A 72,089-nucleotide genomic window follows, 5' to 3' on the forward strand; every position below is an offset into this window, starting at 1 on the left:
CAACACACACACACACACACAAACACTAGACAAAACCTACCACTTTTTCATGATAAAAATGCCCCCAAAACTAAGAATAGAGTAAAACTTACTAAACCTGATAAGGGCCATATATAAAAAACCCACAACTACCATCATACGTAATTGTTGAAGACTGAATGCTTTCCCTTGAGTATCAATAGCAAAGCAAAGATATTCACTTTAATCATTTCTATTAAACATTTTACAGGTAGTTCTAGCTAGGAGGATCAGGCAAAATGAATAAATAAAAAGGGTCTACGTTGTTAAATAATAAGTACAACTGTATCTATTCATGAATGAAATAATTGTGAATTCATCAAAATCCACAAACTTTATTAGAATTAATAAGTAAATTCCGCAGAGTTGCTGGACACAAAAATATCAATATACAAAAATAAATTTTATTTCCTTATGGTTGCAATGAACAATCCAAAGTGAATTTAAGGATATACAATTCAATCATAATCACATTAAAAAAGAATGAAATACATAGGAATAAATATAAAAAAGAAGTGCAAGATTTATTGACTAAAAATTCCAAAGCATCACTGAAAAAAATTGAAGAAGACCTAAAGGCATAAACAAAGGACCTCTCCTGTTCATGGATCAGAAAATGTAATAATGTTAAGATATACTACTTCCCAAATTAATTTACAGATTCAATGCAATCTCTATCAAAATTCCAACTGCTTGTATTAAAAAAAGAACAGATGATCTTAAAATACATATGGAAGTACAAGGGATGAAGAATAACCAAAACAACCTTGAATAAGAAATATAGAAGACTCAGACTTTCTGGTTACAAAATTCATTAAAAAGCTATAATAACCAAGACAGTGTGGTGCTGCAGAGAGATATTCATTGATCTATCAATGAGATAGAATTGAGTGTCCAGAAAGAAAGCCCTACATTGGTAATCAATTGATATTTAACAAGATAGTATAAAAATTTAATGAGGAAAAAGATATTCTTTCAAACATATTATGCTGACAAAATTCCATATCAACATATAAAAGAAAAATTGGATCCTATGTCACACCATATATAAAAATTAACTGAAAATTCATTTAAAACTTAAATGTAAGAGCTGAAACTATAACAGTCTTAGAAAAAGGCATTGGTATTAACTTTCATGACTATGGTGTAGGCTAGGGTTTCTCTATTTTTTATCTTTTATCTTAACTTTTGTGAGTACACAGTAGGAGTATATATTTATGGGGTACACAAGATGATTTGATACAGGCATGAATGGGTAATAATCACATCATGTAAAATGGATGCATTTATCTAATGCATCAAATGTGCTGAAAATGTAAAAATGTTTTTATTATTTTTTAACCAGCATATACATATTAATACTATCAGAACACCAGAATCCAGGATCAAGTAACACATTTGAGGTTGCCAGCCCTTACCTATCATTACAATGGAGCATGGTCAGCACTCTCATTTAAATCTATGGTTAATAATCAGTATTAAGACAAATGACATCAAGGCCCATCAAAGAAGTTTTAATGTAAGTTCCCACTAAAGCAGAAATGAACAACCTTGGCCTCAAATACAAGGACTGGGAGGTGAGGCATGAAATGAGGATCCATAAGCAATCTGTTGGATGTAGTAAATATTTGGTGATATTATTTCAAGGGACCCTATAATAAAAATACTATTATCCTTAGAGACAATTCAAAATAATATAACTTAAAATAAATGGAAGCCAACAATTTAGAAATGTATGCAAAGAAGACATAGGTTAAAAAAAATAGTTTCTATGTAGTCTAAAGATAATCAAGTAGAACACACAATTGCAAAAAACAAAAACTGACGGACAACAGAAAACTTAAAAGGTAAGTTAGCAATCACTAACATTGTAAAAAATATTTTAGCAAGCATATTAAGTGAATTTAAAACTTTATAGTATAATATAAAATAAAGGATCACTGGACATCTACCCATAATCATGTATTGGAAGATTCAACACTGTAAAAAATGTTCATTTGCCTGAAAATACTTTACAATTTTAGGTCAAGAATACAGGTGGATAAAAAAATTTTAATTTACTACTGGTATTTGGCAAAACGTTATTGCAGGTTAGGAGCAAAGATAAGATAGTAAAATTAATCAAGCTGACCTCAAGACTAAAGTAATATGTAAAAATTCTTATACCATCACTAAGGAATAAAGGGACTTTGTCATAAGAGCAAAAATAATTTTAAAAGATGGGCCAAAGGAGCAAATTTAAAAGAATTTTTTTTTGGTGGGGGTGGATAATTCTGTATTTGAGGGAATAAGAAAGTTAACTATCAGTTTACATGAGACACAAAATTTGAGCTGGAAGGATATACATAAAGTTTTTGAGTAGAAAAGCAATTTACTGAATAATATACATATATGTACATATATACACACACACATATATATACACACACACACACATATATATATACACACTATAACCTTGTTTTCCTAAGGTGAATAAAAGTGAAAACAAATTCCCCATGTGTCTACATAAGACTACAGTACATGAAAATGCATAGTAACAAAAAGTACATGTCTGCTTGAGCAACAGGAGAATGTGGGTACCCATATAACTGGTTGCTCCTAATGCATACCTGGAAGTGTGGCTGGAAGTATACTCAGAAGGGGAATGGTAACACAAAATTATCACTTTCTCTGTATCTATTTTAGCAATAACAATTATCTTTTCTTTTTTCTAACAAAATATTTAAGAGAGAAAATACATTAAAAAATGTGGGCTGGACGCGGCGGCTCACACCTGTAATCCCTGCACTATGGGAGGCCAAAGTGGGCAGATCACCTGAGGTTGAGACCAGCCTGGCCAACATGGAAAAACCCCATCTCTACTAATAATACAAAAAATCTGCTGGGCATGGTGGTGCACGCCTGTAATCCTAGCTACTCGGGAGGCTGAGGCAGGAGAATCGTTTGAACCTGGGTAGGCAGAGGTTGCAGTGAGCCAAGATCCCACCACTGCGCTCCAGCCTGGGTGACAGAGCATGACTCTATCTCACAAAAAAAAAAAAAAAAAAAGAAAGAAAAGAAAAGTGAAAAAAAAAATACTTGGGCAAGGCCTTTTTTTTGTGACATACCAAATGGTATCTAATCACACCAATTTCAAGTTCACCTCTGTGATGGTTAATACTGAGTGTCAACTTGATTAGATTAAAGATACAAAGTATTGATCCCAGGCATATCTGTGAGAGTATTGTCAAAAGAGACTAACATTTGAGTCAGTGGGCTGGGGAAGGCAGATCCACCCTTCATCTGGTGGGCACAATCTAATCAGCTGCCAGCGAATACAAAGCAGGCAGAAAAATGTGAAAATGAGAGACCGGCCTCGAACATCCAACTCTAAGTTCTTCAGTTTTGGGACTCAGACTGGCTCTCCTTGCTCCTCAGCTTACAGACAGCCTATTGTGGGACCTCACTATCATGTTATGTAATACTTAATAAACTCCCCTTTATATTTATATATATCCTTCCTGTTAGTTCTGTCCCTCTAGAGAGCCCTGACTAATATAACCTCATATGTATACATGAATGAATATTAATAAGAACAAAAGCAGCATACATAATTATATATTGCTTATATAAGGTCAGGCGCTTCGTCTATTTACATAAGTTTTCAAATTTTCTATTAACAAAAGTCATGAAATAGTAATATTAAATAGGACTACTTTTACTACATTAACATTTTTGCAGAAATAAGGTGAGGCAGCTGATATCACAAATACAATGAATTATAATAGACAAATTTGATGGAAAACATAGAAAATAGCTTAACATCTAAGAATTCATATTAATAACAAGATTGGCTCTATATTAATCCATTCTCACACTGCTATAAAGAACTACCTGAGACTGTGTAATTTATGAATCGAAGAGTTTTGATTGACTCACAGTTCCCCAGGCTTAACAGGAAGCCTGTCTGGGAGGCTTTAGAAAACTTACAAGCAGGGCAGAAGAAGAACAGGAATCAAGCATTTTTTCACATGGTGGGAGGAAGAGAGAGAGTGAGGGGGGCAAGTGCCACAAACTCTGATACAACCAGATCTCATGAGAACTCACTATTATGAGAACAGCAAGGGGGAAGTCCACACCCATGTTTCAATCACCTCTCACCTGGCCCCTCCCCCAACTCATGGGGATTGTAATTCTAGATGAGATTTGGGTGGGGACAAAGTGGCAAACCATATCAGGCTCCCAACTAGAGCCCAAATACTCAGCAGGAGCTGGATGTTAGAATGCTCTCTGATAATGAGTCATTACCTTTTAATATGGCTAAACATCTTTAATGCAATAAAGTCCCTAAAGAATCTATGCTTGCGATGACTACACGCACAACAGTGAAAGAGCTAGCCTCAAATTGTATACCAACATAATGACCTATGCGTCAGATTTCAGACAGTATTAAACAAGACAGTGCTGTCTGACTTCTGAGACATGGCAAAAAAATTAGCACTCATAACACAATAAATCAACATGACATTCTTTTAATATCACCATGTTCAAACATGTATTTTAATACTCTCTGTAGAAACCTAGAGAATTAGAGAAAGTTAGGTTAATGTTGAACTCCAGAAGTAACAGCTCAGGTAAATAAACAGAATCCCAGATAATCAAAAGTAGTGAGAAATTTTCAATTCTGGGATGGTAACAATAAGCAGCTTTGCAAATTCACTCTCTAGGGCATGGTCAAAAACAAGAGTGGATAGCAGAGCAAGATGGTGAAATAGAAGCTTACACTCTTTGTAACCCTTCAGAAACACCAAGTTTTAACAACTATCTGCACACAAAAAAGGACTGTCATGAGAACCTGAGCAACTATGAGCAATCACAATCACAGTACCTAGTTTTTACTTCATATAATTAAAAAAAGGCATTGAAGAGGGTCAGAGAGACTGTCTTGAATCAATGATGCCCCCCTCCCCGCCCATGCCCTTGGCAGCAGCCCTGCAGTCTGGAGAGTCTGTGCATTTGGAGGAGGGACAGCGTAGTGACTGAGGGGATCTAGCATTGAAACGAGTGCTACCCTATCATAGCAGAGAGCAAAGCCGTGCAGGGCTCAGCCACTGACCACATACAGAAGCAACATTTGGACCAGACCTAGCCAGAGGGGAATTGCCCATCCCATTGGTCCAAACTCGAGTTTCTTGGCAAGCCTTGCTACTGCAGACCAAAGTGCTCCGGGGTCCTATGTACACTTGAAGGGCAGTCTAGGATGCAGGGACTGCAATTCCTGGACAACTCCTAGTGCTGGGATGGACTTAGAGCCAGAGGACTAGGACTGGGGTGGCAAGTAACCGAGGGAGACACTAGCCAGGGCAGCTAAAGCAGTGCTTACACCAATCCTCCCTCAACTCCAGGCAGTGCAACTCACAGCAGTGAAAGTGTCTCCTTCTTTCTGCTTAATGGGAGGAGGGAAAAGGGTAAAGAGAACTATGTCTTGCATCTTGGATACCAGCTCAGGCACAGTAAGATAGGGCACCAGGCAGAGTCATAAGGCCCCCATTTTAGGACCTAGCTCCCAGGTGACATTTCTAAACACATTTTGGGCCAAAAAGGAATGACTCAGTACTGGCAGGATTCATCACCTGCTGACTAAAGAGCCCTTGGGCCCTGCATAAGCAGCAGTGATACCTCGGGAGTATGCCATGGACAATGGGCTCTGAGATGTGCTGACTCTTAGTGTGACTCAGTATATTCCCAGCTATGGTGGCTACAGGGAAAGACTCCTTCTGTTTTAGAAAAGCAGAGGGAAAAGTAAAGGGGACTTTGTCTTTCACCTTAGGTTCCAGCTTGGCTACAGTGGTTTAGAGCAACAAGCAGGCCCTTGGGGTCCCCAGGTTGAGGCCTAAGCTCTTGGACAGCATTCCTGGACGTGCCCTGGGCCAGAAGAGAGCCCACTTCTCTGAAGGGTGAGTCTCAGACCTGGGAGAATTCACACAAACTCACTGACGAGCCCTTAGGTTTTAACTGAACATGAGAGATGGCCCAGCAGAATTCCCCCATGGGCCGGTGGTGGTGGTTCCCACAGGGACAGGTTCCTCTGCTTGTGAAAAGGGGAGAGAAGAGTAGGAAGGACTTTATACTGTGCTTTGCTTGCCAGTGTAGCTGTAGCAGAGTAGAACATTAGGCAAATTTCTAAGTTTTTGACTCTAAACCCTGGTCCCCAGACAGCATCTCTGGACCTGCCCAGGGCCTGGGAGAATTCACTGTCCTAAAGGGAAGGACACCAACATGGCCGGCTTTGCCACCTGCTGATTTGAGAGCCATAGGGCCTTGAGTCAACATAAGTCAATGGACCTTGGGCAAGATCCATTGCTGTGCTGGCTTCAGTTCTAACCCAGTGAAGTCCCAGTAGAGGGAAACACAGGAGTACTTGTGTCACTGCATCCTCAGTTCCAGGTGGCTCAGCAGAGAGAGAGAGAGAGAGAGAGAGAGAGAGAGAGACTGACTCTGTTCGGGAGAAAGAAAGGGATGATAACAAGAGTCTCTGGCTGGTTATCCAAAGAATTATTGCAGATCATATAAAAGGCCACCAAGGCTGTGTCTCTATGAGTCTGCAAAAAATACAGTAATATTGGACTTGGGATCCAATTCTCTTTGAATGTATATTTACCTGGCCCTGGAGCACATAGCTATATAAGCCAAATATTATTAGAGATAAAGAGAGAGATAGACCACAATACAAAAATAGCTGAAGACTTCAAACCAAACTTTCAGAAATGGACAGATCTCCCAAACAGAATCTCAACAAAGAAACATCAGACTTTATCTGCACTATAGAACAAATAGGCCTAGTAGATATTTACAGAACATTTCACCCAATGACTGTAGAATACACATTCACTTCCTCAACACAATGATCATTCTCAAGGACAGATCATATGTTAGGTCATAAAACAAATCTGAAAGCATTCCAGATAATTAAAACAATATCAGTCATCTTCTCTGAACACAATAGAATAAAACTAAAAATGAAAAGAGAAGTTTTTGAAGCTATACAAATACATAGAAATTAAATAATATACACCTGAATGACCAGTGAGTCAATGAAGAGATTAAGAAAAAAAATTGAAAAATGTATATAGAGACACGACATAGCAAATCCTATGGTATTCAATGAAAACAGTAGTAAAAGGGAATTTTATAGATATAAGAGCCTATGTGAAAAAGGAACAAAAACTTTAAAGAAAAAAACTGACAATGCACCTTAAAGAATTAGAAAAGTAAGAACAAACACAACCCAAAATCAGTTAAAAAAAGGAAATAATATCAAAGCATAAATAAATAAAATGGAAATGGAAAAATACAATATGAAAGATAAATGAAAAGTTGGTTTTTTGAAAAGTTAAACAACGTTAACAAACTTTTAGCCAGACTAAGAAAAAAAGAGAGAAGGTCCAAGTAAATACAATCAGACATAAAAAAAGAGCCATTGCAACTGACACTGCAGAAATTCAAAAGATAATTAGTGGTTACCATGAGCAACTATGTGTTAATAAATTGGAAAATCTAGAGGAAATGGATAAATTCCTAGACACATAAAACCTACCAAGACTAAAACAGGAAGAAATCCAAAACCTGAATAGACAAATAGCAAGTAATGAAATTGAAGCCATCATAAAAAGTCTCCCAGTAAATGAAAGCCTGGGACCCAATGGCTTAACTGCTGAATTCTACCAAAGCTTTAAAGAAGAACTGATATCAATCCTACTTAATCTAGTCAAAACGATAGAAGAAAAAATATCTCTGAACTTATTCTATGAAGTCAGAATTATCCTGATAAAAAAGCCAAAGACACATTAAAAAAAAAGAACACTACAGGCCAGTATCTTTAATAAATATTTATGCAAAGATCCTCAACAAAATACTAGCAAACCAAATTAAAAAATACATTACAAAGATCATTCATCACGACCAATTGAGATTTGTCCCAGGGATGTAAGGATGGTTCCAAAGATGCAAATCAATGTCATAGATTATATCAAGAGAATGAAGGACAAAAACCATATGATCATTCCAATTAATGTTGAAAAAGCATTTAATAAAATTCAACATCCCTTCACACACAAAAAAGTGGACATAGAAGGAATATACATCAAAATAATAAAAGCCATATATGACAGGCTCCCTATTAGTAGTACACTGAATGGGAAAATTGAAAGGCTTTCCTCTAAGACCTGGAACATGACAAACATGCCAACTTTCATGACTGTTATTCCACATAGTACTGGAAGTGGTGACTAGAGCAATGAGACAAGAGAAAGATATAATGGGCATTTAAATTGAAAGGGAAGAAGTCAAATTATCCTTGTTAGAAAGTGATATGATTTTGTATTTGGAAAAACCTAAAAACTCTAAAAGAAAAACTACTACAACTGTTAAATAAATTCAGTAAAGTTGCCAGATACAAGATCAACATACAAAAATCAGTAGCATTTCTATATGCCAACAGTGAAGAATCTGAAAAAGAAATAAGAAAGTAATCACGTTTACAATTGCCACATGAAATATGATATGCCTAGGAATTAACCCAAAAAGTGAGAGATCTTCATAATGAAAACTATAAATCACTGATAAAAGAAATTGAAGAAGACATTAAAAAAGACAAATATTCCATGTTCATGGATTAGAATAATTAATAGTGTTAAAATGTTGATACTACTGAAAGCAATCTACAGATTCAATGCAATCTATATCAAAATGCCAGTGAAATTCTGCACAACAATTGAAAAACCAATTCTAAAATTTATATGGAATCACAAAAGCCCCAGAAAGGTCAAAGCTGTCTTAAGCAAAAAGAACAAAACTGGAAAAATCATATTACCCCACTTCAAATTATACTACAGAGCTATGGTAATCAAAACTGCATGGCAGTGGCATAAAAATAGACAAATAGACCAATGGCAAATGAACAACCCAGAAACAAATCCACCCACCCTCAGTGAACTCATTTTTAACAAAGTTGCCAAGAACATACCTTGAAGAAAGAACAGTGTCTTCAATAAATAGTGCTGGGAAAACTGGATCTATATGCAGAAGAATGAGGCTAGAACCAATCTCTTACCATATACAAAAATCAAATCAAAATTTCTTATAGACTTAAATTTAAGATCTCAAACTATGAGTCTACTAGAATAAAACATTGGGGAAACTCTCTAAGACAATGATCTAGGCAAAAATTTCTTAAGTCATAACTCCCAAGCATAGAAAACCAAAGAAAAAACTGGACAAGTGAGATTACATAAAGTTAGAAAGCTTCTGCACAGTGAAGAAAACATTCAACAAAGTGACGATGCAACCCTCTGAATCAGGGAAAATATTTATAAACCACCAATTTGACAAGGGATTAATAACCAGAATATATAAGGAGCTCAAACAATTCTATAGGAAAAGATCTAAATGGACAAAAGATTTAAAATTATCAAAAGTAGACATACAAATGACAAACAGGTATATGAAAAGGCACTCAAAATCACTGATCTTCAGAGAAATGCAAATCTGAGCCATAGTGAGATATCCTCTCACCTCAGTTAAAACGGCTTATATCCAAAAGGCAGTCAATAAAAATGCTGATGAGGATATGAAGAAAATGAACCCTCATATACTGTTGATAAGAATGTAAATTAATACAACCATTATGAAGAACTGTCTGGAGGGTCCTTAAAAAACTAAAAATAGAGCTACCTTATGATCTGTCAATCCTACCCCTGGGTATATGCCCCAAAGAAGGGAATATAATATATCAAAGATCTATCTGAACTCCTATGTTTGTTGTGGCACTGTTCAAAATAGTCAAGATTTGGAAGCAACCTAAATGTCTGATACAGTTTTGCTGTGTCCCCACACAAATTTCATCTTGAATTCCCATGTGTTGTGGGCGGAACCCAGTGGGAGGTAATTGAATCGTGGGGCCAAGTCTTTCCCATGCTCTTCTGATGATAGTGAATAAGTCTCATGAGATCTGATGGCTTTAAAAAAAGGAGTTCCCTACCAAGCTCTCTCTCTTTGCCTGCCGCCATTCATGTAAGATGTGACTTGCTCCTCCATGCCTTCCACCATGACTATGAGGCTTCCCCAGCCACGTGGAACTGTAGGTCAATTAAACCTCTTTCTTCTGTAAACTTTCCAGTCTCAGGTATGTCTTTTTCAGGAGTGTGAAAACAGACTAATACAGTAAATTGGCACCAGTAGAGCAGAGCATTGCTGAAAACATACCCAAAAATGTGGAAGTGACTTTGGAACTGGGTAACAGGGAGAGGTTGGAAAAGTTTGGAGGGCTCAGAAGAAAGGAAAATGTGGGAAAGTTTGGAACTTCCTAGAGACTTGTTGAATGGCTTTGACAAAAATACTGATAGTCCAGGCTGAGGCGGTCTCCAGATGAGGAATTTGTTGAGAACTGGAGCAAAGGTGACTTGTGTTATGTTTTAGCAAAGAGACTGATGGCATTTTGTCCCTGCCCTAGAGATCTGTGGAACTTTAAACTTGAAAAAGATTATTTAGGGTATCTTGCAGAAGACATTTCTAAGCAGCAAAGCATTCATGAGGTGACTTTGGTGCTGCTGGGTGCTGTTACGGGTGCTGTAAAAAGCATTCAGTTTTATAAGGGAAGCAGAGCATAAAAGTACAGAAGATTTGCAGCCTGACAATGTGATAGAAAAGAAAATCCCATTTTTCTGAGGAGAAATTCAAGCCAAGCCGGATGCAGAAATCTGCATAAGTAACAAGGGGCTGAATGTTAATCCCCAAGACAATGGGGAAAATGTCTCTAGGACATTTCAGAGATCTTCAGGGCAGTTCTTTGCCCCCTCCGCCATCACAGGCCTAGAGGTCTAGGAATAAAAAGTGGTTTTTGTGGGCCAGGTCAAGAGTCCCCATGCTATGTGCAGCCTAGGGACTTGGTGCCCTAAGTCTCAGCTGCTCCAACCATGACTAAAAGGGGCCAATATAGAGCTCAGGCTGTGGCTTGAGAGGCTGCAAGCCTCACGTCTTGGCAGCTTTCATGTGGTGTTAAGCCTGCGAGTGCACAAAAGTCAAGAATTGAGGTTTGGGAACCTCTGCCTAGATTTCAGAAGATGTATGGAAATGCCTGAATATCTAGGCAGAAGTTTGCTGAAGGGGCAGGGCTCTCATAGAGGAACTCTGCTGGGCAGTGCAGAAGGGAAATGTGGGGTTGGAGCACCCACACAGAGTCTGGACTGGGGAACTGCCTAACGGAGCTGTGAGAAGAGGGCCACCATATTCCAGGTCCATAATGGTACAGCCACTGACAGCTTGCACTGTGCACCTGGAAAGGCTGCAGACGGTTAATACCAGCCTGTGAAAGCAGCTGGAAAGAAGGCTGTAGCTTGCAAAGCCACAGGAGCAGAGCTGCCCAAGACCATGGGAAAACCTCTTTCATCAGCGTGACCTAGATATTAGACATGGAGTTGAAGGAGATCATTTTGGAGCTTTAAGATTTGACTGGTCCACTGGATTTGAGACTTGCATGGGCCCTGTAACTCCTTTATTTTATTAGATATGAGTTCTAAATTTCTCTTCAAAGAATCAATATGTCAGTATGTTCAATTCTTTGCCTTCTACTTTTAAACTTAACTTCCTCATAAATAAACATTTTTCGATCACCTGCTCCACCCTGACTCCCGCCAAACCACTCACCCTGTCCCTCTCTTTAAATTAGCCAATCAGAATTGGTGTAGCCTGTGTGGTCTAACCCTAGCTAATAGGGGAATGACACAGCAGCAGGGGCCACATGCGTCAGGGATAAGAACTCCTCCCCCTCCTTTGTCCAAGTGTGTGCTCACCATCGCTCCATCTGTAAGGGCGCACGCTTCTATAGAATTACATTGCCTCGCTGAGAATTAAAAAGGAAATTTCATATTGGTGTGCTGTTTCTTTTGTAGCACCGAAACTTTATAACAATTTAGGGGCTCATCCATGATTACATTCCCCTCTGGGGGCGGTCTCTGGTTCTCTCTCGTGAGAAGGCATGCCCCGCCTCCTTATGGCAGCCTCAGGGGTGAGAAATCAGGACTCATCCAGTGCGGGAAATAACCCGAGCTCTCAGCAACATGAAAAGAAACTGGCCAGCGACCTAGGGTAAAGGATCCTCACATACCGCGGCGATGACTGTGCAGAGACCAAGGAAGGAGAAGCCGCTGGAGCCAGTGAAGTAGTTCCTTGGTGGTCAGATTCTGGAGGGCTGAATGTGTGTGTGCGTGAATGATCACAAACAACTCTGCTTGCAGTGTTGTTCGTGTGGATGGTGACAAGTCCTGCTGCTGGATGGAGTGAATGGGTCCTATCTGTGAGTGGGAAGTGTGCAAAGGACCTTCAGAGGGGAAAAGGGGGGAAACAGGTCAAGCTTCCAGGACAGGCAAGGCAAGACACCCCTGGTTTGAGGGGCTGAGCCTTCCAGAGCAGGGAAGGCAAGACACCCCTGGTTTGAGGGGTTGAGACTTCCAGGGCAGACAAGGCAGGACACCCCTGGTTTGAGGGGTTGAGACTTCCGCTAATTTCAAGGGTTGGACCTCACATAAACCCCCACTTTTCTTTCTTCTTGGGGGAAGGAAGAGTAGTTCCACTCCTGCCGGTCCCTCCTCTAGGGAAAGGTGAAGGAGAGGGGAGAACAGCAGCATACGTGGCTGGCAGAGGCAAGGAAAGACCAGTAGAGAGGAGGGAGGGAGAGGGAAAGCACAGAGAAAGAGAGAGAGAGAGAAGGAGTCAGAAAGAGATAGAAAGTCAAAGAGAGAAAGAAAGAGAAGTAATAAAGAGAAAACAGTGTACCCCATTCCTTTAAAAGCCAGGGTAAATTTAAAACCTATAATTGATAATTGAAGGTCTTCTCCGTGACCCTATAACACTCCAATACCACCTTGTTGTCAGCGTAAACAAGGGCATAGCCCAAGAGCACTGAGGCCACTGACAACCTATAGCCTTCCTAATCAAAAATCCTTAACCCAGTAACCTGTGGATGGCCCAAATACATTCAATCTGTAGCGATAACTGCTTTGCCAACAGAAGGAAGTATGAGGAGACTCTGTTAAAAAAAAGATGATGCAACATTAACCACTAAAAATTCCCTTAACCCAGCAGGTTTCCTAACAGGGGATCTAAATCTTAATTAATTACTATAGAAAGGTCCAGACCATACCTAGGAGGAACTCCCTTTAGGACAGGACAATAGATTGTTCCTCCTGGGTGATTGAGGGAAAAAGGCACAATGGGTATTCAGTAATTGATAGGGAAACTCTTGTAGAAGCAGCGTTAGGAAAACTGCCTAATAATTGGTCTGCTCAAACGGGCGAGCTGTTTGCACTCAGCCAAGCTTTAAGTATTTACACAACCAGGAAGGAACCATCTATACCAATTCTAAGTTAATTTGGACTAAACAAGGTCTTATTAATAGCAAAGGATAATTGAAATCCCAAACTTACAAGGTTTTCAACAAAAGTAAAGTTCGCTAAAAGTTAACAGTGTAACACGTATTATCCTAACTTCTAATCTTGCGGCCTTAGGCAGTCTAGCCCAAAGACATGAAGGAAGTTTGATCTGGAGAAGAATAGAAAAAAAAAAAGTGGGGGGAGGGGAAGAATTTATATAGAAAGAATGTTATATGGTAAATTCTTGTCCTAAAATAAATTAACTGGTTGTTTAAAGAAAGGGATGTTTGCAACAAGTCAGAAGGTTGAGGTATGTTGAAGACTGTGAAAGTCGTGGAAAAAAAGTTATAAAAGGGAATTTATGAAAGAAATATTGTACAATTTGAAAGTAATTAGGCCTCCTGAATGTAAAACTATTGAAGAAACAGTTTATGTGCAAGGTGTGCAAGGAAAGTAAAATATACTTTTGGTAAAAGGATTATAAAGCGGCATAAGAATGTGGATTTTTTACCTACATTAAAAGGTTAAAAAATTTGGTTTAAAGGTTTAAGCAAGTTTTAAAATGTTAATTGTAAAAGAAATTCTGTGTGTAAACATATTGTTAAAGGGGTATCATCCAGTGTTTCTGTGAACTGGAAATCAAAATAAAAGCACAACAGGTTTTTCTTAAATCACCATCCTGCTCTTTAACAAAAATTACAAAAGGTTAAAAAATGTCTATAAGGCCAGGCGCGGTGGCTCACGCCTGTAATCCCAGCACTTTAGGAGGCCGAGGCAGGTGGATCATGAGGTCAGGAGATCAAGACCATCCTGGCTAACACGGTGAAGCCCCGTCTCTACTAAAAATACAAAAAATTAGCCGGGCGTGGTGGTGGGCGCCTGTAGTCCCAGCTACTTGCGAGGCTGAGGCAGGAGAATGGCGTGAACCCGGGAGGCAGACCTTGCAGTGAGCTGAGATCGCGCCACTGCACTCCAGCCTGGGCGACAGAGGGAGACTCCGTCTCAAAAAAAAAAAAAAAAGTGTCTATAAAAATCTTATCTTATTGTCACACGTTAAAATTGGATAAATATGTCTACAAGGTTTTATTAAAATTGAGTTTAGCATTAATAACACACTAATATAAAGGTGACATTTAGCTTATCTGGTATAAAAAATCACACAGGAAGCATTGTCAAATATGAAATGGTATTTGGCTTTCTTTGGTCTAAAAACTAATAAAAATAGATGCTAAAGGAAATTTCTCAGTAAGAAGGCACCAAGGACTATAAAGTCGACTGCTGATGTCCCCACATTTAAAAGATTAATTTCTTAGAAATGATATACTTGGTTTATCTTCCACTTTCCTTTCTCGCAAAACTAAACGTCTTTTAGCACAGGTACCACCCCTAGAATTTCCGGTAAACCAGCACCAGCCTGAGGATCACGTGCTCATTGAAGGGTGAAAAGAAGGAAAACTCGAGCAGCCTGGGAAGGACCCTACTTTGTGCTGCTAACCACCAAGACTGCTGTTCATACAGAGGAAAGGGAATGGACTCAACACACCCGAGTCAAGAAAGCGCCAATCCCTCCAGAGTTGAGGGCCATAGTCCCAGGGGAAAACCCTACCAAACCAAAGCTAAGAAAAATTTAACTCTCTTTCATCTATTCTATTACTCTTTCTTCTTTCCTCACTCTATTGCTGACCATCTAGTTATTAACATAACGAAGTCAACTTCATCTCAAACTACGGGATTTGATGCTTGCCTTGTTATTTCCTGTGGGGACTTGCCAAGTCAAACACAGCTCTCTACTTCAGAAAAGTACCTCTGTCCCTCCTGACTCTCCTCAGATTGGGCATTAGTGAATTGGGACCATTTAATCTGGGGAGATTTTCATTAAGACTCCAGGGTCAACCAGGAGTCTTGTCCCTCCGGTGCAGAGCTTTTATGCAATAGTTGGTCCAACATTCTGTGGACCACTAAAGAGCAAGGATGGAATGCCCCAATCGGTTTTTGTAATTTCCTAAAACCATACATTCATTTTACTAGAGGGACAGCACCCCCCCAGCCCCCAAACTGTCAGCTAAACCAGTGCAATCCTATACAGGTTATTATCTCGAATCCTCAAAGTTCTTCTCCTTTTCTTCCCTTCTTTAAGCCGGTTTTATGGTATGGGGGCTGAGGTTTCAGGGACAGACCCTATCAGATTCTTTGAAATGCGTTTCTTTGATCCCCCGCCACCTCCACCTTCCTCTAAGCCTTCTTCCAAAACCTCTCACAACGGGATAATTGCTCCTCCTCCATCTAACCACAAGAACAAGATAGCTATCGTAGAAGTTAAAGACTTAAAACAAACTTTGGCAATTAAGACAGGATACCAAGATGCAAATGCCTGGTTGGAATGGATCAAATATTCCATCCACACGTTAAACAAAAGCAATTGTTATGCTTGTGCACACGGCAGGCCAGACACCCAGATTGTCCCCTTTCCACTAGGGTGGTCTTCCAGTTGACCAGGCATGGGCTGCATAGTAGCTCTTTTCCAGGATTCCACAGCCTGGAGTAACAAGTGGTGCCATGCTCTCGCTCTGCTATATCCCGAAATCTGGCACCCTGTGGGTTAGCCCCAGAGGGCCATCCAGCTTCAGTCTCCCAACATTAAGTTCACTTCAAGTCTCTCATGACAGGGAGGAAGCCTAGTGTTACTTGGAGACCTGAAGGGATGCAGTGAGCTTAAGAATTTTCAAGAGCTTATCAATCAGTCAGCCCTTGTTCATCCCTGAGCGGATGTGTGGTGGTATTGTGGTGGACCTTTACTGGACACTCTGCTTAATAACTGGAGTGGCACTTGTTCTTTAGTCCAATTGGCTATCCCTTTCATCCTGGCATTTCATCAACCAGAGGAAGGAAAAATAAGACATTATAAAGCGAGGGAAGTCCCTTATGGGTCTTTTGACTCTCACCTCTATATAACGCAATTGGAGTCCCAAGGGGAATACCAGATCAACTTAAAGCCCGAAATCAAATAGCTGCAGGATATGAGTCAATATCTTGGTGGGTGACAACTAATAAAAATGTGGATTGGATAAACTACATCTACTACAACCAACAGTGATTTATTAACTACACTAGAGATGCTGTTAAAGGAATAGCTGAGCCATTAGGGGCTACTGGCCAGATGGCTTGGGAAAATAGGATAGCCTTAGACATGATATTAGCAGAAAGAGGAGGAGTTTGCATCATGATTAAAACTCAATGTTGTACCCTCATCCCAAACAACATCACCTCTGATGGAAGTATAACAAAGGCATTGCAAGGTCTGACTGCTCTATCCAAAGAGTTAGCCAGCAAATCAGGGGTAAATGACCCCTTTACAGGATGACTAGAAAAGTGGTTTAGTAAACGGAAAGGAATAACAGCCTCAATTCTTACTTCCCTCGCAGCTGTAATGGGTGTACTTATTCTTGTTGGGTGCTGTGTCATACCATGCATCCGTGGGTTGGTGCAGAGGCTCATAGAAACAGCACTTACTAAAACCTCCCTTAATTATCCTCCACCTTATCCAGAGAAGCTTCTTTTGGAAAATCAAGCAGAACAACTAAGCCAAGACATGTTAAAGAAGTTTGAAGAGAAAGCTGTAAGGAAAATGCAAGAGGAGGGAATTATTAGATATGAATTCTACATTTCTCTTCAAAGCAGCAATATGTCAGAATGTTCAATTCTTTGCCTTCTACTTTTAAACTTATCTTCCTCATAAAGCAACCTTTTTTGATCACCTGCTCCATCCTGACTCACTTCAATTACCTGCTTCACCCTTACCTGCTCCACCCTGACTCCCCAAACCACTCACTCAGTCACTCTCTTTAAATTAGCCAATTGGAATTAATTTAGCCTGTGCTGTCTAACCCAACCCAATAAGGGAACAACAGAGCAGCAGGGGCCACATGCATCAGGGATAAGAACCCCTTCCCCTCCTTTGTCCAAGTGTGTGCTCACCATTGCTCCATCTGTAAGGGTGCACCCTTCTATAGAAGTACATTGCCTTGCTGAGAATTAAAAAGAAAATTTTATATTCATGTGCTATTTCTTTTGTGGCACCGAAACTTTATTTATAAAAGTTTTGACCAATTTCTCCCATTCGGAATGGCATTATTTACCCAATGCCTAAATCCCCACTATATCTAGGAAGTAACTAACCTGCTTTTGATTTTACAGGCTCATAGGTGGAAGGGACTTGCCTTGTCTCAGATAAGACTTTCGACTGTGGACTTTTGAGTTAATGCTGAAATGAGTTAAAACTCTAGGGGACTGTTGGGAAGCCATGATTGGATTTAAGATGCGAGGGCATTAGATATGGGAGGCACCAGGGGCAGAATGGTATGGTTTGGCTGTGTCCGGCTGTGTCCCCACTCCCCACCCAAATCTCATCTTGAATTCCCACATGTTGTGGGAGGGATCTGGTGGGAGATAACTGAAATGAGGGCAAGTCTTTCCCGTGCTATTCTCATGGTAGTGAATAAGTCTCATGAGATCCATGGTTTTAAAAAGAGGAGTTCCCCTGCATAAGCTCTCCCTCTTTGACTGCTGCCATCCATGTAAGACAAGACTTGCTCCTCTTTGCCTTCCACCATGATTGTGAGGCTTTCCCAGCCATGTGGAACTGTAAGTCAGTTAAATCTCTTTCTTTCAGCAGCATGAAAACAGACTAAAACAACATGAAAACCTCTTTCAGCAGCATGAAAACACACTAAAACCATGTCCATCAACAGATGAATGGATAAAGAAAATGTTATACTGATACATAATGAAGTACATAGAAAAGCCATAAAACAATGAGATTCTGTCATTTGCAACAACATGGACAAAACTTGAGGTCATCATGTTAAGTGAAATCAACCAGGCATGGAAAAACAAACATCACATCTTTTCACTTATTGTCCGATGTAAAAACCAAAACAATTGAATGCATGAAGATAGTGAATAGAAGGTTCATTACCAGAGGCTGCTAAGTTTTTTAGGGTTCTTTTAGTTGGTGGGGATGGTTGATGGGTACAAAAATAAGAAGAAGAAATTATACCTAATATTGATAGCACAATATAACTATAGTCAAAATAATTCAATTATACATTTTAATGAACTAAAACAGTATATTAGAATTCGTTGTAATAAAAAGGATAAATGCTTCAGGAGATAGATAACTCATTTTTCATGATGTGATTATTATACATTTCATGCCTGTATCAAAATATCTCATATACTCCATAAATACATACATCTACTACGTACCCATGAAAATTAAAAATGAAAAATTTAGAAAGAAAATACCAAAAACTACAGAACAAACAGCTGGCAATTAATAAAATCTAACAATTTGCTGTGACACCAAATGAGACAGACAGCTTAACTGAGAAATCAGGGAAATTGACAAATACATCTCTGCTAAAGCTACTGTTATCCCATGGTATCTTTGTGTACTCAAAAGTCTGCATCCTCTGAGAAGAAACATCAGAAGAGTCACATTAAGGAAGAAGAATACTTACAATAGTTCAAGCAAGTCACTAAACAATTAAACAAGGACAAAAACAAGATACAGGGAGTAAATTTCCAGAGTTAATGAATCTATTACCTCAATTTTTGAGTTTTCAAGAAAAAAAAATTCATGACATGCAAAGAAACAGAAAGTTTGACATATACACAAGAATAAAATGAGGGAATAGAAACTATGAGAGAGCCCAGATGTCAGATTTAAAGATAATACTTCAAGGCAACCATTACAAATATTTCCAAAGGAAAAACAGAAAACCATAATTAATGATGTAAAGGAAGCTTTCATGGCAATAGAGAATATCAATAATGAAAGAGAAATTATTAAAAAGAGCCAAATAACATTCTGGAATTGAAACTGACAGAGACTGAAATATAAATTTCGCCAGAAAAGGTTAACAGCAGATTTCAACTGGCAGACAAAAAAAATCACAAACTTGAAGAAAGAGAAAGTTTTTTAATAAGAAAAACAAGAAAAAAAAATGAAGAAAATTCAACAGGGCTTCAGACAAGCACAAGACACCATTTACCATACCAACACATGTTTAACAGGAAATCAAGAAGAGGATACAGAGAACAGAACAGAAAAAATTCAAAGAAAATAGTTGAACATTTTCTAAATTTGATTAAAAGCATAATTTTGAACATCTAAAAATTCAACAAACTCTAAGTAATATAAATGCAAAGAGATGCATACCAAGTCATCATAGCAAAAACGCTGAAATACAACAACAAAAAGAAAATCATGAAAACAGCAAGAGAAAAATGACTTGTCATGCATAAAAGAAACTCTAAGAATAAGATCTGACTTCTCATCAGAAGCAAAGGAGGCCAGAAAGAAATAAGATTACCTATTACAGCACTGATAGAAAAAACAACAGCAACAACAAAACTGTTAACCAAGAATCATAAACCCAGGGGTAAAAATGAAGGCAAAATTAAGGCATTTCCAATTAAAACAAACTGAATTTGTTGCTAGTGAACCAAGCTGACAAGATACTTAATAAAGGCAGTTTTTGAAAATGAAAAGAAAGTGATACCATGTGCTAATTCAAATCCACATGAAAAAACAAAGAGCCATGATAAAGGCAATTTTGTAACATTAAAAGACAATATAAATACGTATTTCTTCTCTCCTGAGGACTAAGCTCTGATTTTGTTTCATCTTGCCCAAATTTCTATCTAAGGTGTCTGGGGAGTCATGCTCTGTAAACGATAAATTCTCATCAGATGGATTTCATTTAACCCTATATACTGTGACTTTCTTTCCAATCTGACTCTGGCATAACATTATGTGATTAAGAAAATCAAAAGATTTTACCTCAAAACATTTTTTTTCTCCCCCATATTTTGAAATGGCCCTGCAAAGCTGTCCTAACTTTGTGGGTGAAAATTTCCATCTGTAAAGGATCTCTTAACATAGCTAGATCTTTTTCTTCCTGGCCCTCCCAATCCTGAAGAGATTAACTGAGAGTCTAGCACTTTTTAAAGGTCTGAATAGGATACACTTGTTATCTGTTGTCTCCAAGGGCAGCTACTACGAGACTTCAAAAAACCTTGGTCTCCACAATCTTATCTTAACCTGAACATTTCCTTTCTGTTAATACCGGACCTTTAGACAAACTCAACCAACTGTCAACCAGATAATGTTTAAATTTACCTATAGCCTGGAAGCCTCTCACTTCAAAATGTCTTGCATTTCTGAACCAAACCAATGTATTTATCAAGTGTATTTGATTGATGTCTCTTGCCTCCCTAAAATGTATAAAACCAAGTTGCACACCCACCACCTTGGACACATGTTCTCAGACCTCCTGAAGGCTGTCACAGGCCATGGTCACTCATATTTGGCTCAGAATAAATCTCTTCAAGTATTTTAGAGTTTGACTCTTTGTCAACACTCTCCTACTCTAAACTGACTTAAAAACTATTGTATAGCCGGGCGTGGTGGCTCATGCCTGTATTCCCAGCACTTTGGGAGGCTGAGGCGGGTGGATCATGAGGTCAGGAGTTCAAGACCAGCCTGGCCAAGATAGTGAAATGCCGTCTCTACTAAAAATACATAAATTAGCTGGGCGCAGTGGCAGGCACCTGTAATCCCAGATACTCAGGAGACTGAGGCAGGAGAATTGCTTGAACCTGGGGGGTGCAGGTTGCAGTGAGCCAAGATCATGGCATTGTACTCCGGCCTGGGTGACAGAGCAAGACCCTGTCTCAAAAAAACGAAACAAAACAAAACAAAACTATTGTATACGACCGGGTGTGGTGGCTCATGCCTGTAATCCCAGCACTTTGGGAGGCCGAGGTGGTTGGATCACTTGAGGTTAGGAGTTCAAGACCAGCCTGGCCAACATGGTGAAACCCTGTCCCTACTAAAAGTACAAAAATTAGCCGGGTGTGGTGGTGGACACCTGTAATCCCAGCTACTCAGGAGGCTGAGGCAGGAGAGTTGCTTGAACCCAGGAGGCAGAGGTTGCAGTGAGCCGAGATCATGCCACTATAGTCCAATAGTCCAGCCTGGGTGACAGGGCAAGACTGTCTCAAAACACAAACAAACAAACAAAAAACGATTGTGTAAAGCAATATGTATTGTATTTTGGAGAATATACAGAAAAGAAAGATATTTGAAAATAACAGCAAAAAGTTGAGTGAGGGCAAAGTTCTATTGGAATAAGTCAATGATGCCATATGGTATGGTATGGTAACTCAAATACAAAGGAACAAATAAAGATAACCAGAAATGGTGAGTAAGCAGGTTAATGTAACAAACTTTGTAAGCATAGACTTGCTCTCTTTTCTTTTCTAAGCTTCTTTGACAGACATAAAATTAAACAATCATTATAGCAATGCATTGTTGGGGGTTGAAGTATATATAGATGCATTTTGTATAATTATAATAGCACAAAAAGGAGGAAGAGGAAATAGATATATAGGAGTGATATTTCTGTATTCACAAGATTGGTTTAACATTCTAAAATCAGTCAATGTATTGTACCATATTAAGAGATTAAAGGAAAAAAGAATATGATCATTTCAACAGATGCTGAAAAAGCAGTTGGCAAAGTTGCACATCCTTAAATGGTAAAAATAAACTCTTGGAAAAGAAGGAAACTAACTCAGTCTAATTATGGATATCTATGAAAAACCTACAACCAACAACATATTAAATAGTGAAAGGCTCTTTCTATGTAAGATTGAGAACAAATCTAGAACATTGGCACTTAGGATATTTATTTATCATTGCACCTGGATAAATTTCCTGAGTTGTTAATAAAGGAAGAAGAAAGAATAAAATAATACATGTTTGGAAGAATGGAGTAAAACTATTTATAGATGACACGATCGTGTATTTAGATAACTCTAAGACTACTAGAACTAACAAATGAATATAGCAGAGTTGCAGGATGTAAGTTCACTAAATAAAAATCAATTCCATGTCTATATAACTACAACCAACAATTAAAACATAAAATTAAATATTTCGGCCAGGCGCAGTGGCTCAAGCCTGTAATCCTACCACTTTGGGAGACCAAGGTGGGCAGATCATGAAGTCAGCAGTTCGAGACCCTCCTGGCTAACATGGTGGAACCCTGTCTCTACTAAAAATACAAAGAATTAGCCGGGCTTGGTGGCGGGCGCCTGTAGTCCCAGCTACTCAGGAGGCTGAGGCAGGAGAATGGCATGAACTTGGGAGGCGGAGCTTGCAGTGAGTCGAGATGGAGCCACTGCACTCCAGCCTGGGTGACAGAGTGAGACTCCGTCTCAAAAATAAATAAATAAATAAATAAATAAATAAATAAATGTTTCATTAACAATAGCATAACAAATATTTAGAAATAAATCAAATGAAAATATGGAAAACTTATAAACTAGAAACTGCAAAACATTCCAAGAAAAAAAAGTACTAAATAAATGGAGATACATATCATATTCTTGGATTAGAAGACTCAGTGTAATTAAGAGGTTAACTCACCCACCTCAGTTGATAAAGGGATTCAACGCAACCCCAATCAAAACCCAAAAAAGTTTTTTTAGAATAAATTGGAAGGTTCAATTTAAAAGTTATGTAGATATGACCTGGCAATTCCTTTGCAGAGTATACACTGAAAGACAAATCAGGATTTTGTAGATGTATCTATTTTTTCATGTTCATTTCAGCATTATTCAAAATTGCCAAGATGTAGAAACAAAGCGTATATCTACAGATGAATGAATAAGGAAGTTGTGGTATATAAATATATAATTAAATATTATATGTTTATATATTTAAAAATCCTTCCATTTGCAAAAATATGGATGAACCTGGAGGAAATTATGCTATATGAAACAAGCCACCTACAGAAAAATACTACAAGATGTAATTTATATGTAGAATCTTTAAAAAGTCAAATATATAGACACAGAATAAAATGGTGGTTACCAGAAATGGGGGACAGAAGGAAGAGTCGGGAGATGTAGGTCAAAGGCTGCAAACTTGCACATATGTAGGATGGATAAGTCTTGAGATCTAATATACAAAATAAGTACTATAGTTGTAATATTGTGCTGTATACTGGAAATTTGCTGAGAGTACACTTTTGGTGCTCTTAACACACACATACATAAAAGGTAACTATGCAAGATGACGGGCATGTTAATGTGCTTGACTATAGTAACCATTTCACTACGTATATAAAAACATTATGTTGTATATCTCAACTATACACAATAAATATGAAAAAGAACACAAATAAAAAGTGTTATATAGAAAGTCAAAAGACAGAATATCTAAACAACTTCAAAAAAGAACAAAGTTAAATGATTTATACTACATATTCTAAAAACTATTATAAAGACTTTCTATGAGGCTACAGGATTACAGACAATGTGGGTTTTTTGGGTAAGAACAAACATATTGATCAATGAGATGGAAAAGAGAGGGCCAACATAAACTCAAACCAATTAGATCAATTAATCGTTGATAAAGTTTTCAACAACATTCAATAGAGATAAGACAGACTCTTCAACAAATGGTGTGTTGCAAAAATTAGATATCTGTATGGAAAAAAGAATCTCTTATCTTTAATTCACACCATACATAAAAGCTCAAAATGGATTATAGTGCGAACTGTAAGAAGGAATATTATTAAATTTCTATCAGAAAATGTACAATAAATTATTTGTGATATTAGGTCAAAAATTTTTAATATAATATCAAAAGCAAAAATAATAACAATTTGATTAGATGGACTTTTCCAAGATTACAAAAATGATATTTGAAAGACACTGCTAAGAAAACTAAAACAATATTGAAGATATAGAATACTCTTTCAGCGGAGGGAAATTACTATGACTACCAAAAGTTATAGTAATTACTAAGTGTGATAGTGGCTTAAGAAATCATATGGATAAGTGTTGAATAGAACTGGGAGCCGATGTATTATACTCAATTACTTTTAAAAATATGCATGCTTATTTCATATAACAAAACCACATGTATACTACATGGATTAAAAAGTTGAATTTTGGCCAGGCGCAGTGGCTTACGCCTGCAATCCCAGAACTTTGGGAGGCTGAGGTGGGTGGATCATGATGTCAGGAGATGGAGACCATCCCGGCTAACACAGTGAAACCCCGTCTCTACTAAAAATACAAAAAATTAGCCAGGCATGGTGGTGTGTGCCTGTAGTCCCAGCTACTCGGGAGGCTGAGGCAGGAGAATTGCTTGAACCCGGGAGGTGGAGGTTGCAGTGAGCTGAGATGGTGCCACTGCACTCCAGCCTGGGTGACAGAGTGAGACTATGTCTCAAAAACAAAAAAAAGTTGAATTTCATACATATTATGAAGCCAATATATAGTTTATTCTAGATGAATATCCATGACTTCATATCCATAAATCAAACCAGATTAAAAAATGTGCACAGGATATTTCTAGAGAAATTAAAAACACATGGATACTCAAAACCACATTTTAGCTTCTCACAGGGAAGTACCTTCTTATGCAAACATGCAAAATATTTTAGAATATTAATTTAACAAGAAGTTTACATACGTTGAGGAAGGGATATGAAATGTAGATGGTTTCCCTACAGGTTGTCTAGGTTCAGTAGTTACAGTGAGATAACAGCATACCCATCATTTAAAAAATTAAAACAAAATATCATGCTTTCAAGCTATGAAAACGAATTTACATCATTCATTTCTCTTAAATCATGAACAAGTCACTTAGTTCTACATCCAACAATGGCTCCACACTTTAAAACAATAATTAAAATTTGTTCATGCTAATATAAAGAATAGTAAAAAAAATTAACATCCAATATTAACATCGACTTTATGCTTATTAATCTTTTAGGTAGAGTGCTTAGATAAAATCTGTAGACTAATAAAAAAATGCAGTTCACTCTTGATCAAAGCATGGGTTAGGGGCACTGACTCCTTGTACAGTCAAAAATCTGTGTATAACTGTTGACTCCCTGCAAACTTAACTGCTAATAGCCTACTGTTAACCAGAAGCCTTACTAATAACATAAAAGGTCGATTAACACATATTTTGTATATGTATATACTGCATTCTTACAATAAAGTAAGAAAAGTAAATATATACTATTCATTAAGTGGAAGTGTATCATCATAAAGGTCTTCATCCTCATCACCTTCATGCTGGGTAGGCTGAGGAGGAGGAGGAAGAGAAGGGGTTGGTCTTGGCTGTCTTAAAGATGGCAGGCATGGAAGAAAATTGACGTGTAAGTGGACCCACGCATTTCAAACTCGGGTTCTTCAAGAGTCAACTGTAGAATTATATAAACTTATTTTTTAATTTATATCAGAATGTATTAGGTTTGAAGAAATTTACAAAATAATTTTATAACCTAAAAAGTTATTAAGACACATAATGTCTACATAATCACACAATCCATTTCCACTAAAAGCATACTTTTTCTTTTTTTGAGACGTAGTCTCACTCTGTCACCCAGGCTGGAGTGCAGTGGTGCCATCTCGGCTCACTGCAACCACTGCTTCCTGGGTTCAAACAATTCTCTTGCTTCAGCCTCCCAAGTAGCTGGGATTACAGGCGTATGCCACCACGTCTGGCTAATTTTTGTATTTTTTGTAGAGATGGGGTTTTGCCATGTTGGCCAGGCTGGTCTCGAACTCCTGGCCTCAACTGGTCCTCCCTTTGCCTCAGCCTCCCAAAGTGCTGGGATTACAGGCATGAGCCACCGCACCCAGCCAAGCATACATGTTAATGGCAGTTATTTTCTATTAAGACCATACAAATCCACACAATGGGAGCCTAGGCAAAGTCCTTGTATCTACTGATAGCTAACCCTCACTATTCCATCACTTGCCTTTAATATCTAAGTCCTCAAGCATGCCTGTAGTCTAGGTGGAACATGACAAAACTATCGTTGTTAAATAAAATCTAGATAGTTACAGTGGATAAAAACAGGTATGGAGAATCTTTATAAAAATATTAAATTAATCATTAATGGAGTCCCATTTTATTAAACATGTAAAAAATTGAAAATTTTCATTAAAAATCAAGATAATATGCTTTTATTAAAGGTAAACTTAAGAGTAGAATTTATCTTATCAACAGGCGGCAATTTGTTTATATTATTTTGTGAACATCCAAGCATTTCCTGCCTTTAGGAGGTAAAAATTGAACTTCAACATAGCAATACTTGTAAAGTTAATAATAGTAGCACCCCTTATGGCTGTATTAGTAGAGTAGCTGTAATAGTAACAAGCATCATTTGGTGAATGGTTATATACCTTTTGGGCAAGAACTTGGACATTGTTATGGGTAGACATCAGGAACAACCAAGAACTAAATAAACATTAATAATTCTATAGCCCTGATTTTTTATGAGGAGTAAATGAGGTAACGTAAAAATATATTGGGAGACTGCAAAACAACACAGAAGCAAGAACATTACTATCATCACTAGATTCAATATATATATGTTCCTAAACCCATTTAATTAAGATATGGTAATTTCCTATTTGTTAACTCCTTACTTGACTACCAATAAGAAAGTTCTTTTAGGACATTCTCAGACTAGATAAAAATAATCCAAAAATAGTAATATTTAACCAAAATAATATTTTGGGTTATTTTTATCTAGCCTGAGAAATTCCTTCCACTTTCATTCTACCAAAATGTCTTCAAATGGTAATGACTCAGGAGGACACAGTGCTGACACAGGATGGACAGAAAGCAAAGTCCTCCAAATCTTCAGATTTACCACCCAGTTCTCAGAATAAAAGCGAGCCTACACTGTAACAGAAAACCTGAAAAGGACTTAGGGGAATGTAATTCATTCATGAAATGTTATTAGTAAGAAATTATCAGTGTTTTAATTTTTGGCCAGTGATGCCTACTTTACCATTTATCAAATTAAATAATTTTGAATGTACTTTTTAATAGATAATTTAGGTAAAGCATTCTTCACTAAAAAAGGCAAAACTTTCAAAATAAAAATAAAACAAAGCAAAGGAGAAAAGGTACTCAGGTACTATCCACCTAACGTGCTATTCCATGATAAAGCAGTTCCTAACAGGTCAATGTGTTCAGAAAGTTTATTTAATTCTAATTCATTAAACCGTTGAATGCAATCATCCAACTAAATGAGCTAAAAAATAATGAAAGCTGAGAGGGAAGTGAGTTGGCAAAACTAGGCATGTTACCTGTCTACCTGCAATAATCAGCAAAGATGATGGAGATGTGAATTTAATTAACATAAAAAGAAAAGGAGATGCTAGGAATAAATTTATAACATCTATTCTACATATCTATAAAGAACATAGCACGACTTTCCTGAAGTAAACAAAAACTATGTCATGCTCCCACGTCAAAAGATGACTGAGTTCGATTCTGTAAAGATTTTCAGTGTGCACACGGTTCTTCATTGCAAAAGCAAAGTCAGAAAGACAAATGTTACACTTAGGGAAATCTGACAAAGCAATGATATTTTTAATGCCTAAATGTAAATTAAATAGATTATCAAGGAAAATTCTCAACAAGGAAGAATAAGAAGTATCATTCAAAGTTAGATAATTAACACGTGGAGTGCTATGGTCTGAATTTTATGTTTTACGTACAACTCGTGTGTTGAAACCTAAGAACCAATGTGATGGCATTAAGAGGTGGAGTTATTAGGCAAATTATTAGGTCATAAAGGTGGACCCTGCGTGAATAGGATTAGTGCCCTTATAAAAGAAGCCGCAGAGAACAGCCTTGTCCCTTCTGCCATGTGAAGTTACAGCAAGAAGATGGGCTCTTGACAGACAATGAATCTGCTGTTGTCTTGATCTTGGACTTCCCGGCCTCCAGAACTGTAAGAAATAAATATCTGTTTATAAACTTCCTGGTGTATGGTATTTGTTTATAGTAGCAAGAATGGATTAAGTCATGGCGTTACTTCCCAAAAAAACTCAAAAAGTCTGCTAGGAAATAATTATGTGTTGCCATGATATATGGGAAAACACATAAGTAGTTAAAAATATCTACCCCTAGTTTATATCACTAACCCTAAATTAAACCCCACTAAGTAGTGAAATTTTGAAACTTAAACTAGAAAAAGTATTTCATGAGGAAAGATGTCAATTTTTTCACATTTGTTATATGATATATATGTATACATCTTGAATTCATATTATGCAGAACTCAGTGAATGTCCCCATTTGTTGGACAATGAAGGCATATTACACGTATCAGCTTCTCTAATAGTGACTTAGTGTAGATATTACACTATGGTTTCAGAAAAACAGAACCAATCAGTGGTGCGTGTATGAAGAGAGAAGGCGGAAAGAAAGAGAGGGAAAGAGGCGAGGGAAAGGGGAGGGGAGAGAAAGAGAGAGAGACTCAGAGAGACAAGGGATTTATTCTAAGGAACTGGCTCACAAAGTTGTTGGAGCTAGCAAGTTCAATCTCTACAGAAAAGGTTGGCAGGCTGAAGATCATAGAAGGCTTGATTTGGCAACTCAAGTCCAAAAGGCAGCCTGGTAGTAGAATTCCTTCTTCCTTTGGGGACCTCAGTCTTTTCCTCTTAAGGCCTTCGACTCACTGGATGAGGCCCATCCGTATTATAAATGATAATCTGCTTTATGTGAAGTCTACTTATTTAAATATTAATCTCACCTAAAATTTACCTTCACAACAACATGACTGGTGTTTGATCAAAACTGGGTATCATAGCTTAGCCAAGTTGACACATACAATTAAGCATCACATACATGTTTGTTTAAAATGAGAAACTGGATTTAAATATTAAGGTACCATTGAGTGAATGCTGTTAAAAATATATGTGGAATATAAAAATTTGTCTGTATATATCTCTTGGATTCACCGGTTATTGTGAGGAAAAACTAAATTTATAATTAAAAACTAATTTAAAAAATATCCCAAATTCTTTCTCTGAGGTCACAGTTAAGTCTCTTAACCACACTCTCACCAATGCTTCCCACCTGTATGAAAATTATCAGTTTTAATTGAGTAAAACTGTAATTATTAAGCATTAATAATGACTTAATGTTAACTTATCTACCAGTCTGGGTATTTATATCATATTCAAGGATTAAATTCACCTTCAATATACCAGGTCTTATAAAATTGTTACTATCTATATATGATAGATTTGGTATTAATATAGGCAAAGAGATATATGTTAATTTTTTTTGTAACCTAGATGCTGACAGACACACTAGTGATTATATTCACATACCACTTACATCCATCGCTGTATAGGCAAATTCCTCACAAGCAAATGAAGCCCTGCATTTAAGTGAAAATTAATTTCATTCACGCTAGGGTGTCTGGGAGCTAGGTGATTAGGAGACTCAAACATATCAACTTGAAGCAACCTTGTTCCACATGATGCAAAGAGAATGTTGCTTATTTTACAACTTTGAATTCACAACATCACATGCATTCCCCAACTAGTGAAATTCAACAGAGTGACCTTATAAAAGGAGATAATGAATTTTTGGAATACTAGAAACCAAACCGTACGGTCACCATAAAAAGCAATTATTCAAAGAGTATCATCATGTATGACAAAGAGATTGTGAGTTCAAAGCAACTGAATGAGCTGATGAAACCCTGCAGTATCATTTGAAATTGCAGCTGAACTATTAGAAGCCATTAACCTCTGCATTCCCCAGTGTGTCTTCTTAGAACTTCAAGATTTGAATTGAATGAAAACAAACATGTCTGTCTAAGCAGGGATATACATAAAATGTCATACAGAACGAGCAAATTAAAAAATAAAGATAATACATATTCAATAAGTATATGAAACAAAAATGAATCACCACACCCTGGAAATTACAGTTGAACATGAATCTCTATATATTCTTGCCACATGACAAATAAAGCTGTGTGTTAAACATTAAGCATATGGAATTGGTTAAAAATCTGCTCTAAGGAAGCATGTTTCCTATGGGATATTATAAAATTATGAAAATTATTTCCTCACTTCACTCAATTTGCAGCAGATTTTTAAAATACCCATAAAAATCAATAGAAAAATACATTTACTAGCAAAATTATGTCGTCTGTGGTATTACCAAGTCCTACAGCTGATCCAATTACCAGGAATTCTATCCTATTAAAAGGTGACCATTTAAAGTGCTATTTGTGCAAACAAACATATTGCTAGTAGTATTAATAGTAGTAGTGATAGTAGTAGTAGCTTTAATGGTAGTGTTGGTAGTAGGAGCAACATTAATTATAAGTCACACTTGCTGAATGCACAATTGGGAGCTAATTACTGTGGAATTTCATGTATATTTTCTCATTTGATCATCGCAAAAAACATGTGCAGACCCAAATCTTAATAATTGCATATCCCAAATTTGTTATGACGAAATGAGGTAGCATGTAAAAATAAATTTGGAAACTGAACATTTGCAAAAATGCAAATGCAATCATATTACCACAACATTTCTACCAAATATATTTAAAGATCACAAGATGCATTGCTATTTACAATCTACTTACCTTAGTGCTAAGGTGTAACACTTTCAGAAATTCTTAACATCAGTTAAACTGCCCTTTTCTCATTTCCAAATTTCTCCAGAAATTAGTATCTCAGAAAGCTTACAGCCAACCAGGATGAGGATATGAAGGTTTTTCAAATCATTATGTTAGAGCTCAGTTCTCTGAATAAACTAAAGTCACAGATGCCACTAAACAACTACAATGGTTCTTAGTGTCAAGAAGTGAGGTGAATAGAAAAAAGTAAGCAACAATTAGTACAATTGTTGTCCAAAACAAAAATTGCTCAGAAAGCATGATGATTATAAATTAAAAAACAATTTTCAGTGAAATCCCCAAATATAATAGCTAGGCAAAAACTTACCATATCTTTTCCAGATATCTACAAGGAAAGCTGGAAATTTTTCCTGCAAAACCCCAAACCTGGATTGGTCATCTAATTCTATTATTAGAAGAGGAAGAAGATCATTTAGGGAAATTATTTTCTTTCAGTTGAGATTAACCCCCAGTGCTCCACTGGCTACCCTTAGAGTCTAAAGGTCTTGAGGACACCTTAGGTCCAGATGGCTCTCAGGACTCTGCTGGGTCTAAGAAAGGCAATTCAAGAGTGATTACAGTTCCACTTCCATCACCAGTCTGAAGGCCATCACAAACTTGTACTTACTCTACCCAGAAAGGACCCAGTGACATGTAATCTAAGTGACTGGCACATTTCTGAGTAGGGAACTTCCCACAGCACGTTTAATTGTGGAGATGCTGCCCCATCTTGCATGTTCTCTCCCTGTAGCTTTCATCACTCCTCCGAGCATAGCATGATGCCTGAACCCTGAACTTATTTATTCATTAGTCCTAGAGAATGCCCAAGCCCACTACCCTCCAACTTGCATGTATGCCTCACTGAGGACCCTCTCACTTGCTCTATGTTTATCTGGATGATTTCCAGGACCAGGAGAGAACAAGTTTGTTCCTGATTTCGCTTCTTCTTTTGGGAAATATCTTTATCTTCTGTATCCCATAGGTGTTCACATTGTAGCAAACGACCATGAAACTTATTTTGAGGATGACTGAGGTCTAGCTAACCACCAAGGATCTCCTGAGATCAATGAGGACATCTAAAGGTGCCTGTAACTCTATACCCTCACCAGTCTGAGGGCCACCACAAACTTGTACTTCATGACTTTTATTCCACCCAGAGAAAAAACCAATTACATGTAATCTAAGTTACTGGCACTCTATTAGTCAATTGTCATGCTGCTAATAAAGACATACCAAAGACTGGGTAATTTCTATTAAAAAAAGAGGTTTAATTGACTCACAGTTCAGCATGGCTGGGGAAACCTCAGGAAACTTGCAATTACGGTAGAAGGGGAAGCAAACACGTCCTTCTTTACATGGAGGCAGGAATGAGAAGTGTTGAGCAAAGCGGGTGAAAGCCCCTTATAAAACCATCAGATCTTGTGAGAACTCACTATCATGAGATCAGCAGCATGGGAGTAACCGCCCCCATGATTCAATTACCTCCCACCGGGTCCCTCCCATGACACATGGGGATTATGGGAACTATGATTCAAGATGAGATTTGGGTGGGGACACAGCCAAACCATATCAGACACCTTTCTGGGAATAGCCCTGAACACAGCATGGTCGAAAGGGGAAGTGCTGCCCCATCTTGCATTTTCATACCCTGCAGCTTTCATCACTCCTCTGAGCACAGTATGATGCCTGAATCCTGAATTTATTTATTCATCAGTTCAAAATAATGCCCAGCCCACAAGCCCCCAACTTGCATGTCTCCCTCAGTGCCCTCTCACCTGCTCTATGTTTACCTGGATGATTGCCCAGACCAGGAGAAAACAAGCTTATTCCCGTTTTCTATTCTTCAACTAGGAAGTATCTTCATCTCTTCTATCACTTTCTTCTTTAACATGATGGAGTCTACATCATTAGGAATGCACCAGTAGAATTATCTTGAGGATGCCTGAGGTCCATGTGGCCAAATAGGATCTCCTGGCATCAGGGAGGGCAGCTCAAGGCCCTTGCAACTCCACATCAGGGGTCTACAGGCAACTATATGCTTGTACTTGGTAAGCCTTAGTCCACTCAGAGAGGAACTAGTTACATATAATCTAAGTGACTGGCACCTTTCTGGAACATATTATGGACGAATGGGGAGGTGCTACTCCATCGTGCAATGTGAATCCCCATCCTAGAGAATGTCCAGCCCACTGCCCTCCATCATGTATGTTTCCCTCAGCAAGAGCACTCTCACTTGGCTTCATGTTTACCCAGATGGTTGCCAGGACCACGAGAGAACAAGCTTGTTTTTCTGTTCTTCTATTAGGAAGTATCTTCACGTCTTCTATCCTTCTCTTCTCTATCATATAGGTATTCTCATTATTAGGAATGAACCACTGAAATCATCTAGAGGATGTTTGAGGTTCAGGTGGCCAGCTAGGATCTCCTGGCATCATTGAAGACAACTTAGGGCTCCAGCAACTCCAACTCATCGCCTGTCTGAAGACCACCACACACTTGTACTTGGTAAGCCTTACTCCACTCAGAAAGGAAACAGTGACATGTAATCTAAGTGACTGGCACCTTTCTGAATAGGGCACTGCCCACAGCACGACTGATAGTGGAGGTGCTGCCCCATCACCCACCATCACGCACTGCAGCTTTCATCACTCCCCTCAACACAGCAGGCTGCCTGAGCCCTGAACACATTTATTAAGTCCTAGAGAAGTTCCAGCCCACTGCCCTCCAACTTGGCATGCCTGCCTCAATGAAGACCTTCTCACTTGATTTATGTTGACCTGGATGATGGCCAAGACGAGAAGAAAAAAAATCTTGTTCCCGTTTTCTCTTCTTTTAGGAAGTATCTTTATCTCTTCTATTATTATCTTATCTAACCTGTAGGTGCTCACATTGTTAGAAATGGATCATTAAAATCATCTTGAGGATCCCTGAGTTCCAGGTGGCTTCCAAATCTCTCCTGGGATCAATGAAGGCAGTTGAAGGTGCTTGCAGGTCTGTCTCCTCACCAATCTGAACGCCATCATAAAATTGTACCTGGAGAATCTTGCTCTACCCAGAAAGGAGCTGGAAACATCTAATCTAAGTGACTGACCCCTTTTGGAGTAGGGCACTGCCCACAACATGGCTAATTGTGGGGGTGCTGTCCCATCTTGCATGTTCTCCCCCTGTAGCTTCCATCACTCCTGAGCACAGCATGATGCCTGAACCCTGAATTTATTTATTCAACAGTCCTGGATCATGTCTAGCCCACTGCCCTCCAATGTACATGCCTCCCTAAATGAGGAACCCCTCACCTGCTCTATGTTTACCTGGGTGATCGCCAAGACCAGGAGAAAGCAAGATTGTTCTCATTCTATTTTTCTAGTAGGAATTATCTTCATCTTGTCTTTCTCATCTATAACCTGCATGTGTTCATGTTGTTAGGGACAGACGATTTAGAATATCTCGAGGATGCCTGAGGTCCACATGGCCAACTAAGGTCTCCTGGTATCAGGAAAGGTACCTCAAGGCTCTTGAAACTCCACCCTATCATGGGTCCAAAGGCCACTACAAACTTATACTTGTTGAGCCTTACACTATCAAGGAAGAAACCAGTGATGTATAATCTAGGAAACTGGCACATTTCTAAGTAGGACACTGCACACAGCATGTCTGATAGCGGAGGTGCTGGCCCATCTTGCAAGGTCAACCCCCGTCCAGGAGAATGTCCAGTCTGCTGCCCTCCATGACGCATGTCTCACTCAATGAGACATGCTCACTGCTCCATATTTGCCCAGATGGTTGCCAGGACCATGAGAGAACAAGCTTGTTTTCTGTTCTTCTATTAGGAAGTATCTTCATTTCTTCTTTCTATTCTCTGAAAAATAGGTATTTCCATTGTTAGAAATGCATCATTGAAATCATCTTGAGAACACCTAAGGTTCAGGTGGCCAGCTAGGATCTCCCGGCATTACTGAAGCCGGGAGCAACTCCCGGCTCACAACAACTAAAGCCTCCAGCAACTCCACTGCATCACCTGTCCGAAGGTCACCATGAACTTGTACTTGGTAAGACTTACTCTACTCAGAAAGGGAATAGTTACATGTAATCTAAGCAACTGATGCCTTTCCAAGTAGGGCACTTCCCACAGCATGACTGATTGTAGAGGCACTGCCCCATCATCCACCATCGTGCACTGCAGCTTTCATCACTCCACTCAACACAGCAGGATGCCTGAACCCTGAACTTATTCTTAATTTCTAGAGAATTTCCAGCCCACTGCCCTCCAACTTGGCATGCCTGCCTCAGTGACGACCTTCTTATCTGATTTATGTTCACCTGGATGATGGCCAAGACAAGAAAAAGATTGTTCCTGTTTTCTCCTTTTAGGAAGTAACTATCTTTTCTGTCATTGCCTTCTCTAACTTGTAGGTGCTCACATTGTTAGAAATGATCATCTTGACGATGCCTGAATTCCAGGTGGTTTCCAAGGTTCTCCTGGGATCAATGAAGGCAGCTCAAGATGCTTGCAGGTCTACCCCCTCACCAGTCTGAGGACCACCACAAAAGTGTACTTGGTGAGCCTTCCTTCACCCAAAGAGGTGTCAGTCACATGTAATCTAAGTGACTGACAGCTTTTTGAGTAGAGCACTGCCCACAACATGGCTAATTGTGGAGGTGCTGTCGCATCTTGCGTGTTCTCCACCTGTAGCTTCCATCACTCCTCTGAGCACAGCATGATGTCTGAACCCTGAACTTATTTATTCATCAGTCCTGGATCATGTCTAGCCCACTGCCCTCCAAGGTATATGCCTCCCTAAGTGAGGAATCTCTCACCTACTCTATGTTTATCTGGATGATTGCCAGGACCAGAAGAGAGCAAGATTGTTCCCATTTTCTATTTTTCTAGTAGGAATTATCTTCATCTTGCCTTTCTGATCTATAACCTGTAGGTGCTCATGTTGTTAGGGACAAGCCACTTAACTTATCTTGAGGATGCCTGAGGTCCACATGGCCAACTAAGATCTGCTGGTCTCAGGGAAGGTACCTGAAGGCTCTTGCAACTCTACCCTATCATGGGTCCAAAGGCCACTACAAACTTATACTTGGTGTGCCTTACTCTACCTGGAAAGGAACTAGTGACATATAATCTGGGCGACTGGCACATTTCTGGGCAGGGCACTGCACACAGCATGGCTGATTGTGGCGGTACTGCCCTATCTTGCACAGTTATACCCTACAGCTTTCACCACTCCCCTCAACACAGCATGGTGCCTGAACCCCGAACTTAACTTATTCATAAGTCCCAAAGAATACCCAGCTCATTGCCCTTCAACTTGCATGCTTCCTTCAGTGAGTACCCTCTCATCTGCTTTGTTTACCCAGATAATTACCAAGACCAGTAGTGAACATACATTTTCCAGATTTCTCCTCTTCTACAAAACATATATTCATCTTTTACCTTTTGCTTCCTTAACACATAAGTGTTCATATTGTTTGGTGTGCACCATCGAAATCATCTTGAGGATGCCTGAGGTCCACATGACCAACTAGGATCTTCTGGCATTCGAGAAGGCAGTTGAAAGGCCCCTGACACTCCACTGCATCAGGAGTCCAAAGGCCAGCCAAAAGTTGTGTTTGGTGATATTACTTCACCCAGAAAGGAACCAGTTACATATAATCCAAGTGACTGGAACTGTTCTAGAAAAGGCACTGCATACATTATGGCTGAATACGGAGGTGCTGCCCAGTCTCACATGGTCGCTCCCAGCAGCTTTCATCACTCTCCTAAATGCAACAGAATGCCTGAACCCTGATCTCATTTATTCATCACTCCTAGAGAATTTCCAGCTCACTGCCCTCCAATCTGCATATCTCACTCAGTAAAAGTACTCTCACCTGCTCGGTGTTTGCCCAGATCACACCCAGGAGCAGGAGAGAACAAACTTGTTCCATTTTCTGTTCTTCTATTAGAAAGTAACTTCACGTCTTCTATCTCTCTCTTCTCTACAGGTGTTCACGTCTTAAGGATGCCTGAGGTTCAGGTGGCCAGCTAGGATCTCCTGGCATTATTAAAGACAACTCCTGCAGCTCCATCCTATTACCTGTCCGAAGGCCACCACAAACTTGTACTTAGTGAGCCTTACTCTACGCAGAAAGGACACAGTGACATGTAGTGTAAGTTACTGGCACCTTTCTGAGTAAGGCACTGCCCACAGCATGGCTGATTGTGAAGGTGCCGCCCCATCCCCCACCATTGTCCCCTGCATCTTTTATCACTCCCTTCAACACAGCAGGATGCCTGAATCTGGAACTTACTTATTATTAAGTCCTAGAGAATGTCCAGCCCACTGCCCACCAACTGTCATGCCTGCCTCAGTGAGAACCCTCTCACTTGCTCTATGTTTACCCAGTGATTGCCAGGACCAGGTGAGAACAAGCTTGTTACCGTTTTCTATTACTCTATTAGGAACGATCTTCATCTCATCTTTCTCTTCTTTAACCTGTAGGTGTTCACATTGGTAGGAATGCACCACTGAAATCATCTTGAGGATGCCTGAGGTCCACATGGCCAGCTAGGTTCTCCTGTTATCAGGGAAGGCAGCTTGAGGCTTTTGCAGCTCTACTCCAACACGGGTACAAAGGCCACCACAAATATATACACGGTGAGCCTTACTCTACCCAGAAAGGAGCCAGTGACATAAAATCTACATAAATGGCACCTTTCTGAGTAGGGCACTGCACACAGCATGGCTGATTGTGGAAGCGCTGCCCTGTGCCCCACCATTGTCCCCTGCAGGTTTTATCATTCCCCTCAATAGAACATGATGCCTGAACAATTTGATTCATAAGTCCTAGAGAATGCTCATCCCACTGCTCTCCAAAGTGCATCCCTCCTTAAGTGGAGACCCACTAATCTTCTCCATGTTTACCTAGATGATTGACAGGAGCAGGAGAGAATAAGCTTGGACATGTTTCCTTTTCTTAAGAAGTATCTTTATCTTCTCTAACTTCTAAAAATGGAAGTTTTTTTATATATATAGCATTTCACGTGGTTTGATCTCCCTAAAGTTTACACAAAAAACCCTCCAATACACCCACCACATCCTTCTTTTCTCCATATATTCCTTCATTCCAAATACATAGAATAAAAATGACAAGAATTGCAAAAATTCCTAAGTGAAGCTAAAGTACATTAGAGATGTGAAAGACAGAAACTTATTTTCTTCATCCATCCTTTGAGAGGAAACTACACTTTTAACTCATAACTTTTGAATTTTCCTACAGGCCTTTTGTGCTCTGATTTTCCCTGAAATAATCTGAATCAGAGGGAGGTGGTAAGACAGTATGTGGGGAGATACCTGACCCCAATCCAGTTCTCCTGGCCATGATTGGAACCTTGCACTCACTCCCAACCATGAAATTACCAAAACCTACGTGATCATTCATCTATTATTCTGCTACAAAGCGTGACACAAAGGTAGCAAAGTTTCATATCCTTTATTCACCAACACAAACGTAATTGTTGATATGGAGCAGCAGAGAAGAAATATGCCCAATATCTGGGACCCTTAGTGGTCTAGAAAAGCTGTGAGAGCAAACTTCTGAAAAATGATGCCTATTTTGACCCAGTTGTGCCAGTATTTATTTCTTGCATTGGCCTTAGGATGTTTAACTCACACAGATGATGATAAGCTGTTTACCATGCAAGAACAAGCACTGAATACACCAGTTGGCATGGAGTCAGAGACTACTATATATCTCCTTATATTTCATTGCCTTATTTCATAAGTTATGTGAAAAAATAAAGGTAAATACAAATAAAAGGACAAGAGCAACAACAATAATTTATATTTCTGAAATGCTCACTTACACCACATCAATGTACTTGGGAATTTTATGTGAATCTTCTCATATATCCTCACAATCTTTTACATACTGACACGGATTTGTCATGAAGATTAATGAAAAAACATGTGAAGATACGCTTGGATCCTCAAATATAACACAGGAGATATTATGCTTATGGCAACATAAAAGGCACATCTAGAGAAGAAAAATTACCTATGAAATTTCCTATTTACAACCTACTTAACCATCTATAAGTATGTGGGTAGTTCTATTACGTATAATTCACCAGTGCTATTAACTGTCTTTCTTTACACCAAATGGTCCCGAGATCTTGATAATTCTGATGCATGAGAGAGCAATACAGGAACAGCTGGCAGCAGGTACTTTCAGATTTATGATGGGAAGGCAGAGTTCTCCTAAGTGCCTCGCTTGGGACATACTGACTGTGATGATGTGGAATGAGAATTTCTTTAATACAGCAATGCATTAAAAATGGAGATATCACTGTCTATCTAGATTGATTAAAATATTAAAACCACTAGATTTGGCCGGGCGCGGTGGCTCACGCCTGTAATCCCAGCACTTTGGGAGGCTGAGGTGGGCAGATCACAAGGTCAGGAGATCGAGACCATCCTGGCTAACATGGTGAAACCCCGTCTCTACTAAAAAAAATACAAAAAATTAGCCCGGCATGGTGGTGGGCGCCTGTAGTCCCAGCTACACAGGAGGCTGTGGTGGGAGAATGGTGTGAACCCATGAGGCGGAGCTTGCAGTGAGCAGAGATGGGCTACTGCACTCCAGCCTGGGTGATAGAGCAAGACTCCATCTCAAAAAAAAAAAAAAAAAAACACTAGATTAGTAAGGTTGTGAGAAAACAAAGAGATACTACACTAAATACCTCCACAAACTGTCAGCATTAACCATCAATCAATATTAGAAAAATAAGAATTTTATCAAAAAAGAAAGATGGATTTGTAGAAGTGCCCAACCGCATACTCAGTTCTTGGAAAATACAAACCCTTCCAAGAGGAGACTTCAGGATCGCTAAGGACTTAAACCCCTTACCAGATGAATTAGGTGGAGCAATGCTTTACTGAAAACTATTTAAAAATCCTAGTCTTGTAATCATACAACTGGAATGGTCTCAAAAATAATGAGCCATATCAGAGGTAAGGTGGTAAGGAATAGATAATATGTAAAAATTATGAGCTTCTTGTACATAAGCCTCTACATGTCTAGGGATTTCCAGGCTCCTACCATTTGGTAAGTGGAGGCTACAGTTTCCAGATCAGATGGAGGAACAGTGACCAAATTTATCTGGTGTCTAAAACAACATAAAACCCAGATATATACAGAAAAGCTTGTCTTTCAGACACTGTAGAGTGATCTGTGAGAGAGGGGACACATTAGAACAGTCCATCCATTCTCCTGCCAACTTCTCAGAGAGAGAATATCGACTCCAGTGCAGAGAATGGGAACCCAGGCAAAGCCTGGCAATTTTCAACATTAACAGATTAAAATGGAAAAAAGAGATCATCTCACTAGATGCAGGGAGATATGTGACTAAATCTAACATCCATATCTGAAACATAATAACAGCAAATCAGGCATAGCACAGAGTATATCCTCAATTGCTTGAATGGCATCTATGAAAAACCACAGCTAAATTAAGACTTAATTGTTAACGTTCTTATGCTTGACGCCTGAGATCAGGAACCAGATGAGAATGTCCCATTCACCATTTCTGTGCAAGAATTATACCAAATTAAAGTGAGGAAATCAGGTAAGGACATAATATTTTATAATTTGCAATCATGAATGAGTAAAATCAGGAGTCTGTCATCTTCAACCATTGACTTCCCCTTACCTGTGTTTGCAGTGGCTTCGATGCTTGCACTGCAAGTAAATTATCTCTGCAGGCATAGATATCCACAGAGTATTCTAGAAAAATATGTAAAATGAATAATAAAGCAGAACAAAGCAGAACACATTACAATATGTATATGAAAAACCACCAATGAAATCCTTTGAGTGATAACTGATGATATGCTTCTTAGTACTAACATAATAGCAGTGTTACTAAGACTGATACCATTAGTTATAGTACTAGTACTGCTTGCAGTAGTACTAACAGGAAAATTTGCTGAATGATTACATGTCTGGCAGATATGTAGTTCAGATTTTCATATGGATTTCCACATTTCATACACACGACAAATCAGTACCAAAGAGATAGTATCCTAATGTTTTGATTTGTCATGGTGATTGAGGACATGTGTAGAACATACATTTGGAAATGGAAAAAAACCAGAAATATACAGATAAGCATAGTAATCACAGATAATCATGTGATCATAGAACAACATTAAGACTGCTATGGAGTGTTAACCTCACAGAAACCATCCACATTAACCTCAGAAAAACAGAAAATAAGAAGAAATTCATCTTGCTGCTATATGTCCTCCAATCTGACCTAATAAAAGGTGTTTATTGAACATGCTCTTATTTTTACCAAAGTACTAGTAATATAGTCTCTACTAGTACGACTACTCTACTACCAGTATCACTACAAGGAGGTGAAGGAAAAGCAGCAGTAGCTACATAACTGATGACTTACATGGTTTGTAATGTCCATGAGGCCTGTAGAGATTATCTCTTTTGACCCTCACAACAAACATGTGCCATTGAATGTTTTACTGAATCAATGACTCAGGTAAGTTGCAAGGATTAAGGAGACAACATTTGTAGACTCTTTTGGGACCTACAAAGAAACAAAGAAGCTACGTAATTATAGTATGACTATGAAACATTTAATACCTAAAATAAATGACATACTAATTTACTATTCACGACCTGTGTAGCTATCAGCATGTATATTTTCTTTCTCATTTCTATTAGTAATAATTTACCGGTGCTGCAGTTGGAGGATGAAAATCTTGAAAGGGCTGGCAGTAAAGCTCTACCAATTCATTATAATTGTGACGTCTCCAAATTTGCAAATCACAGATTATGATACAGAATGAGGCTGTCTGTACTGAGCTCAATCTAAATATATAGACACTGATTCCCCACCCACAAATATGTAAAATGCGACAACTAACAGATAGTTTAAAGTGGGAAGAAAAAAGGACAGGTTAAAAAGAATGACAACCTTCCTCAAACCACCAGCAATAATTGTGTGAAGACTTGTTCGAAAGTTAAAATTCCCTAAAAATATACACATGTATATACATATATTCACAGATCTCCATGCAGAAATAAGATAATGTCCCCCAAAGCACATATACACGAAATTGAAGGGATTATGTAACTCAGACTTTATCCACATTAATAATGAGTAAGTCCTGTATTGTTCATTTCTAATTCATTGCCTGTCCATAACTAACACTCTTTATATTATCTTAAAAGAACTATGATAAAATTCTTTAAATGCTTATTTTCTAATGCAGATCAAAGATATTAATAAAAAGTCATACAAAGAAAAAAATGTGGAGAATCTACCACAGGAGTTCCTAAATGGTATTCTTAACAGTTACATAATAATAATCAACACAAGGTAATCACGGCTTACAAATACAGTTTCCAAAAATAACTGGTGGCTGATATGACATGTTAAATGAAGCAAATGGCTGGAAAACCCATATTGAGCTGACAGTTCATAAAACTCATGATGTGATAGGCGAGTTCTACAATTAGAAGTAACTCTTGGTGACTTAACAACTCTGATTATGCAGGCTATTTATTAAATACTGCAATTCATTATACAGAGGGAGGTTGTTATCTTTATGGAATTATCTGAAAAATGAAGAGAACTGGTTGACAGCTAAGGAAATGAGGCAAGAATAAAAGACAAAAAATGACAAAGTTATTTTGCCTGTTTTCCAGCCACAATCATACAGCAAAAATAAGATTGTATTCAAAACAGAAATCAATCAAAAATTGGTAGGATAAATAAAGTTTTCACACATATAGACACAAAACTATTTGGTTTCCTTTATTAGACATAACATAGGTTTGCTTCGATAAGTATTTTTCTTAATTTTAAACGACTAAGGGCCAGGCGTGGTGGCTCACACCTATAATCCCAGCATTTTGGGTGGCCGAGGTGGGTGGACCACCTGAGGGCAGAAGTTTGAGAGTGGCCAATATGGTGAAACCCCGTGTCTACTAAAAAAACAAACATTAGCTGAGTATGGTTGCGGGTGCCTGTAATCCCAGCTACTGGGGAGGTTGAGGCAGGAGAATCCCTAGAACCTGGAGCTAGAGGTTGCAGTGAGCCGAGATCGCACCATTGCACTCCAGCCTGGGTGACATGAGTGAAACTCCGTCTCAAAAAAAAAAAAAGACTAGGAAGCTAACATTTAAGAAAGATGAATGAAATAAATTAATACATTTGAATATTGAATATATTTTCCTAGGTTCCCCAATTATGGTTAGACAGCAAAACATTTATTATGAAAAATTAAGACAAATTCATTTCATAGAAAGAGAACAGTTCCATTAATTTTCTGTGGTGACTTGCAAAACGTTTCTACACTCAGCAATGAATTCCTTCTGTAAATTATATTTGCTTAATTTAATTAATAAATACAGTAGCAATAAAGATAATTATTAACATTTACTCAATGTTGATTTAATTAGATTATATAATATATATTTGGAGATTTTTTCATTTGATCCAGAAAACACCTATATTATATAAAAATCATTATTAATTTGATAGCACAGATTGGCTGTGAAGTTTGAGTGGAGCAACATGTATAAACTACTTGAGTTATGTAAAATGTCATAAGCACATCACTGAGTAGTGTATCACAGCGTTCATCACTGTGGCTGTCAAGGCTAATTCTTAATGCCACAGCAATTTCCAATTTAGACACTACTTAAAACATAGAAGTCCTGGAATTTCTGAGGTTAATCCTGTACTCCTTGCTATTATTAGTGAATATTAAACCCCACTATTCCATTGGTCCTCTTCAGGTTCTAGATTCTTCTCAATTTTCTGGGGTTTAAGTGGATTCCAAATCCCAATGATCTTACCAGGGAGTAATGTTGGTCCTGTTACAACAAACCATTTATTTTTTTTAATATGCATGATATTGAATCCAGTTTCAAATACAGGCCTAAAATAGTACCTAGGATAAACTCAAAAGAGGTAATTCATAACAAACACTTATGAACACTCCACAAGCGTCTTACAGAGCAGCCAATACCTTCGTTCTAGCTTTTGACAAAAGAGACTGTTTGCGAGTCGACTGGCAAGGAGACAAGAGGAAAGCCTCAAATCTTTCTCCTTGACGGGGGTTGGGTTGGATTTTATAAGCAGAGGGTAATGAGGAGTGATCTGACTGGCTCTTGCAATGAGGTGATGCTAGGAGGCAGGATCTGACGGGATCCTGCCATGGGGTGACACAAGGGCTCAACCTGGTGGTATCCTGGGTCCTGCCATGCAGTGTCCACTTCCTAATTCAGTCCCCACTTCTTGGTCTGAGCACTTAGGTCCCTCCCATGGCTGCACGCTTAGTTCATCTGATCATGTTCAAGTTATGTGACCTTCAACGTGGGGGTCCATAGCAACTGTAAAAGAACTCACAACTTTGTTACAGAAAAGTTGTTACAAACCCTCCCTTTTTTATGTCCATTCCTCAATCTTGAGAGAAAAGGGGTAAGGACCATTCTAGATACTCCCTGCTGATTAGGATCACAGACCTTGTTTAAAGAACTGAAGTTGTTTTTATCATCATATCTGCCATGCTGATCTGTGATCAGTGATCGTGGATGTTACTATTGTAATTGTTTTGGGGGTGCCACAAACCCCATCCATATAAGACAGCAAACAATTGTTAAATGTTATGTGTGTCCTGACTGTCCCCCCAATCATCTATTTCCCTTCTTTTTCCCTCTCCTTAGGATTCCTTATTCCCTGAGACCAAAAAAAAAAAAAAAAAAAAAAAGCTATGGAAATTAGGCCAATTAAAAACCCTACAATGACTTCTAAGCGTTCAAGTGAATGGAAGAGTCACACATCCCTAACTATAAATTAAAAACTGATTAAGATTAGTGAGGAAAATATGTCAAAACCCAAGATAGGCCAAAAGCTAGGCCTTTTGCACCAGACAGTGAGCCAAGTTGTGGATGCAAGGAAAAGTTTTCGAAGGAAATTAAAAATTCTACTCCAGTGAACATGCAAAGGAGAAGGAAATAAATCAGTCTTATAGCTGATATGGAGAGTTTGAGTGCTCTGGACAGATAAAATCAGACACAACAGTCTCTTAGGCCAGAAACTAATCCAAAGCAAGACTCTCCTCAATTCTATCAAGGCTGAGAGAGGTGAGGAAGTTGCAGAAGAAAAGTTTGAAGCTAGCAAAGGTGGGTTCGTCAGGTGTAAGGAAAGAAGCCATTGCCATACAAAAATGTAAGGAGAAGCACTAAGTGTTGATATAGAAGCTATAGCCAAGTTATCCAGATCTAGTTAAGATCATAGATGAAGTTGGCTACATGAAACAAGAGATTTTCAGTCCAGATGACACCACTTTCTAATGGAAGAACAAGCCATCTAGGATTTTTGTAGCTAGAGAGGAAATAACTCTGCGTGGCCTCAAAGCTTTAAAGGACAGGGTGATGACTCTCTTGTTAGGGGCTAATGCAGCTGATGACTATAAGTTGAAGCCAAAGATCACTTATGATACTAAAAATCCTAGGGCCCTTGAGAATTATGCTAAATCTTCTCTGCCTGCACTCTATAAATGGAACAGCAAAGCCTGGATGACAGCACATCTGTTTACAGCATGGTTTACTACTTTAAACCCACTATTGAGATCTACTGCTTAAAAATCAAAAAGATTCCTTTCAAAGTATTTTTGCTCATTGACAATGCACCTAGTCACCAAAGAGCTCTGATGGAGAAATACAAGTAGATAAATGTTTTCCTGTCTGCTAACACAATATCCATTTTGGAGCCCATGAATCAAGTAGTGATTTTAATTTTCAAGGCTTATTATTTAAGAAATACATTTCATAAGGCTATAGCTGTCATAAATAGTAATTGCTATGATGGATCTAGGCAAAGTCAATTAAAAATCTTCTGTAAGGGATTCACCATTCTAGATTCCCTTAAGAATGTACATGATTTATAGGAGGCTGTCAAATATCAAAATTAATAGGTGTTTCGGAGAAGTTGATTCCAACCCTCAGGGATGACTCTGAGGCGTTCAAGACTTCAGTGGAGGAAGTAATTGCAGATTTGGTGGAGATAGCAAGAGAACAAGAAATATTGAAGCCTCAAGGTGTGTCTGAATTGCTACAGTCTCATGATAAAACTTTAACAAGTGAGCAAAGAAAGTGGTTTCTTGAGATGAAATCTACTCCTGGTAAAAATGCCGTGAACAGTGTTGAAATGACAACAAAGAATTGAAAATAGTAAATAAATTTAGTTGTAAATGCAACAGCAGGGTTGGAGAGGATTGACTCCAAATTGGCAAAAAAGTTCAATTGTGGGTAAAATGCTACCCAAGAGCATTGCATGCTACAGTGAAATCTTTTGTAAAGGCAAGATCAATTGATACAGCAAACTTCAACTTCAGAAATTGCCCCAACCACCCCAACCTTCAGTAACTACCAACAACAGCCAATGATATTGAGGCAAGACCCCTACCAGTAAAAAGATGATGACTCACTGAAGGATTAGATGATCTTTAGCATTTTTTTTTACCAATACAGAATTATTAAATTTAGACATGTACTTTTTAGACATAATGCTATTGCATATTTAATAGACTACAGTACAGCGTAAACCTAAGTTTTATATGCACTGGGAAACCAAAGAATTTGTGTGACTTGCTTTATTGTGATATATACTTCATTGTGGTGGTCTGAAACTGAACACACAATATCTCTGAGGTATGCCTATACTTTATGTTGCCTAGGTTCTCTACTTACTATGAAATTATACCATACCTATTATTTTTTAAAAAATTACTAAAGACATTTCCTTTTTTCAAACAATGGAAACTATATCACTAATTATTATCAAGGGCCATGAACAATTCACTACACACTCACCAATATTTCCCATCTTTGAAATGATAATCATTTGTGGTATTAATAAAATAAAAACAACCAATATTAACATCAATTTGATGCTTCTTAACCTTTCAGATAGAGTGTCTGAACTGAATTTGTGAACTCTTTAATCATCAAAAAATTATATAAACTTATTTAATTTATATCATATGATTTTTACTAGTTTTAAGTGGAGAGGTGTAAAATAATTTTGAAACTTAAGAAGTGACAATATAAACATAAATGTTTATGTAATCACAGCATCCATTTTCACTAAAGACACATACATTAGTGACACAGTTATTTCTCATTCAGACCTACCATACAAAACCACAGGATGTGAACCTCAGCAAAGTCCCTCTGAGAACTAACTGTTACCATCTCACTGCTTGCCTCTATTACCTCAAATCCTCACAGCTGCCTGAGGTCTACGTGGCACATGGCAAAGATTGTTTTATGTGAAGATCCAGGTAGTTATAGACAGATTAAAAAAGATACGTGGAATAACATTTATAAAAAGCAATAGTTTTTAAACAAATTGTTCCCATTTTACTAGATATGCCAAGAACTGAAAATTTTCATTAAAATTCATTAGAACAAGACTTTATTAAAAGTTCACTTGGAATGGAATATTAGCAAGTCATTTAGCCTTTAAATGTCCCAAAATTTCCAAAAAGGTGAAAATTAAACTTCACCCTAGAAACTCTTGTAAAATTAATCATCATCGTAGTAGTTATGGTCATAACCATCATTTGATGAATGATTACATATCTAGGAGATATAGTACTTTGCGAACCTAAAAGGCAACATAGAAGTAAAAACAATTTTATTATCACACGATTAGATCACTTACCTGCTAAAACCCATTTTCACTGCATTCTAAATCAGTTAGTAATTGATGCTATAAGGCTTTATTCAACTCTAATTCGTAAAAACCATAAGTGTAATAATCTAACAAGAACAGTCTAAAATATAAGGAGGACTCGTAGAGAACACAGTTGGGTTTCAAAACCTAGTTACACATGCTCGCCTCAGCAGCACATTTAGTAAAAACCTAGTTATATACCTGACTGCCAGTAATACCAAAAATAATGGAGATAAAAACATTATCAACATAAACAAAAAAGGCTAAGAAAGTTCTTATCATATCTTTTCTAGATATTCATGAAGAACATAGCATGGATTTCCTGACAAAAACAAAATGTACCAAAATCAGGAGATGTGAAATGTCTACTTTGTAAGAAGGACTTTGATTTCATTTTGCCCAGATTATCTCATTGCCAATGCACACTGAGAACACAGATGTTACATTCAGGGAAATTTTACAAAGCGATGTTATTTTTAACATCTAAATATCAACAAGTTATATCATTCAAGAAATCCTTAGAGAAAGTAGGAAAAATATTTGCCACACTGCATCCTCAATGGTATTGTCAAAATTTGAACATCCAGGGTTATTGTCCAAGTAATTCACAGAGACTTTGTTAGAAAAGAGTGCAAACTGTTGTGACATATGGGAAAACGTGTATATAGTAGAAAAATATTTACATCCTCAGTTTACATCATTAATCCAAATGTATACCACTTTAATTACAGTGTTGTATTATAAAACACCAAATGCTTTTTGATCTAGACAGGTGAAAATTTTTCACATTCATGAACTGATAATGCATAAAAATCAGAGTCTAATACCGTATTTTACCAAATGACAGGCTCAAGACACACACAGAAATGCACATGTTAGCTTCGATTATGGGGACAGAATACATGTCTGTTTAAACCAAAAAAATAGATTTCAATATTAAGTTACCATGGAATTCATTATGAAAAAGATATGGGAATGCAGAAATCTGTGTTCGTCTGGGGGTAAGTGTATCTTAGATTCACGAATTACTGTAAAATAAAAGTATATGCATCATTAAAAATCCAATATGAAAAAAAGAAAAACAATGGTTACTTTCTCTGGTGTCCTAAACTAGTCACTTTAATCTAATAAAAGTTTTCTTTTTTTCTTTCTTTCTTTTTTTTTTTTTTTTTGAGACGGAATCTCGCTCTGTCGCCCAGACTGGAGTGCAGTGGCTCCATCTCGGCTCACTGCAAGCTCTGCCTGCCAGGTTCATGCCATTCTCCTGTCTCAGCCTCCCAAGTAGCAGGGACTACAGGCGCCCACCACCACGCCCGGCTATTTTTTTGTATTTTTAGTAGAGACAGAGTTTCACCGTGTTAGCCAGGATGGTCTCAATCTCCTAACCTCGTCATCCACCCGCCTGGGCCTCCCAAAGTGCTAGGATTACAGGCGTGAGCCAACGCGCCCGGCCAAAAGTTTTCTATCTGTATAACAATAATTTTTAATGTTAATAAAAATCATAATTAAGCATTAATACTGATCATTAACACTGACTTAATGATCACTTACCTGTCATTATGAGTTCCTTTGATCAAATTCTAGTAGTGTTCAAAATCACTCACAACATTCCTCATTACATGAAATTGTTATTAATTTTCTATCCCAGAACTGTTGTTAGAAATATTTGAAAAATACGTGTTAAAAATTTTTAACAAAAATAGTGACAGGCACATAAGTGAGTACATTATCACAACATGAACTTCCATTATGGTAAGGTGACTGTAACTACAGAGATTTCCCATTCAGAAATTCCTCACATACATACACAAAAGTTCCAGAATGTTAGTGAAGACTAACCATCCTTTCTAACTGCCCATCTTTTGTGGTTAAGTTCCCGTGGTGTCTGGGTCCTAGGAGAGAGATAAGACCTAACTTCATTAACTGGAAGCACACTTGGCCCAGGGTGATGCAAACTGAATGTTGCTTCTTTTGTAACTTCAAACTCACCTCCAAATGTGGGACTAACATAGTGAAACCCAACAAGAGTGATGACAGAATAATACATATTTTGGCAATAGCTGGGATCAACCTTTGCTAACTACATAGAAGTCAATCATTCCAACAGTACATTAATAGAAGAGATACTGTGCTCAAAAAACAGAATGAATTGATTTTTAAAAATATGTAATCTGAATCTTGGATTGAAAAGAATCAAAAGCGGTCAACTGAAGCCACTCACATCCGCTCTCTTCCCAAAGTCTTCTTTTTGTTTTCCAGGCTTCAACTGTATGAAAATGCATTTAGATCTCTTTTGGCATGGATTTGCAAGAAATGATCTAAAGGGTGAACACACTGAATATCAATCAGCAGAATATATTTCAATCTGTACAAAAAACTGGAAAAAACTACAACATCCTGGAAATACAATTGAACACTGGTCTGTCTATATGATGACAAATGGCATATGAAAAATAGAGCTATATTGTAAACACGGGGCATCTAGAACTGGTTTAAAGCGAGATGTGGAGAAGCATGTTTATTGTGAGAGATAATTAAATTTTACATTATAAACACCTACTCGTTGTACTAGATTCACTGAATTTAAAAATATTCATTGAATCATAATAGTTCAATGTATTTTTAAAAATCTTCCTGTGTGATATTATCAGGTTATTTAGTCATTACAATTTCTTTGAATACCATCCTGTTAAAAGTGGTAAGTAAAAGTGTTCTTTGTGTTACTAATAAACATAAGAGTAGCAGTAGTAACAGCAACAGCAAAAAGTAGTATTTCCTGAATAATTACACACTGGACAGGAAATATAATAGATTTTCTAATTTAACAATCATAACAAATATGTATTGACATTTTTAATACTTCTTAATAATAATAACATTTAATGAATATGAAAGGAGACAGTATGTGAAATGACAGTTCCACCCCGTATAAAAATGTTTTGGTCAACGACAGACTGCATATACAATGGTGGTCCCATAAGTTTCAAATGGAGCTGAAAAATTCCCATTGCCTGGTGACATAGTAGCTGTCCTAAAATTCTAGTGCGACACATTACTCACGTGTTTGTGGTGATACTGGTGTAAACAAACCTACAGTGCTACCATTCATATAAAAGTGTAGCACAGGGCTAGGCGTGGTGGCTCATGCCTGTAATCCCAGCATTTTGGGAAGCCGAGACGGGCGGATCACCTGAGGTTGGGAGTTTGAGACCAGCCTGATCAACATGGAGAAACCCCGTCTCTACTAAAAATACAAAATTAGCTGGGCGTGGTAGTGCATGCCTGTAATTCCAGCTACTCGGGAGGTTGAGGCAGGAGAATTGCTTGAACCCAGGAGGCAGAGGTTATGGTGAGCCGAGATTGCGCCATTGAACTCCAGCCTGGGCAACAAGAGCAAAACTCCGCCTCAAAAAAAAAAGTGTAGCACATATAATACATACAGTACATAATATGTGATGACAATAAACAAGTATGTTATGGGATTAAATTTTTCTATACCATACTTTTTATTATTTGAGCAAATACAATGGTGGTTCCATAAGATTATAGTATAGCTGAAAAATTCGTATGATTTCGTGTTGTCATAACATAGCACATAAAATTATGCATAGTATATATTTGATAATGATAATAAATGACTATGTTACTGGAATATGTATTTTCTAGACTATTTATCATTTTAGAAGGTACTCCTTGTACTTCTTAAAACCAAAGTTAACTATAAAACAGCCTCACTTTCTCCAGGAGATATTCCAGAGGAAGGCATGGTTATTATGGGACATGACGACACCATGTGTGTTTACTGCCTCTGAAGAACTAGTGGAGCAAATGTGAAGGTGGAAGACAGTGACATTGATGTTCCCGACCCTACATAGGTCTAGGTTAATGTGTGTGTCTGCGTATCTTACTTTTTTGTTTTTGTTTTTGTTTTGAGATGGAGTCTCGCTCTGTCACCAGGCTGGAGTGCAGTGGGGCAATCTCAGCTCTCTGCAACCTCTGCTTCCTGGGTTCAAGTGAGTCTCCTGCCTCAGCCTCCTGAGTAGCTGGGACTACAGGCGTGCACCACCACACCCAGATAATTTTTTTTTTTGTATTTTTAGTAGAGATGGGGTTTCACCATGTTGGCCAGGATGGTCTCAATCTCTTGACCTTGTGATCCCCCTGCCTCGACCTCCCAAAGTTCTGGGATTACAGGCATAAGCCACCACACCCGGCCTGTATCTTAGTTTTTAACAACAACTTTTAAACGTAAAAAAGAAAAAGAAAACAGCTTATGGAATAAGGAGATAAACAAAGCTTAAAACAACTTTGTGTTTTAAGCTAAGGGTTATTAGAAAAAAGTAAAAAGTTTAAAAAAGTAAGAAGTTAATAGAAATTTACAGTAAGCTAAGGTTAATTTATTACTGAAGAAAGAAGAATATTTTAAAATACATTTAGTGTAGGCTCAGTGTAAAGTATTTATAAAGCCTACAGCAGTATACAGTAATGTCCTAGGTCTTCACGTTCTCTCACCACTCACTTACCGGCTCACCCAGAGCCACCTGCTGTCCTACAACTTCCATTCCTGGTAAGTGCTCTATAGATGTGTACTATTTTTTAACTTCATACTATATTTTACTATACCTTTTCTATGTTGAGATACAAATATACTTACAATTGTGTTATATTTGCCTACAGTATCCAGTACAGTAACACTCTGTACAGGTTTGTAGTCAAGGTGCCATAGGCTATACCATACGGTTTAGGTGTGTGGTAGGCTACACCATCTAGGTTTGTGTAAGTACATTCTATGATGTTCACACAGTGACAAAACTGCCTAAGGACACATTTTTTAGAACATATTCCCTTTGTTAAGTGATACACAAAAGTACATTTGAAATAGAAAGTTAGCAAACTCTAAAGCAATATTAGTACAGCAAAAAGCTATGAAGTATCATTTACATATATGTTAAATTCCCATTTTAAAAATCAGAATCTCCTAATAACATCATTAATCAATAACCAAAGAATATCAAAATAAGAATGCATGCAAAACATTTTAAATGTTTAAAATTTCTAAAAATGAACTTACGTTGTATTTTTCTGTTATAACAAGCAGATATCATAATATCCTGGCAAATGACATATACAAATAAAATGATTATGAAACAGGTAATTTAAATATGACCCGCCAAACAATATTTATATTATAGTATTACTGATTTTTCTTAAATAAATTCATTATCAATCTACAATTAACAGTGAATATTATTTTAAAGGGAATTTGAGAATGTGCTTCTAATGTTTACTTCAATATAAATGGATGGTATCAAGTTTTTACAGAATTAGAAAAAGCTATTCTAAAATTCATATGGACCAAAAAAGATTCCAATTAAACCAAAGCAATCCTAATAAAAAAGAGCAAAGTTGGAGGCATCATACTACCAGACTTCAAACTACACAACAAGGCTACAGTAACCAAAACAGCATGGCACTGGTACAAAAACAGACACACAGACCAATGAAACAGATTAGAGAACCCAGACCTAAAGCCACACACCTACAACCATCTGATGTTTGGCAAAGCCAACAATAATAAGCAATGGAGAAAGGAATCCCTATTCAATAAATAGTGTGAGGATAGCTAGCTAGCCATATGCAGATGAAACTGGACCCCAACCTTTCACCATATACAAAAATTGACTCAAGATGGATTAAAGACTTAAATGTAAGACCTCAAACTGTAAAAATCCTTAAAGAAAACCTAGGAAATATCCTTCTTTATTTCAGACTTGGCAAAGAGTTTATGGTTAATTCCTCAAAAGCGATTGCAACAAAAAAATTGACATGTGGAACCATATTAAACTACAGAGCTTCATCAAGGCAAGAAAAAACTATCAAGGGAATAAGCAGACAACTTATAGAATGGCAGAAAATATTCACCAACTATGCATCTTACAAAGGTCTAATATTCAGAATCTATGAGGAACAAGCCAAAAACAAACCCCATTAAAAAGTGGGCAAAGGACACAAACACTTCTCAAATGAAGACATACAAGCAGCCAACAAATACATGAAAAAATGCTCAACATCACTTAATCATGAGAGGAATGCAAATCAAAACTACAATGACATACCATCTCACATCAGTCAGAATGGCTTTTGTTAAAAAGGCAAAAACAATAACAGATGTTAGTGAGATTGTGAAGAAAAGGGAACACTTAAACACTGTTGTTGGGAATGTAAATTACTTCAGCCACTATGGAGATCAGTTTCGCGATTTCTCAGAGAACTAAAACTTGAACTACCATTTAACTCAGCAATCCCATTATTGGGTAAATACCCAAAGGAAAATAAATCATTCTACCAAAAAGATGCATTCACCCATATGTTCATCGCAGTGCTATTCATAATAGCAAATACATGGAATCAATGCATATCCCCATCAGCAGTGGACTGGATAAAGAAAATGAGGTAGACATACACCACGGAATACTACCCCGTTACAAAGAGAACAAAATCATATTCTTTACGGCAGCATGGATGCCACTGGAAACCATTATCCTAAGCGAAATAATGCAGAAGCAGAAAAACAAGTACCACATATTCTCATTTATAAGTGGGAGCTAAACATTGGATACATATAGAGATAAAGATGTGAACAATACACACTGGGGAATACAAGAGGAGGGAGGGAGGGAAATGGGTAAGCATTGAAAAACTACCTACCAGGTCCTATGCTCACTACGTGAATGACAAGTTTCATTCATATTCCAGACTTCAGCATCACACAATGTACCTTTGTAACAAACCTGCACATGTACCCACTACATTTTACAATCCACTTACAAATTTATCAGATGTACTATTTTCAGTCTTTCTTCTATTAGTTGTAATTCTAAAATAAAAGTTGAAAAATAACTAATTCTAACGTTACTACTAGTTAGGTATTAAACTCTTAAAGCTTTCGTATTTTAAAATGGGAATAAATATCTGGACTGTCTATAAATAAAGAAAAAACACAACAGGAAGAAAAAGTCACATTACTTATTTCTTACTGAACTGTCAATGGACTAGGGGACTTTGGGTGAAATTTCCCATTTACCCTCCTGACAAACCTCTGTAACTGAATCTTTTACTAACTCACTGAAACAGATTTGTCATGGGTATTATGACACATTCATTTCCTATTTACAATCTACTTACTGATCTACCAGATGTACTATTTTCACTCATTCCATCTATTAGTTGTAATTCACCATCACTATTCAATTGTATCTCTTTAAGCCAAACGGTCCCACAATTTTGCTGTTTTAGATGTGACAACCTAAGCCCATTGCCATCAATTACTTCCAAATCCATTATGTGATATATTTTCAGAACAGAAGCATCCCTTTGCTACTTACTAACTAGGATGCCATCCATGTTTGGTGATTAGAGTTCTCCAGTTTTGTACTGTGTGCTGGTGACGGCCCAGGTTCAACTTCATTACTGGAAGCAAAGTAGCCCCACTCTCTAGAAAGTAATGTTTTTCTACATTGCAGCCTTGAGTTATTACGAGCAGTGCTAACCTAGAAAGACCAAACAAATGTATCCTGACACATGATTCCTTAAGAAAACTTGCAGAAAGTACATTGGAAAGTAAAAATCAACAAAAATAATAAAGCAATTATAATATGAAAACTAAACCTTGGTTAAATTTTAAATAACCAGGTATCATTTAAAATTAAAGGGTTGCCGGGTGCGGTGGCTCACGCCTGTAATCCCAGCACTTTGGGAGGCAGAGGCGGGCGGATCATGAGGTCAGGAGATCGAGACCATCCTGGCTAACACAGTGAAACCCCGCCTCTACTAAAAATACAAAAAATTAGCCAGGCGTAGTGGCGGGCACCAGTAGTCCCAGCTACTTGGGAGGCTGAGGCAGGAGAATGGTGTGAACCTGGGAGGCAGAGCTTGCAGTGAGCCGAGATCGCACCACTGCACTCCAGCCTGGGCGACAGAGCAAGACTCCGTCTCAAAAAAAATAAAATAAAATAAAATAAAATAAAATAAAATAAAATAAAATTAAAGGGTCAATTATTATTGTTAACTTTTTTCCCTATCCAAAAAAAAAAAAAAAAAAAAAAAAAAAGCACATGCTGGAGAGACTGTGGAGAAATGGGAATGCTTGTACACTGTTGGTGTGAATGTAAATTAGTTCAGCCACTGTAGAAAGCAGTTTTGAGATTTCACAAAAAAACAGCTACTATTCAACCCAGCAATCCCATTACTGGGTATATACTGAAAGGAAAATGATCATTATGCCAAAAAAAAAAAAAAAAAAACACGTGCACTCACATATTCACCACCATGCTATTAACAATAGCAAAGACAGGGAATCAACCTAGGTGCTCATCAATGATCGAAATGGATAAAGAAAATGTGATGCATATATACAATGGAAAACTATACAGCCATAAAAAAGAATAAAATCAAGTCCTTTACAGCAACATGGATGAAGCTGGAGGCTATGATCCTAAGCAAGCTGATGTAGGAACAGAAAACCTAATACTGCATGTTCTCACTTATAAGTGGAAATTAAACATTGAGGATCCATGGACATAAACATGGGAACAATAGACACTGTGGACTACTAGAGAGGGCAGGAGAAAAGAGTGGTGGGTTTAAAAACTATCTATTGGGTACAGTATCAGTCCATTTTCATGCTGCTGATAAAGACATACCCAAGACTGGGAAGAAAAATAGGTTTAATGGACTCACAGTTCCATGTGGCTGGGAAGGCCTCAAAATCATGGTAGAAGGCAAGGAGGAGTAAGTCACATCTTACATGGATGGCAGCAGGCAAAGAGAGAGAAAGCTTGTGCAGGGAAACTCCTGCTTTTAAAACTGCCAGATCTCATAAGACTTATTCACTATCACTAGAACAGCATGGGAAAGACCCACCCCCATGATTGAATTATCTCCCACTAGGTCCCTCCCCCAACACATGGGAATTATGGGAGCCACAAGATGAGATTTGGGTGGGGACACAGAGCCAAACCATATCAGGTACTATGTTCTCTACCTGCATGCAATATACCCATGTAACAAACCCACACAAGTACTTCCTATATTTAAAATAAAAATTGAAATGAAAAGAAAAGAAGTAAGTTCATTTATAAATTTTTAAAAGAAGCTAAAATTTTGGGGTTTTCCGACCTTGAGTTCTCTAGATGTTAATGCTTCAAGAAGATAATTTGTGAGGCTAGATGAGAAGGAGGCAAAGCCCTTAAGTTATGTTCAGTTCTCCGAACAATATTAATCTACATAGGAGGAGAGCTAAAAATTGCTAATGATTTAAAGCACTTACTTTAAGTAGATTACATGAGTTTCACTTAAAATTATTTCCATAACTCTTCAGGTATAATCAAAAAAAGCTAGAATGATGTAAAAATGAATAGTGTCAAGAAGTAGGTGGTAGGGCAAAAAGGAAATATTCAATAAACAGTACATTTCTTATCCACAAACAATAACCTGCCAGAAAAGAATGAAAGCAAAATATAAATATACAAAGATATACACATATATATTCTACATTTATCTGCTAGGCATAAATGTGATTCTTTCCAGACATCTATGAGGAAAAGAGTAAATCTTTCCAGAACAACTGCAGGGCTGCATCATATAACCTCTCAGGAACCTATAGCAGGAGATAAGCTAGATCTGTTTTGGGAGCCTTCTTTCCTAATTGTTCAGATTAGCTCCCATTGCCCCATTGGTCATCCTTAGGTTTTGAAGATGACTGAGTTTGACAGGCTCGTCATGGTTCTAATGGGAGTAGCATTGTCTAAGTGCTGCAAATGAATTTCTTTCTGATGATATTTAATTAAGCCTCATGTACACCTAATCTTTGTTAGAGTTGACAGAATTCAGAAAAATAGTCTAATAAGCAGGAAGCCATTTATTCTTGCATGTCCCAGGATATCCCAAGATAGTAACACCAAGTGATAATTCACTTGCTCCCACATGTGAAATGAAAAGGAGTCATAAACTTACTCAAAGTGGTAGTAGTAGCACTTATATTAGTCATAATACTAAAGAATGAAAAGAAAAATAATAGTGCAAGATTGAGGAGAAGAAGAGAAATTAGAGAAAATACAGGAGGACGGGTAAGGGGAAGTAAAGAAAGATGAAAAGCAGGAAGAGAAAGAATAAAATGAAAAAAGTAATAGGAAAGAACAGGAAGGAGAAGCTGCATTTCTTTGTTCCTTACTTACATAGTCGGCAATGTACTTGAGGCTTTTATGTATATGTTCTCATCTGGCCCTCATGGCAAACCCCTGCCACTGAACCTTTTGCTAACTTACTGACAGATTTGTTTTGAGGGGAAACACAGGAGATTCTTTCAGAGTCTGAAAAGCAACAACTAAATACATCATATTACCACAACATAATGAGACATACCTAAGAAAAATTACTTACGACACATTAATTGACCCTTTACAATCTACGCAGTGATCTACCAGATGTAAGATTTTCAGTAATTCTAGTAATTATAATTCACCATAGCTATTCAATTATATTTCTTTAAACTAAATGGCCCCAGTAGTTGTGCTATTTCAGATACATAGTAGAACAATCCAGGAACTGGCAAGCAAATTCCTCCCAAACTCATTGTATGGTGGAATCCTTTTCAGAACAGAAGCTTCCCCTTGTTCCTGACTGTGATGATGTCCATATTAGAGATTACATTTCTCTAGTTTTCCACTGGGTGCAGGTAACTGACAAAACCCGACTTCATCAACTGGAACCAAAGTGCCTCCATTACCTACAAATGATTGTTTTACTACCTCACCACCTGGAATTAATACCTACATGGAGTGCTAAACTCCAGAGACTAACCTTCTTCTAGCAAAGGTGACTAATAGATGTATGTTAATCTTACAATGCAATCAGTAATAGAAAGCGAAATTTTAAAGAGAGTCATGACAAATTCAAAGGAAAAGAAGGAGGAGAAATATCTATATTAGACATTGCAATATCCCTGTAAAAATGTGGAAAGATTATTGCTCACAATTAAGAAGCCTTCAATGCATTCCTGTGCTTGATTGGATGGACATATGGATATATGGACATTTATAAAGACACACACACACACACACACACACACACACACACACAAACACATCTCTCAGTATGGACATCCATGGAGTATTCTGGAGAATAAAAGCAAGTGGTATAGTAATGGTAATAGTAGGTTCCAATTTTCATCTGAAAATAAAGTACCAAACTACAATTTGAAAACCTGAAGAGAGGCCTATGTGTGTTTCTAGGCATATCACTGTATATTCTGAATGTGTTTATATTTTAAACACACCCAGAAAGACACGACCTGACATGTGCTGAGAGATTATTAAGTATCTCATTATAAATCATTGCCTTATTTAAAAAGTTATATGAGTCGCTACTAATTTTGTTAATAACCAATAGAGTAATATATTTTATTTTTAAAAATGTACTTGCCCTGAGACACTAGAGAATCCTTTAACTTCTATGTGTCTCAGGATTTCCCTGCATAAAATTGGATAATGGGAAATATCCCTTCCAAACTAGATGGCAGAACTGGGACCAAATTCCCACCAGAAAATTGGAAACTGGATGAAAAGTATAAGGGAAAGGGTTTTCAAGCATTTTACATCAGGAAATGCATGACAGTGTCCATGAGAGAGAGGAAACAAATGAGGAGAACCACTCAGTTGTCCTCGCTGACTGCACAGAGAATGTAGGCTCTAGTGCAGGAAGAGGGAATCTAGGCAAAGCCTGTCAATTTTCTGCATTACCAGACTGAAATGAGAAATTGATGATCATCTCAACAAATGCATTGAAATACAGTAATTGACTAACATCTTTACCTGAAAAATATCAGCAAATGAGGAATAGCTGGGCTTCTACAACAAACATCCTCCTTAATTGTGTAAGATTTGATGCTTTATTCCTGAGATCAGGAACAAGACAAAAATGCCTGCACTCACTGTTTCTATGCAATAATGAGGTTGAATTCAAAGCAATAGAATAAGATGACAAGTTCTGTTTTATAATTTGGAATCTTTGATGGAGAAATCAAAAAACTTCATCATTTACAGCCATTATCTTCCCCACACATGTGTTTACAGTGACCTCAATGTTTGCACTTGGAAAAAAATATCCCTATCAGCATGAATATCCAAAGTCTTCTAGAAAATAAGTGAAGTTATTGATATTAAGTAGAATAGACTTCAAATGCGTATGAAAAATAACTCAACATACCCTTAGGGTAATAAATGAACATTTATTATCTTATTTAATTGTAGAAAGTAAAAAGTTTTCTCTTCAATGTTTTCCTTCTTGTTAAAGAATAAATTATAAGTGTTAGAAATAATAGTTTCTTTTAAAGACTAACTGTCTTCAAGCCTTCTTGCTTTGTGCTAATAACTCTTTGTTAAGCCCTATCCTATGTAACTGTTGGACATGCTCACAGGCACGTTCCAGCTCACAGTCTATGCCCCTTCCTAATTTGGAAATGTTATTGCTTCCTTAAACCTTTTGTAAGCAACTTCTTTGTTCTTCCTTGCACTTACCTATTTAGGAAAGTTTCAGGTTATTAGCAAATCGGGTATCGGTTTAAGATTGTGAGGTCCCACTCCAGCCAATGGACGCAGGACACAGCAGTAAGGACAACCCAAATGTGTAAGGGATAAATATGTCCGCTTTTCCTTTGTTCAAGTGTGCTCTCACCATTGTACCATCTGCGATTGAGCACCCTTTCTGCAGAAAGTAAAGATGGCCTTGCTGAGAGATCTTTTGTCTCTGTGCTGACTTTTCTTCACAGCAGCGACTATCTATTTCTAACAATTTTGGTATTTCTAACATTATTACTAATAAAAATGGTGCTAATGTTAACGGGACTGATAGTAGTAGTTTATGGTAGAAATAGTAATGGTAATAACCAAATAGAAAGTTTACTTAATGGTTTTGTACCCGGCAGACAAGGCAGTTCAGGCTTTCACGTGGATTTCCCCATTATACACTGAAAATAAATGTGTACCAAAAAAGCACTTAATAACTCCAAGTTCAGGTAAGACTTAACTGAAAAACATTCAGAAAGTACATTTGGACAATTAAAATCCATAAAAATACAAAAGCTATCATAATATCCAAACAAAAATTTCATGCCTCAAAAATGAAGGATCAATTTCACAATTCATACATGTATTGAAACCTCACATTGTACCCCATAAATGTTTATAAGTATTGTTAGCCAATTAAAAATACAACTTAAAAACAATTTTTAAAATAAATAAAAATATAGGATCCGGAAGATGGCAGATAGGAGACAGAGCTAATGGGCATCTCCCACTTGGACAGACAGAACAGTGTGTGGAGACTCACACCATGGACTTTTGCTCCAAGAACCACTGCAGGAACATACCAGAAAAACCAAAAGAATTTACAGATCCTCTGAAAGAAGTAGAGCACCCCTGCAAGTTCTGCAAGACAGGGGAAAACCTGTGAGTTCTCCAAAAGTCAGAGAGGGAAAACCTGCCTCTGAACACACGTCCCCACTGGTGAACCTGAAAATTCAGTTTATGGGAGAGGGATTTAACCCTACCTAGAGCTGAAATGGATTTAGCGTGAAATATAAAAGCAGAAGCAGCAGTGGGAAAAGCCCTGTAGGGACTGTCATTCTCCAGCTCCTGCCCAAGGAAGACATTCATGATTATATCTCACAGGGGCCCTTGAGGGAGGCAGACAGCGATATTAGGTAGGATTCACAGGGTGAAACAAGCTTCTACGTGAACTTTGTAATAATTTCAACTGGTATAAACTCTCTTGAGCAGAATCTGGGGGGCAAGTGGAACTGCTGAAGAAGGGAGCTCAGGAGCAAATGCCAACTCCAAAATTAAGGAACGAAGCCTCAAAGTCATGTTTGCTTTCTTTTTTTTTTCTTTCTTTCTTTCTTTCTTTCTTTCTTTCTTTCTTTCTTTCTTTCTTTCTTTCTTTCTTTCTTCTTTTTTTTGAGACAGAGTCTCCCTCTGTTGCCCAGCTGGAGTGCAGTGGCACAATCTCAGCTCGCTGCAACCTCCACCTCCTGGGTTGAAGCAATTCTCCTGCATCAGCCTCCTGAGTAGCTGGGATTACAGGTGTGTGCCACCACGCCCAGCTAATTTTTTTTTGTATTTTCAGTAGAGATGGGGTTTTACCATGTTGGTCAGGCTGGTCTTGAACTTCTGACCTCATGATCTGCCCGCCTCGGCCTCCCAAAGTGCTGGGATTACAAGCAGGCGTGAGCCACCACACCCGGCCTTTTTTTTTTTTTTTTAAAGATGGAGTCTCACTCTGTTGCCCAAGCTGGAGTGCAGTGGCACAGTCTCCACTCACTGCAACCTCCACCTCCCAGGTTCAAGCAATTCTCTTGCCTCAACCTCCCAAGTAGCTGGAATTACAGGTGTGTGCCACCACACCCAGCTAATTTTTGTATTTTTAATAGAGACAGGGTTTCACCATGTTGGCCAGGCTGGTCTTGAACTCCTGACCTCATGTGATCCACCTGTCTAGGCCTCCCAAACTACTGGGATTACAGGTGTGAGCCACCACGCCCAGCCATGTTGGATTTTTCAGCCAGGAAGCTCATAGCCTGGAGCAAGGTCTGAGTCCTGCATGAAGGCTGCCTGGAGATAAACTGAACACTGTTAGTGGGGAACAGTGGGAGCAAGATTGGCCTTGCCAACTGCGTGGGAGCAGGATGAGGTCTATCACTACTGGTATTCTCCTACTTGCTTAAAAACAGAGGCAGCCATAATCCCTGATGGAAAATAATCCCATTGGCCAGAGAACTACCTCCTGCTCCCCCACGGTGGCCACGACCACTGACCCACACCCGATAGTACTTCTCTACTCACCTTGCTAGCCAATCTCAAAAGACACAAACTCTTGGAAGCTTTGTGGCCCTGCCCATTGCCTGAGAAACCCAAATACTTAACCTGGCCAATGTAGGGCAAGCTTATATGCCCCTTCTACTATCGCAACTGGTACTCTCTTGATAGCACCACCTCCTGGCTGGAGACCAACCAACTCAGAACATTACAGCAATTCATAACAAAATAACCATACTCCAAGAAACAAGAAAACAACAACTAATTCCACTGCTTGCAACATCTGGCTAACCACAGGCCCTGAGTCTATGTGACGACTTCACTGCTAGCATAACCAGCATTCAAGAAAGTCAGCACACTAAACATATCTACAACCAAGGACTCTCAAAGAGTCTACTCCACTCCCCTGCCACCTCCACCAAAGCAGGTTTTGGTATTCATGGCTGGCAGACCTAAAGAGAGATCACATCGTGGGACTCTTTGCAGACACTCCCCAGCACCAGCCTGGAGACTGGTAACCCCGCGGGGAGGCTAGACCCAGAACAACAACAACAATCACTGCATTCTGGCTCCCAGGAAGCTGCATGCCTAGGGGAAGGGGGAGAGGGATCCCCCCATCAAGGGATCACCCCATGGAAAAAATGAATCTGAACAGCAGTCCTTGAGTTCCAAATCTTTCCACTGAAATAGTCTACCTAAATGAGAAGGAGTCAGAAAAGTAATTCTGGAAATATGACAAAACAAGGTTCTATAACAACCCCGAAATGCCACACCAGCACCACAGCAATAGAACCAAACCAAGAAGAAATCTCTAAATTGCCAGATAAAGAATTCAGAAGGTTGACTATTAAGCTACTCAAGAAGATACCAGAGAAAGGCAAAAACCAACTTAAAAAAATTAAATTATATAGGATATGAATGAAAAAATCTTCAGAGAAATAAATATCATAAAGAAAAAAACTATCACAACCTCTAGAAATGAAAGACACAGAGGAATACAAAATGCACTGGAAAGTGTCAAGAAGACACTAGAGCAAGTAGAAGAAAGGACTTCAGAGCTTGAAGACAAGGATTTCAAACTCATCAAATCAGACATAGACAAAGAAAAAAAATTAAAAATGAATTTAAAAGGCCTCCGAGAAATTTGGGATTATGTTAAATGGCCAAACCTAAGAATAATTGGTATTCCTGAGGAAGAATAGAAATCTAAGTTTGGAAAATTTGAGGGAATAATTGAGAAAAATTTCCCTGGCTTTGCCCAGAGATCTAAACATCCAAATACAAGAAGCTCAAAAACAAACAAACGAAAAACAAAACCTGGGAAATTCTTTGCAAAATGATCGTCACCTAGGCCTATACTCATCAGATTATCTAAAGACAAAAGAATCTTAAGAGCTGCGAGGCAAAAGCATCAGGTAACCTATACAGGAAAACCTATCAGATTAACAGCAGATTTCTCAGCAGAAACCTTACAAGCCAGAAGGGATTGATATCCTATCTTTAGCCTTTTCAAACAAAATAATTATCAGCCAAGGATTTTGTATCCCACAAAATTAAGCTTCATAAATGAAGGAGAGAGAAAATTTTTCAGACAAATGCTGAAGAGAATACACCACTACCAAGCCAGCACTACAAGAAATGCTAAAAGGAGTTCTAGATCTTCTAACAAAACCTTGAAATACACCAAAATAGAATCTCCTTATAGCATAAATTTCTAAGGGACTATAAAACATTAACACAATGAAAGAAAAGGTATTCAAGCAACAACTATTCAGGAAAATATATTCAATATTCAAATGTATTAATTTATTTCATTCTTCTTTCTTACATGATACCTTCCTAGTCTTTTGTTTTGTTTTGTTTTCTCTTTTTTTTTGTTTTGAGACGGAGTTTCACTTACGTTGCCCAGGCTGGAGTGCAATGGCAGGATCTCAGCTCACTGCAACCTCCGCTTCCCAGGTTCAAGCAATTCTTCTTCCTCAGCTTCTGAGTAGCTGGGATTACAGGCTCCTGCCACCATGTCCAGCTAATTTTTGTATTTTTAGTAGAGACAGGGTTTCACCATGTAGGCCAGGCTGGTCTTTAACTCCTGACCTCAGGTGATTCACCCCGCTGGGCCTCCCAAAGTGTTGAGATTACAGGCGTGAGCCACCACGCCCTGCTTGAAGTAAATATCTTGTCTCTAAAAGGCAAATGAAGACAAATGGGTGGGGCCTATTTCCAACATTTAGCATGCTCTCTGATTCACTATCAAAACGGAATGTGGAGTTTGCTTTTAGTTTTGCAATGCCTCATGCACGTAGTTAATATCAAACACCCAAAGAACCGAAGAAAATTAATCCGAAATGATTACTGTTAACTAGCTTTAGTAAGTTGGTTAGACAAGATATATACAAAAACCAAAAGCTTCCCTTAGTACCAGCAATCATTATATTAACACATATTTGGAAACTACTGATTTTGATAACGGGGAAAGGCAATTCATTCCAACATTACTGCTTCGGACAACTAAGCAAGCTAAACAAAATATATTTTACAGCTCCTCTTGAAAGTCTCAAACACCTTCCTGTAAGTGAGGAAATGCCTGGCTAAAATCTAGGAGACAAGAACCAAGAAACGTAAGCTCTGTCTCAAAAGTGATTTGCACAGATGACATTTGCTAAATGCCTGACCCCAATCCAGTTCTCCTGGCCATAACTGGAACCTCACTCTCACTCCCACCTGAAATTATCAATATCCAGGCGATCATTCACCTATTATCCCGCTACTAAGCTTGACACAAATGTAGCAAAGTTTCATATCCTTTCTTCATCAAAGCAAATATAATTGTTGATACAGAGCAGAGAAGAAATATGTCCATTTTATCGGACTGTTAAAGGTCTAGAAAAGCTTTGAAGGCAAACATCTGGAAAACGATTCCTATTTTGACCCAGTTCTGCCAGTATTTATTTCTTCCACTGGCCCTAGGGGATTTAACTCACAAAGATGATGATAGGCTGTTTACCATGCAATGACAAGCACTAAATACACCAGTTGGCATGGAATCAGAGACTACTATATATCTCATTATATTTCATTGCCTTATTCCGTAAAAATAAAATTTCATTAAAAAAAGTAAATAGAAGTAAAAGGACAAGAGCTAAAACAAGAACTTATATTTCTGAAATGCCCACTTACACCACATCAATGTACTTAGGAATTTTCTGTGAATCTTCTCATACATTCTCACAACAAACACATGATGATGAATCCACTACACACTCATTGACATGGATTTGTCATGAAGATTCGTGAGAACACGTGTGAAAATTCACTTGGATCCTCAGATATAACAATGCAGCAGATATTATGTTTCATGTAACATAAAGGGCATATCTAAAGAAGAAAAATGACCCATGAAATTTCCTATTTACAACCTACTTAACCATCTATGAGATAAGTTTGTCAGGAATTCTATTACCTATAATTCACCATCACTATCAACTATCTTTCTTTACAACAAATTGTCCCAAAATCTTTATAATTCTGATGAATGAGACAGCAATCCAGAAACAGCTGGCAGCAGGTACTTTCAGATTTATGATGGGAAGGCAGAGTTCTCCTAAGTGACTCGCTTGGAACTTACTGACTGTGATGATGTGGAGTGAGAATTTCTTTAATACAGCAATGCATTAAAAATGGAGATATCACTGTCTATCTAGAGTCATTAAAATATTAAAACCATTAGATTTGTAAGGGTGGGAGAGAACAAAGAGACACTACACTAAGTACTTACTTCACAAACCATCAGCATTAACTATCAATAAATAACAGAAAAACAAGAATCTTAGCAAAAAGAAAGACGAATTTGTAGAAGTGCCCAACTGTATACTCAGATCTCCGAAACATACAAACGTTTCCAAGAGGAGACTTCAGGATGGCTAACAACTTAAAGCCCTTACTAGATGAATTAGGTGGAGCAATGCTTTACTGAAAACTATTTAAAAATCCTATAGGTGTAAACATCTCACTAGAATGGTCTCAAAAATAATGAGCCATATCAGAGGTAAGATGGTAATGAATAGACAATATGTAAAAATTATGAGCTTTTTGTACATAGGCCTCTACATGTCTAAGGATTTCCAGGCTCTTACCATTTGGTAATCGGAGATTACTGTTTCCAGATCAGATGAAGGAAGAGTGACCAAATTTATCTGGTGTCTAAAACAAAGAAAAACCAGATATATACAGAAAAACATGTCTTTCAGACACTGTAGAGTGATCTGTGAGAGGGGACACATTAGAACAGTCCGTCCATTCTCCTGCCAACTTCTCAGAGAGAGAATATCGACTCCAGTGCAGAGAATGGGAACCCAGGCAAAGCCTGGCAATTTTCAATATTAACAGATTAAAATGGAAAAAAAGAGATCATTTCAATTGATGAGGAGAAATATGTGACTAAATCTAACATCCATATCTAAAAATAATAACAGCAAATCAGGCATAGAATCGAGTATATCCTCAATTGGTTGAAGGGCATCTATGAAAACGTACAGCTAACGGAAGACTTAATTGTTAACATTTTTATGCTTGACTCCTAAGATCAGGAAACCAGGTGAGGATGTCCCATTCACCATTTACATGCAACAATTATGCCAAATTAAAGTAAATGATAAGGTAAGGACATAATATTTTATAATTTGCAATCATGGATGAATAAAATCAAGTCTGTCGTCTTCAACCATTAACTTCCCCTTACCTGTGTTTGCAGTGGCGTCAATGCTTGCACTGCAAATAAATTATCTCTATGGGCATAGATATCCACAGGGTATTCTAGAAAAATATGTAAATTGAATCATAAAGCAGAATACATTACAATATGTATATGAAAAACCACCAGTGAAATCCTATGAGTGATAACTGATGATACTCTTCTTAGTACTAATATAATAGCAGTGTTACTAGGAATGATACCATTAGTTATAGTACTAGTACTGCTTGCAGTAGTACTAACAGGAAAATTTGCTTAGTGACTACATGCCTGGCAGATATGTAGTTCAGATTTTCATATGCATTTCCACATTTCATAACTACAACAAATTGTTCCCAAAGAAACGATATCCGAAAGTTTTGATTTGTCAGTGATTGAGGACATGTATATATCGTACATTTGCAAATGGAAAAAGACACACAGAAATGCACAGATAATCGCAGTAATCACAGATAATCATATAATCACAGAACAGTTTTGATTTGTCACAGCAATTGAGGACATGTGTAGAACATACATTTGCAAATGGAAAAAACCAGAAATGCAGAGATAATCACAGTAATCACAGATAATCATGTGATCATAGAACAACGTTAAGACTGCTACGCAGTGTTAACCTCACAGAAACCATCCACATTAACCTCAGAAAAACAGAAAATAAGAAGAAATTCATCTTGCTGCTACCTGTCCTCTGATCTCTGACCTAATAAAAGGTGTTTATTGAACATGCTGTCATTTTTACCAAAGTACTAGTAATACAGTCTCTACCACTATGATTACTCTACTACTAGAGTCACTACAAGGAGGTGAAGGAGAAGCAGCAGTAGCTACATAACTGATGACTTACATGGTTTGCAATGTCCATGAGGCCTGTAGAGATTATCTCTTTTGACCCCCACAACAAACATGTGCCACTGAGTATTTTACTGAATCAATGGCTCAGGTTCGTTGCAAGGATTAAGGAGACAACATTTGTAGACTCTTTGGGAACCTATAAAGAAACAAAGAAGCTACGTAATTATAATATGACTATGCAACATTGAATACCTAAAATAAATGACATACTAATTTACTATTCACAGCCTGTGTAACTATCAGCATGTATATTTTCTTTCCCATTTGTATTAGTGATAATTTCCTGGTTCTGCAGTTGGAGGATGAAAATCTTGAAGGGGCTGGTAGTAAAGCTCTACCAATCCATTGTAAGAATTCCGACTTCCCAAAATTTGCAAATCACTGATTATGATACTGAATGAGGCTATCTATACCGAATGCAATTCTACAAATATAGACAATGATTCTCAACCCAGAAATACGTAAAATGTGACAACTACAAGATAGTTTATACTGGGAAGAAAAAAAGACAGATTAAAAAGAATGACAACCTTCTCCAAACAACCAGCGATAATTGAGTGAAGACTCGTTGAAAAGTTAAATTTATCTAAAAATATACATATATATACATATATTCACAGATATCCATGCATACATAAGATAATGTCCCTGAAAAGCACACACACAAAAAATTGAAGGGATTATGTAACTCAGGCTTTATTCACAATAATAATAATGAGCAAGTCCTATATTGTTCATTTCTCTCAAATTCATTGCCTGTCCATATCTAACTCTGTTTTTTTTTAAAGAATTTTGATAAAATTCTTCTACTGCTTATTGCCTAAAGAAGTTCAAAGATATTAATAAAAAGATATATGAAGGAAAAATGTGGAGAATCTACCACAGGAGTTCCTAAATGGTATTCTTAACAGTTATATAATAATAATCAATACTAGGTAATTGTGGTTTACAAATTCAAAGTTTCCAAGAAAACCAAGTAGGTGGCTGATATGACACGTTAAATGAAGCAAATGGCTGTAAAACTTATGTTGAGCTGACAGTTCATACAAATTCATGATGTGAGCCAACATAGAGCTCAGGCTGTTGCTTCAGAGGGTGCAAGCCCCAAGCCTTGGTAGCTTCCATGTGGTATTAAACTCACGGGTGCACAGAAGTCAAGAATTAAGGTTTGAGAACCACTGCCTAGATTTCAGAAGATATACAGAAACACTTGTATGCAGAAGTTTGCTGTAGGGGTGGGGTTCTCATGGAGAACCTCTGCTAGGGCAGTGCAGAAGGCAAATGTGGGGTCAGAGCCCTCACACAGAGTCCCCACTGGGCACTGCCTAGTGGAGCCGTGAGAAGAGGGCCACCATCCTCCAAACCCCAGAATGGTATATCCACAGACAGCTTGCACTATGCACCTGGAAAAGCCACAGACACTAATTGCCAGCTCATGAAAGCAGCTGGGAGAAAGGCTGTACCCTGCAAAGCCACAGGAGCAGAGCTGCCCAAGACCATGGGATCCACCTTTTACATCAGCATGACCTGGATGTGAGATGTGGAATCAAAGAAGATCATTTTGGAACTTTAAGATTTGACTGCCCTGCTGGATTTCAGACTTGCATGGGGCCTGTAGCCCCTTTGTTTTGGCCAATTTATCCCATTTGGAGCGGCTGTATTTACCCAATGCCTGTACCCCCATTGTATCTAGGAAGTAACTAACTTGCTTTTGATTTTACAGGCTCATAGGCAGAAGGGACTTGCCTTGTCTCATATGAGATGTTGGACTGTGGACTTTTGAATTAATGTTGAAATGAGTTAACACTTTGGGGGACTGTTGGGAAGGCATGATTGGTTTTGAAATGTGAGGACATGAGATTTGGGAGGGGCCAGGGGCAGAATAATATGGTTTGGCTGTGTCCCCTCCCAAATCTCATCTTGAATTCCCATGTGTTGTGGGAGGGACCTGGTGGGAAGTAATTGAATCATGGGGGCAAGTCTTTCCTCTGCTGTTTTCATGATAGTGAATAAGTCTCACAAGATCTGATGGTTTCATAAGGAGGAGTTCCCCCGCACAAGTTCTCTCTCTTTGCCTGCCACCATCTACGTAAGATGTGACTTGCTCCTCTCCTTGCCTTCCACCAGGATTGTGAGGCTTCACCAGCCATGTGGAACTGTAAGTCCATTAAACCTTTTTTTCTTTGCAGTCTTGGGCATGTCTTTATCAGTAGTGTGAAAATGGACTAATACAATATTTGTATCAATATCTAGAGAGAGAAAGAGAAATACATATGCACACCTGTGAATAACAATGTATTTGTTTCAACCTGCAAAAAGTTGTGGACATGTTCCTGGTTGTTTATCTGGTTTAAGTCAGGAGAGTTAGAATTCAAGACTAGAGGTAGGGATAAGATAGCAATGTTTTTCTAGATATGTCTTGCATAATATACTTGATAAGCAAGTATTCATTTATAATTTGTAAAAAACAACAAGAAATAATAATCAAGAAAAATCTGAAATCAAACAAATGCAACACAGTATATTACCTTAAAGACACACCAATAATCCTCTCCAAAGCCTCCAGATACCCTATCTTTGAAAAGACGTTAAAGGTTGGTCCAAATACACAAATCAATACATCTGACTCATCACATAAAAATAACTAAAAACAAAAATGACATGATTATCTCAATAGATGCAGAAAAGGCTTTTGATAATATCCAGCATCCCTTCATGTTAAAAGCTCTCAACAAACTAGGCATCGAATGAACACACCACAAAATAATAAGAACCATCTATGACAAACACATAGCCAACATCATAATGAACTGGCAAAAGCTGGAAGCACTCCTCTTAAGAACTGGAACAAGAGAAGGATGCCCACCCTAAACACTTCTACTCAATATAAGTACTGGGAATCCTAGCCAGAGCAATCAGGCAAGAGAAAGACATAAAAGGCATCCAAATAGGGCAAGAAGATGTCAAACTATTTCTGTTTCCAAACGGTATGACTGTATACCTAGAAAACCTCCATAGTCTCTGCCCAAAGGCTCCTGGATCTTTTAAACAACTTGAGCAAAGTTTTAGGATATAAAATCAATATACAAAATTAGTACAATTTCTATATATTAATAAAGTCCAAGCTGAGAGCCAAATCAAGAATGCAATCCAATTCACAATAGTCACAAAAAGAACAAAATACCTAGGAATACAGCTAACTGGGAAAGGGAAAGATCTCTACACTGAGAATTACAAAAAACTGCTGAAAGAAATCAGAGATGAAACAAGCAAATTAAAATACATTCCATGCTCATGAATAGGAACAATCAATATTGCTAAAATGTCAATACTGCATAAAAAGCAATTTATAGATTCAATGCTATTCCTATCAAACTACCAATGACATTTTTCACAGAATTAGAAGAAAACATTCTAAAATGCATATGGAACCAAAAAACAACCCCAAATATCCAAAGCAATCCTAAGCAAAACAACAAAGTTGGAAGCATCGCACTACCCCGCTTCAAACTACACTACAAGGCTATGGTAACAAAAACAGGATGATACTGGTAACAAAAACAGACACATAGAACAACAGAACAGGATAGAGAACTCATAAATAAAGCCACACACCTACAACCATCTGATCTTCAACAAAGCTTACAATAACAAGCAATGAGGAAAGGACAAAGTATAAACTACTGAAAATATTTTTTAATCACAAAAATTGAGAGTAAAAAGGGAGACTTATCTTGTAAAACGGCATCATAAACTACAATAAAGAATTGAGTGGAGAGTGGTTAAGGGCTCCAGAGTTTACAGAGTTCAAGAAAAAAATGGTTGTTTCAGATGATAATGGGCAAGCTATATATTTGGAAGAAAAAAGTAAAATCAAAGTTATCATTCT

The 72,089-nt window shown here is 37.9% G+C and overlaps 5 non-coding genes across 5 annotated transcripts; all 5 read right to left on the minus strand.

Moving 5' to 3' along the window:
- Positions 1 to 33,478: 33,478 nt before the first annotated feature.
- MIR892B (microRNA mir-892b) lies at positions 33,479 to 33,551 on the minus strand. Its single transcript, NR_036022.1, has one exon. It is a non-coding gene; the product is annotated as a microRNA mir-892b (primary transcript).
- Positions 33,552 to 35,017: 1,466 nt separating this feature from the next.
- Positions 35,018 to 35,093, minus strand: MIR890 (microRNA mir-890). Its single transcript, NR_036001.1, has one exon. It is a non-coding gene; the product is annotated as a microRNA mir-890 (primary transcript).
- A 1,993-nt stretch (positions 35,094 to 37,086) lies between these two features.
- Positions 37,087 to 37,159, minus strand: MIR892A (microRNA mir-892a). Its single transcript, NR_036004.1, has one exon. It is a non-coding gene; the product is annotated as a microRNA mir-892a (primary transcript).
- A 4,295-nt stretch (positions 37,160 to 41,454) lies between these two features.
- On the minus strand, positions 41,455 to 41,532 carry MIR891B (microRNA mir-891b). Its single transcript, NR_036003.1, has one exon. It is a non-coding gene; the product is annotated as a microRNA mir-891b (primary transcript).
- Positions 41,533 to 68,230: 26,698 nt separating this feature from the next.
- Positions 68,231 to 68,308, minus strand: MIR891A (microRNA mir-891a). The gene has a single exon (NR_036002.1). It is a non-coding gene; the product is annotated as a microRNA mir-891a (primary transcript).
- Positions 68,309 to 72,089: the final 3,781 nt, after the last annotated feature.

The sequence above is a fragment of the Pan troglodytes genome, chromosome X (genome assembly GCF_028858775.2).
Source record: "Pan troglodytes isolate AG18354 chromosome X, NHGRI_mPanTro3-v2.0_pri, whole genome shotgun sequence".
In the NCBI taxonomy this organism is placed as follows: Eukaryota; Metazoa; Chordata; class Mammalia; order Primates; family Hominidae; genus Pan; species Pan troglodytes.